General features: G+C 34.4%; 2 protein-coding genes across 8 annotated transcripts; one reads left to right on the forward strand and one right to left on the reverse strand.

The window, feature by feature from the left end:
• Window positions 1-1,516: 1,516 nt before the first annotated feature.
• Window positions 1,517-12,293, forward strand: LOC136206065 (UPF0161 protein At3g09310). Of its 7 annotated transcripts, XR_010676202.1 has the most exons (8): window positions 1,517-1,815; window positions 1,890-1,949; window positions 2,050-2,190; window positions 2,296-2,381; window positions 3,328-3,426; window positions 9,367-9,502; window positions 9,607-9,923; window positions 11,859-12,293. XR_010676202.1 is itself a non-coding variant. In XM_065996979.1 (5 exons), exons 1-4 carry the CDS (start codon window positions 1,599-1,601, stop codon window positions 2,352-2,354), a joined length of 477 nt encoding a protein of 158 aa, XP_065853051.1. In that variant the 5' UTR covers window positions 1,517-1,598; the 3' UTR covers window positions 2,355-2,381; window positions 3,328-3,534. The 7 variants fall into 7 exon arrangements, 2 of the variants coding, with proteins under 2 accessions (XP_065853051.1, XP_065853052.1); XR_010676201.1 differs by lacking the exon at window positions 11,859-12,293 and having other exon boundaries at window positions 9,607-9,935; XR_010676203.1 differs by lacking the exon at window positions 11,859-12,293 and having other exon boundaries at window positions 9,372-9,502; window positions 9,607-9,935.
• LOC136206064 (scarecrow-like protein 9) lies at window positions 6,656-9,436 on the reverse strand. Its single transcript, XM_065996978.1, has one exon. The coding sequence runs from the start codon at window positions 9,273-9,275 to the stop codon at window positions 7,092-7,094; it is 2,184 nt and encodes a 727-aa protein (XP_065853050.1). The 5' UTR covers window positions 9,276-9,436; the 3' UTR covers window positions 6,656-7,091.
• Window positions 12,294-72,089: the final 59,796 nt, after the last annotated feature.

Raw genomic sequence — 72,089 nt, forward strand, 5'->3', positions numbered from 1 at the left:
CGATTCTACAACTCGAGGATATTCCAAACGGGGACTCAAAGGGTACCTAGCTAACCAAAGCTGAACAAAAAGCAACTAAACCCAGAGGATTCATAAAATAAAAACAAACAAGCACAAAAGCTTACATTGTACAAACTGAACTAAGTAAAATGATTTAGGATTTTCGGGGCTAGAGGGGCCACAAAAGGAATAAAAGAAGGTCGTCCCTGGAAAAGCCTGGAAAAATCATCCATAGGCGATGAAACAACGATATGAAGACAAAGGTTAGGGATGGCTACCGCATGAGAAGTTAAGGGAATATTACCTCTGGAAGCTAATTTGACCCTTTTGGTCGAAGGAGGGGAATTAGTTTAAGCACTCCGTTTAGCATCGAGCTGTATGTTAGCACTTGATGGAGTCCTACCTTTAGGAGATTGAGCCTCATTAGGAGAGGATTTCTTCCTCGAAGGGCCATCCCGTTCTCCGGTTCTCTCACCAGGATCGAAAACTCTTTCTTCTAGCAAAACAGTGGCAGACCCATCTCCTGGCAAATTAAAAGGCACAAGGGCCAGACCTCTGGCATCCCCCACATGTTGAACATCTCCCAACTTTGCAAAACTTCATATTAAGATGAGGGATATGTGGCAATTTCACAGAGCCACTGAAACAATTTTCCTCTTGTGAAACATCATCTCTGGAGCCCGTATGGGAGGTATTCCCCTCTCGAAAATCATGATTCCGCTCTCTAGAAGCATCCATAAATTCGGTATTTCTATCCAAAGTATGGGATGCCTCGTTATGTCCTAGTGAAGCGAAAGATTCTGATTCAAGAGGAGCACCACAAGAAATGAGAACGGCTGCCAAAGGAACAATGTCACAAACATGCAAATAACAAGTAACTCAAAACGAAGCACGAAGATAAGCCGAAAAATTACCCGAGTAGATGTTTATATCGCCCCTCAAAGAGCTACTAGAGCTGGTGGAGGAAGGGGAGGAAGTATTAACTAGGGAAACTCGTCTGGACATCGCACGAGAATTTCCTCCGCCAAAGCCAAATGATCGGCGGTTTCAGCCTCCTCTTCAGCACGCTTTTTTGCAGCCAACTGATGAGACAACAATTGTTGTTGTACTGTACCCATAATCAACCTCCAAGAGCAACGACAAAACACTTATATTGTAAGACAATCGCAAGTTACAGTCCAAGGAAACAACTACTCGAAAGCAAAGTCGTCATAGAGAATGATTTTTTTTTATTTTACAAACCACAAGATTCGCTGCACCGAAACAAACAACATCATATATGATATGATGTAGATGATGACGTACCATTTAACAAAGAAAATGAAAGGTATATTTAACAGTTTTGTAGTGGTTATTTAAATACATGAATTAACAAAAATCAAATCCATACAAAATGATTATTAATGAAATCTGGACAACTACAGAAGCAAAATGGCTTTTGCCCATGTTTAATATATTATATAATATATTACTTTCAAAAATTGTATATTATATAGCCCCTACCGCGGAAACGATGTCGTCTGAAAGTAAATTAAAATGCCTGCTGCAAATTTTTTGATTGTTATGAGTTGAGGGAAAGAGAAGCTGAGTGGGAGAAGATGGCGTTGGTTATCTCCTTAAACCCCCAGACACCTTTCTATGGCGATTTCATTAAACTTCCATACAAAACGCTCGGTATCAATTCTCTCAAATCTGTATCCAGGATTCGAAGCCATCACTGGAGTTCTTCCATTTCCATTAAAACCCCAACATGGAAGCACCGCCTCTCAGTCCTCAATAAATCGGACTCAGACTCGCACCAAATCGATCAACAAGGTATTTCCATCCTCAGTTTCTGTATAATTAAGTATTATATGTCACTTTTAATTGGCGTTTACATCTCCAATCAGACGAGGAAGTGAACGATTTTGGAGTTAAAGCTGCATTGTCCGTTCTCAGATTCTACAAAAGTTTGTTTCTCTATCTCTTTAATTACTCATTATTATCTAGTTTCTGCAACATTATGAGAATTCAGAATTATCGCGGTTATTAGTATATTTCATGAATTAGGGGAAATTTCACCTATCTTACCAAGAAGCTGTCGATATGTTCCAACATGTAGTGAGTATTCGATGATTGCTTACAAGAAATATGGTTTTTATAAGGGCACTGTGTTGACTGCCTGGCGTCTTTGTCGATGCAATCCACTCGGTAATTATCTTTTCTTGTTCCTTCCTTCTTCTAGCTTTGGTGCCTCAATCCCTTCATCACCTGATTTTCAATTTTACAAATTAAAAGAGAGCATTGTGTTTCTAGGCGGGTCTGGATTTGATCCTCCACGATGGTTTGACGAGGAAATGCCTCCTGAAGAATGACATGCTGTATTTTTTCGTTGCACAGAGGTTTGTCTGCCTTGCTTAAAGGTTCTTTGACTTGTATGTTTGAGTTTATTGTTTATCTTTATTATAATCATTATTCATGCTTGCACATGTTTATTTTTGTTCAAAGATTTGCAACATTACACATAAAATGGAAAATGAATGACTATTCAACGTTGAAGATTGATAGATAGCATCAGCAAAAAACATTAATGTTCAATGCCTTCGAGATTTTGTCTCAATGACATTTTGCTTCGGATTTTCTTTTTCTGATTCGTTTTCCAACATCCCAAATCTTCACCATGGATTGCTTATCTGTTCTTAGCTTATAATCTGATTTTCATTGTTTGAGTAGATGTTTGCAATATCAGTTTGCTGTGTATTTGGTGTTCTGCACTGTGCAGTGTAGAAGTTTTCAGCATAAGGAATTCTAAAAACATATTAGCTGACTGCCTCATGAACACACAATATTAAATGGCTTTTCAATGTGAGAATAAAATATTGATTTTTTTTTAATTTTTTATATATTTTTTTTCAAATCTCTTTGAATATAGAATCCAACTATATTAAAAATGGATACTTAAAAGTTAAAACTGTTGTCATCTGATAAAGATATCACTTCTCCTACAACTAGTTGCTAAGAAAAGATAGTTAAATAGGTGGAAAGAGGGTTACAGTATGACTATTTTGTTGTAACAATAAACATTTTTATTTACCACTTTAGTAGTGTATGTTTTTATGAACACATTTGTGGTCTTTATCTTAACTTAATCCTAGATTAAACAAAATGAAGGCTAGGACATTTATTTGATCTTTCTTGCTATTCTCTGCACAAGGCGAGGAATTTGACTTGACATTTTATATAGGATGCACTTAAGTAAAAACTTGTTTTGCTGTTGAAAAGGTTATTTCTCATGTGTGTATTAGAATCATTTTTCTTGAAAAATTCTCTGTGGTGCTTAATTTACAGGTGCTTAACTAGAAGAACACAAAATTAAGTGCACTGTCTAGGCCTTTTCTGAAACAATAGAAAGCTAACACAACAATCTATTTCATCCTCCAATATGAGGTATGAGGAGAATTAATGCATCTGCTAGTGAGATATGTATGAAAAGATATCTGAGACTCTTATGAAATGTTTGGATTTCGCTGCAAACCTCTTTACTTTAGAAGGTTATTCAATTTTTTCCCTAGATTGCTGTTATCCATAATGGTGATGTTCTTACTTTGATTAGTGGAAAGTGTTGAGTTTATAAATACTTGGGTACTGACTAGTACGATTAGATGATGGGTTTGGAGGGATTTGTTGTAAGGGAATACTAGAAAACAGAAGATTATTAGAGAAGCAAGGGTTTATAAGGGTCAAAATCTTACTCCTTTCCTTCTAATAACTGCACTTAAATTGGAGTGTCAGGAAGCGTTTAAAACTGCCCTCTAAGTGCCCGTTTGGTTCTCCTCTTCGTAGCTTGTTTTTTTTGCTTTTTCACTCAAACAGTAGAATAGAAGTGTTTTGTTAGGATTGAGAAATAAATGTTGATAACTATTTCGGAAGGAAAATGAGTTAACTTCTATTAGCTACCAGCTAATAATAACAGTAAATAACTGAACCAAACAGACCCTAAAACCTTCCCCTTCCTTTCCTTTAATGACTTTTCCTTCACCCCATCCAAACAGACTGAAGACAACAGGAACCATGGTTTGTTCCACTGCCCTATAATGTATCCTTGTCTTTCTTTTCTACAAGCCAGGAGGTTGGTGGTGAAAACTCCTATTTTTGGCCCATTAAACAAAGTTTCTGTTGACATGATTCTAAATGGTTGCTTCAGCACTTTAGCTTCTAATTCATGTGTAGTTTTTCAGTTGGACCCGATAAAATGATGGGAAAATAATTATTTTTCTTGTTCATTAGAAACAGGGCATGGAGCTCCCAGTCCATCATTCACCATTACTTACACCTCAAAACAAACAAGGACATCCTGGAATACTTACCTTACCTTACTTTAAAAAACCTCAAAACAAATAAAGGGTTAAGGAGAGATTACATAAGATATTCCTTTAGAAAATATATAAAAATATAAACTCTTATTTGTTTTGTTTTGTTTTCATTTTTTTTCTTTGGGTTTTCATTGTTACGGTTCTAGTGTTTTTATCCTTCATCTCTTCATTTTCAATTAGTTTTTTCTTGTCCCGCACCTTCTCTTCCTCCTCAATTTGAATATCATGTTCTCTGAAACTAATTCTAAAAGAAAGAGTGGAACTGATTTGCTAAGTTATAAAATCCAAATATCATGTAGGCCAACTACTTATCAGACTGTAAATGGAGAATAGATAGAATAATATGACCCTTTTTTTTACAATTCCTATTACGTCATAAAAATTGAGTATTTGGAAAGTGCAAGAATTCGGTATTTCAATTCAAAAGACTAAAATTTTGAACCTCTCAGGAAGGGAAGGTGAGCGTACCACCAAATTGTAATTCAGTGGGTAACAAATGAAAGGGGTATTAATGGACTATTGTTAGATTGTGTTTGGTACTTAAAAAATCACTTACAAAATTAATAGATTAAGTATTTATAATTTTTAAATTATTTAAAAATACAACTTAAAAAAATTAAGTGAATAACCGCTTAATCTAATAAGTTAAAATAGTTAACTTAAAATTTTAATTTGAAACTTTATCAATAATAATATTTTAAATTTTTATATAAGAAATGTTTTATATACTCTTTAAATATATTTGTATTATTATTTTTTATAAAAAAAATCATAAATTAATTTCTATATCTTATACAAACTTTATGTTTTTAAATTCAATATTTATTTTTTATTTATCAAACAATTTTATCATTCAGTAATTTTCACATTTATAATATGTAATACTTATATTTTAGTGATTATTTTTTGGAAAAAGTATAAAAATATCTGTGGTTTCATCACTTTGCAAGTAGAAGAATGTGATATATATATATATTGCAAAAGAGAAAAAAAATTAATATTTCCTTGTGATACGTCAACAAAGTTAACGTGTCATGTTATCAAAGTCAATGTGTCATATCATCGATCACTAACGCAGTTAAATTTCCTTTTTTTTTATTAACTATGTAAAGCACATAGAGGGCGAGCCTTGGCGCAACGGTAAACGTTGTTGTCGTGTGACCAAGAGGTCACGAGTTCGAGTCTTAGGAGCGGCCTCTTGCCAAATAAATTGGCAGGGGAAGGCTTGCCCTCAGTACACCCGTAGTGCGACCGGGCCGCTTTTTTTTTTTTTTTATGTAAAGCACATGTCCTTTCTGCAAATTGAAATACCACATTCCTCTTCCTCTGTTTGTAAATCTAAGTATGATTTTTTTTTTTTTTTTTTTTTTTTTTTTTTTTACTTTTTCCTTATTTTTTTAGTTTTATCAAATAATGTCTTCTTTTATTAAAAAAATGTACTTCCAGTTGAAAAAATATTGTTGTAACAATTTTTTTTCTAGGGTATCTTTTTGTTAATATTTTGCCAAATGTATAAAAATCCCAAGACAGAAAGAAAAATCACAATTTTAGAAAATCTTAACCCAAAATTAATTATATTGGTAACTGTGGAACCCAGGATGATAACTTGTAAGTTTTGTTAATTTGCTATCATCAAGACACGTGTCATTAGATGTGCACACATGTTGTGCTTTGAGCCAAGTCATGTGTCCCAATTGGGAAAAATTGTTTCTAATTAAAGTCTTCAAATCTTGAGTTTAAAATGGTCGAACAAGTATCAATAAAAAAATTAACATCTCTAGTTGAGCAAGCGCCAATGAAATATGATTCTTGGACCACTCAAATGCTGAAATGACATGTCAGCATTATATTAACATATCACTATTTCTATGGTTCATAACCTGTTTGGTACTGTAGTATTAGAAATTTTCCCAATGTAGAGATATCTCTTCCATGCCACTTGTAATTGTTTTTTGGTGGCACAGGGATGTTTGTTGGGACCCAAACTTAATGTCTTCAAATATATGATAGTATATTATCTAAAGTAAGCAAGTATAATAACTTTTTCACTTCCCTTTTATCCATGTTTGTTTACTTCTCACATGGCATTCACATGGCCTTTTAATGTTTAATCAAAAACAATCTTACAACTGAGATTACAGCTATTAACTATAATTAACTTTCTGTACATGAACATTTTTAAACTAGAAGAGACTGAATTAAGAGTTTGAATTTTCAATTATAACACAAACATTAAATAACTCAATAACCCATCAAAGAAATGATAAACATTAATTCATAATGTAATTAATAACTGCTGTGTTTTTCTTATGTTGGGGTCAAGTGTGGATGAAACAGGATAACTCATGTACAAGAGCAACTCTGCATTTATAGGTTCCATTGTACCACACCATACCTGTCAGAGTGTCACCCTCATGATCCTAACTTGAAAAATTTCCGTTGTTCATCAATACAGACGGACCTTCTAATTTTTTTCAATGGCTAGCAAAGCTACAGAAGGACCATTTTGGTCAAAACACCAAGTATCTCCTAAAGAGTGTATAAGCAACATTTTTGAAGTCAAGTACAAAGACTAATTCAGAAGATATATTTCTGACTATCTGTTATGCTTGTAAAAACTAAGTGACCAGTAAAATAGAAATTATTGAATCGTGTAGCAGCAACCTTGAGTAGCCCATGTCAGGTTAGATGAAAACTACAAGAGCACATTAGCATTGTGTTCAAGATTCCTATGGTTTGCTATGTAGGTCTCCAGGCAGAAAGGGTAAACAGAATCCTTCCCTTCCATCCCTGTAACAGCCACTGCCCATCTTGATCTATTAAGAAATCTTTTTGGTAAAGTTTCCGTACTTTCTCAAATGCTTGCTTGATGATGTCTCCATCAAAAGGCAACTGCACAAACCCAGCCCTCAAGGAACGGACTTGCCACTGTTTATATGTTTCCGGCCTCTCTATTCTCTCCGACCCCTCACAAGCTACAACATTCAAAGCCTCCCGCCCAAGGAGTTCTTTCTCAATCAACATCCTTTCCACATTGTCACGAGGCACAACAGTGTCGAGCATGTCAAACAGTGAAGAGAAGTGAAATAAGGCCTCCCGGAACCTTGTGACAAAAAACGGAGCATTGTAGGCTCCATTGTTGATCCCATGAATGAATACATTAGGCTTTATCTTCTTTACTAGCTCAAGAAGAATGTCTTTTGGACTGTTCAATGTTACTGTTTCATCGAGTAAATTCTTAGCCCAATACAAACACGTAACAATGACGACTTCTTCGTTATCGATCTCAAGTTCCTCTAGCTTTATAGTTTCCCATTTTTTGGCGATGCCTTTGTACACAAAGGGCACACCAAATTTCTTAGCATATGTTGCTAAACGACGCCCAGTTTCGTCAACCCTTTCTGCTGGCCGAAAGCCAGGTTGAGGAAAATCTATTCCAGTCATACGAATTGTTGGTGATCCACCATGTCTCCATGAAAGACGCTGAATGAGTGTAGGCCATTGAAAGCCATAAAAGATACCGAAATCTATGATATGAAGCCTTGTGGAATTTGCAGAATGATTCATTATAGTCAAGTTAGAGACGAAGTTAGAGAGCTTTCTGAATGGGGACGCAGCAAGATAAAGATGGTAAGCTTTCAAGAGATTGGCGGCGGCTGTTCTCTTGCTAACTAGACCTCTATAAATCTGGCTCCCTGTCCCTGCCAAGCGTGCCTCGAGACCATTAGCAAAGCAATGAGCCAATCTCTGATTCCCATCCCCAAAAGGAGAGGAATGCTGCTTAACTTGCTTTAGAAAGTCATATGCTCTCCTGTGATCATCAGCTGCCACAGCTTGTGCACAACTAATCAAAAGAGTCCTCAAATCGACCATCTCCTTTTTACGATTATTTTTCTTCCGTCGACCCTTTGCATTTTTATCTCCTTTCACTTGCACCTTTGACACATCTTTTATCGAAGTATTCTTCAATTTATCACAAAGATCATTGAAATCTTTCCAACCTTCCCCATCAGTATAAAGCACCATCCTATCAAACACCTGCGGTTCCATTTCAGTTTCAACATAAACAGATGGTTGCTTGCTGCATCTCCCTTCTTCTATATCTCCATTGTCCCTGTGAGGAGTTTTCCGCCCCCTTTGTTGTCCACTAATCAAGTTCTCCCTATAATTCTTCCTCTCTTCCTCCATTTTAAGCTCACTAATCTTTGCATTTGGCTCATGGAAAGTAGTATTAAAAAAGTTAGCACCACTGGGGAGAAATTTGTTAGCCTCCTCAACCCCCTTGATAAATTGTGAAATAGATTGATTCTCAAGTGGAAATGTACCGCTTGGAGAATCAATCAGGCCATCTATGCTATTGATTACACTATTGGAAGAACTATAAGATACTTGAGACGTACCGGAAGTGGAAAGATTTTGTGGAGAAAAAGAATTAGAACTAATAGTATTGCCATTGAAGTAGCCTGTGGAACTGTAATTATAATTAGTTGAGTCACTAGTGATGCTCTCATATGGTTGGTGTTTTTCATTTTGAATGAGAGAAACAAGGTTGGGGTCCGGTGAAGGAGGGTAGTTCTTGCCTAAAACCTCATAAAATGATCTTTCAGCAGCTTGAAGATCCAGGGAATCTTGAAACGTACAAGTATTGTCTTCTCTGTCTTCTTCCATGAGTATCTGATTAATATATCTCAAAACTGTATCTGAAAAATCACAATCTTCTGGGGATTCATCTTCATGACTAATCCCATTGGAACTTTGTACCACATTGAATGGATTTGAATGGGATGGAAAGTAATAAGGAAGCTGAGGAAAACTGTGATCTAAGAAGCTATTTTCAAATCTCTGATTAGGAAGAAAAGATGTATTAGGTGGATTACCCAATTGGGTTCTAGAATTCGCCAAGTTTCTTAGCCGAGGATCCATATAGTATGAAATTTGAATAGAGATAAAGGTCAGTCAAAGTACAAATGGTTTTACAGTGTCAAGGCCATGGCTAAGAAGTAAAGAATTTCAGCGCAGGAAAAAGCGTACCTTGAGGAGAGCCAGAGGAGAGAGAAACAGAACAGAAGAGAAAGTGCAGCACTGACTGAAAAAAAATATGAGGAAGAAGAAGATGGAGTCTTGTTCCAGCTCTAACAAGTCAACCGACGGTGAGAGTCTTGTCTTTCCATAAATTAATAGCTATGCTTGCTGGGATTATTCAACTTAACCAATCAATAACCTTTTTGTCTGACGTGGCACTTGCATTTCTCAGTCAGCATGGGTTTTCACTTTTTGGGTCGACCAGAATTACGAAAATGCCTGGTGTGCGTCGACGTGGGTTTGGAAACAGATTACAAGGGAATTAATTTTAATTGTTAATTTGGCCCCTCCAAGTTGGGAGAGATATTTATTTTCTTCTATGAATTAGTCTAGATACTAAAAATTTGTCTAAATTTGTAACATATTATAACTTCAGAATTAATACCTAAATCCAAATTTTAGATTAAAAAGGAAAGGGGAGGACTCAGGAGATTTGACAGGTCACGTGGGTCAAGGTAGCATATTCCTAGAAGCATACAGTAGAAAAAGGTATTCTCTTCTTTTCTGGAACATGTATTTATATTTTTTTTAAATATTATGATTTTTTAAAATATATTTCATATTTAATGTTAATTTAAATGATATAAGTACAGGTTTATGTTATTTTAAATATTTATAAAGATACTTTGATAACATAAATTTATAATTTAGATATTTTTAAATTTTAAGTGATATTGTTTAAAATAAAATAAGATATGAGGGAATAAAAAAAAACTTAAAAAAAGAAAAGGGAAGTAGCCGTTGTGATCCACTAAACTAAGGTAGCATTCAACTCTAATTTGGTGTATAAACTGTATGGTGGTGGTCTTTCGAACCAATAGCCAATAGTAAGAGTAGTTATATTCGGTTACAAACGTTTATGGAAAAAAATTGGCCTCTTTATTTGACTTTACCGTTCGTAATATGATTTTCATTGAATTTCAAAATAGCACATAAAACTATTCAACTTTACAATGTAACATATAAAAAAAAAAATTTAAACTTTAATGTATATAATTGGCAAAAATTGATTTTCGTTTTTTTAATACAAATATTTTATTTTTTGTCTCATTAAGCCTTTAATGATCAAAAACAGCAATTTTGAATATAAAATTCGGTTGACAGACTGTTATTCACTGCACCTGCTTTTTAGATTTGTATTTTTTCACTGTTTGAAAGCATTTTTGGATGTGTAATGTGACTAGAGGTGCAAACGAGCCAGGATGGTTCTCAAACTGTCCGAGCTCGGCTCGGTCAAAGCTCGACTTGATAGAGCTCGGTTCGAGTTTGGGATCGATTCGAGACATTCATGAGCCAAGCCGAGCTTTCTTAGGTTCGGCTCGAAAGCTCGTGAGCGGGCTCGATTGATTTTTTAATTACTATATATATATATATATATATATATATATATATATATTAATATTTAATTTATAATGTAACAAAAAAATAATAATTATCTTAATTGATCTAAAAAAAATATAAAGACATTCAATTTGTATTAGGCTAAAAAAAAGACATTTAAATGTTATATTTGTTTTTCAGAGTTTAAATTTGATATTCCTTAATTAGAAGACTGATTTTAGATAATAAAATATTAATCAAGTATAATTAAGTATATTCAAAATTATTTAAAAAAAATAAAAAATAAAAACGAGCTTCAAGCTCGAGCCGAGCATCAAAATTTTAGGCTCAGCGAGTTTCGAGCTCGAACCGAGCTTGATCTCAGCACTTCTCGAGCCGAGCCGAGCTGGATCCTGTTCGGTCTCAGTTCGGCTCGAGTGCACCCCCAAATGTAACTATAAGAAAACTGTAATGTAATTTTTTTTTAATAATTTCAAATAAATATGAAGTTAATAACATCTTTTTTTAATAGAATTGCATATTCACAACTTACTAATTCGGTCATCAATGACTTAATGAGACCAAAAATAAAAGATCAGAGACTTAATGTATCCAAATAAAAGATTAAAGGATTAATGAACCAAAAAATGAAAAATCAGGGGCCAAATGATGCTTTTTGCCTATGTAATTATAAAAGTCTTCATGACCTTTTTGACTTGACTATACTACTGAGATGTGTTTATAGACTGAGTTGGTGTAAGTTTATTTTGAGTTTCACATATAATAGTTATTATTTTTGAAAAAGTAAATATCGTATTAAGAATTAGCAAGAAGAGCATTACAAAGGAAACAGGGATAGAAAGCTATTCACCCCTGTTAGAGATATCAGAGACAGTTCTAACCAAAACATGAGCTGAATCGTTTTACTGATCTCTTAACAAAATGAACAGAACTATTAACAAGTTTGTTAAGCATGTAAATACAAGTGTTGATTATGACATGAAAATGTATAAAGCCTCTAATGAATAACAATTTGATAATCTGATTCTATCTGGATATTGTTTCCACGTTTATTCTTGATCCAACTCAATACTTCCTTTATAGATAAGGCTTCTTCCAGAGCAACATCAATCGTTCCTTCAATTAAACCATTGGTAGCAGTTATAAATTCACCTAAAGAGCCCCTAAGCACACACCCGAATCCAGATGTACCAGTCCCTTCAAAAATCGCAACGTTGACGTTGAGTTTGAAGCAATCGGGAGTCGGCGGAGACCAATGAAGATCCGATGACTTAGCATGAGGAAGATGAGGCTTACAAGTAATTTGAGCAGCTTTCCAATTAGCAAGAAAATGAATAACATTATGAAGTAAGATAGAAGTTGTAGAAAAATTTTTGGGAACTAATATCACCGATAGGAGAGAGGTACCAAATCTCGAGATGTACCACAACAAATAAGAGCGTGGAAGGTATCCTCAATACTTTTTGAGCAAATTAGACAAACATTTGAGACTAGAACCCGATGATACTTTGAATTAGCCATTGACGGGAGACAGTCGGCTAGAGACCTCTACAACAGATTCTTGGTCTTCAGAGGAACATGAAGGTGTTGGGCTTATGGAGACTAATATATAGGCCCAACTGAAGCAATGGGCCCAACTGAAGCGATTAGTGTTTCAGACGGTTAGGGTTTCAGGAGTATAAATGTAACCTCTTTCTTTGTAATCCGTATCTCATTCATTATAGTAAATATCCTGGCTTTATAGTGCCCCCAGACGTAGTCATTCATATTGAGTGGCGAACTGGGTAAACAATTCTTGTGTGTTTGCTTATTTTTCGTTTATCGTAATTTCAATTATTCCTAACAGAAGGTTTCAAATTGAGTTCCAAATTGATTGCAATTGACTATTGTTAACATTAATTTGAGACATAAGACTCTACTAACCACTCTTGACGGTGTAAGCACCTTTTCTATCCCTAGACTAGTACCAAGAGCCATCCAATAATCTTCGACTGAGAGGAATTTTTCGGATAAGCATCTGATCCCTCGGTTTAAAAATCCTAGCAATTAGATCCATATCCCAAAAACGCCGACCAGCTTCAAATAAATCTGCAACATTTTTGATATGCAAATCATCCAACCTAGTACTTTCCACACATGGATTGTGATAATCATATAACTATGGTTCACTCTAAATGTTGATATTTTTTCCATCTCCCACCATACGACGAGAACCCGAGACTAACAAAATCTGATCCGCAAGTAAGCTTCACAAAATATAACTAGGATTATCACCAATTTCAGCCTCCAAGAAAGTGCTTTTTGGGTAATAGCAAGCTTTATACACACAAGAAACTAAAGAATATAGATTACAAATTAATCTCCAACCTTGTTTAGCTAAAAGAGCAATATTAAAATGATGGAGTTTTCTAAAGCCCATTCCTCCAAACTTCTTAAGAATACAAAGCTTGTCCTACGATTACCAATAAAGTCCACCATTTCCATTCTTAGCAGAACCCCACCAGAAAGAATCATCATTTTCTCTATATCAGAATACATCATCTTAAGTAAAAGAAACAAGCTCATGGCGTAAGAGGGCAAGTCCTGAATAACCTATTTTAGCATTACTTCTTTACGAGCTCGAAATAAGTACCTAATTTTCCAACTTCGCAGATGAGACCGAACCATCCATTCAATGTAACGAAAATAATCAGTTTTATTCCTTCCAATTATCGAAGGTAGGCCTAGATAATTATCAGGTAAAGCAACTGTGGTAATGCCTAAAGTAGAGTTAACCAAATTGCGGATATCGGTTGTACAATGCTTACGGAATGAGACAAAGGATTTGTCAAAATTGATCTTTTGGTCTGACGCCCTTTCATACATCGACAAGCAGCGCTTAATAGCAGAAGCCTCGGAGTGAGAAGCTCTAAAGAAGAAATCACTGTCATCTGCAATAAATGTGAAATTTGAGGAGCATTCCTCGCAACATTACAACCATGAATGATACCGTTTCTTCCAAATTGGAGAGAGCTAATGAGAGACCTTCAGCACAAATAATGAACAAATAAGGCACAATTGGGTCTCCCTGGCGCAGACCATGTTGAGGAACAATATGGCCAACAAAATGACAACCACTAATCACACTATCAGTCTTGATCACATGCACCTTAATGAGCATGTAGAATTTGCTCATTCATCGTTAGATCTAGGTTTATTAGAATCCTAAGGTGGAGATTCAAAGCATCCCGAGGCTTAGATTTAATAAGTCTATATCTAATGGTGAATGAGCAAATTCACTTGCTCTTTAAGGTGCATGTGAAAATCCATGATCACACTATACCTAGCTGTACACTGTTGGAAATAGGGCTAAGGTATAGCAGCGGAAATATAAAAATTTTAGCCTACTTCCTTTTAACCATAGGATCCGTTAATCGTTATTTCATATAAAGAGGGATAAGAAGATATACCTTTCGATGATCAATCTACCGTTGCAAACGAAGTGCCCACAACTTCAAAGGAGATGTAAACTGTTTACCAATCTGCCCCTATTCGAAATAGACCTTCCAGACCTCCGAACGACGATCCCTTCGGTGGAAACATGGAAGAATGTGTCTAGAAGCTACTGTCCAAAAATCGAAATAGTGAACTGACCTGATGTAGGCGAAGAAAAACGAATTTCTCCCTTTTGATTGTTTTTCTTCTTTCGTGAACACGGTGAGGTTAAATTAGAATCAACCCTTATGAGATGTAACCAAAATAGATTACCTCTAATTAACCAACACAAGATCAAGGAGAAAGAGGGATGAATTAGATTAATCAATCGATGGAATGCCGAATGAATTCTTGTCCACGAACTTGGGGATGGAATTCACTTTCTCTCTCTAGCTAGTAGATTTCGAAAATCACAAGGGGTGGGGCTAGAGTGTGTGTCGAAATTCACTAGGTAAGGGGTATATATATTATCTTGTCTCTAAACCCTAGTTAGATAGGATTAGGTTACTTAATAGCAATCCAATTCGGAATAGGATTTCTAATTATTATCTTACTATATATCTAATATAATTAGGATAATAATAAGTAACCTAGTTAGATAATAATAGGAGGACATTAATCCAATTAATAACTCCTAACTTGATTATCTCTTAATTAATTTAATTTCACAATCCTAATCCAATTAGGAAGAGTGGAATAAATTAATTCCCTTCCTTTAATACATATAATTTCGACCCCCCTTATCCATGGGCCTTACTGGGCTCAACTGGGCTTCCATCTATTAATCAGATCCATCTCTCTTTTGTTTCCAAGTCTTATGTGTGATCCATTAGGTCCTTACTACTTCTGGCCGTATGCAACTATTAAATTAATTTCTCCAAGAATTATATTTAATCCTTGCATAACGGAATGATGAACAGAGCATGTTATCGGCATGTCCGTAATCATTCCCCCAGAGTCCGTTAAGAAGACAGGTTGTTTCTGCCGTTAACCCTTCCGTATTAGTTACAGTATAATTCGATCCTTTATCAACTACATCCTTGAACTGAATCTTATGACTATGGATGATGTCAAGTCATATATAGCGAGACGTTCGTTTTACTTGTACAGGCCGAGTCAACTCAAATAGATAGGTTAAGTGAAATCTGTATTTCTACTCTTAAGCTATCACCTTGCAAGGATTTAGAGTCGAGTCTTCCACAAGCGATCCTTGGACGTATCTCCCATTCGTCGGGAGTGATAAATGCTCAATCCAATGTATAACTACCCTGACATTACCTCATGTGACACCCAACCTTTGCAGTTCACACCCCAGAGTCATCTCTGTTAAGGATCGTGGGACCACGCGATCAAAGTCTCACATTCAGTAATTCAGGATGACCAATTAACATTCCTTTGAGTCTGAGGATTATTTATACCTATTAATACCAATGAGATGAACAGGTGACAAGGACGAATCTACCCATCCTGTTATCTCAAATCGGATCCCCAATCCTAATGAACGACGTTTCATCGGATCTATGTAACTGTCCAGATATCTATATATGTGAAGCTTGTGAGATCAGCTTTCTGTCGGACAGAAGACATTGTTACATACAAGTCTCAACAGTGCTATGTCAATCCTAAACATCTCACTTGACTTGGGGTGGTTTTAAGTTTATTAGTTTATTATAAAGTCTTGTCTCACTTCATGCTTGTATGAACACTTTATAATCACTTTAAACAAACTTACAGATTTCCTTTTATTAGACTTTATTTAGTGCTGTAAAAGGGTTTGCCTTTATATAGTTATCAAACATATATCTTATTAAAACAAATGATATAAAGAACAATTCATTTACAATAAGTTTGCATCCTACAACCATTGTCTTTAGGACACTAAACCCCAACATACACACACACTATATAATCAGATTAACCCATCTATTATAGAAACCCAATCTCTCTGATGATGTGGTATCGCTTTAGGTAGTGTTTGGATGCATTATGAGACCGTGGTTCCTTTGCTTGCGCAATGGCTCCATTGTTATCACAGTACAGAGTAATGGGATTGACAATGTCAGGCACCACTCCTAGTTCTGTAATGAACTTTCTAATCCAAACCGCTTCCTTTACCGCTTCCGCAGCAGCGATGTACTCTGACTCGGTCGTAGAGAAAGCCACGCTTCCCTGCTTGGAACTCTTCCAACTGACCGCGCCCCCATTCAAGATAAATAGGTATCCTGATTGGGATTTAAAATCATTCTCATCTGTGAGATGACTAGCGTCTGAAAATCCTTCAATTTTCAGATCTCCTTCTCCGTACACTAGGAACATATCTTTAGTCCTTCTCAAGTACTTAAGAATGTTCTTGACGGCAATCCAATGCTCGTCTCCCGGATTCCCTTGGTAACGACTCGTTACTGATAACGCGAACGCTACGTCAGGTCTAGTGCATAGCATAGCATACATAATCGAACCGATCGCGCTGGCATACGGGACTACAGCCATGCGTCGTTTGTCATCATCAGTTTTAGGACATTGATGATTGTTTAACTTCACTCCATGTACCATGGGTAAGTTACCTCGTTTCGATTCAAGCATGCTAAACCGATTTAGCACCTTTTCAATGTATGTAGCCTGTGAAAGACCAAGCAGTCTACGCGATCTATCTCTATAGATCTTTATACCAAGTATATAGGCTGCTTCACCAAGGTCTTTCATTGAGAAGTTACCGGATAACCATACTTTTACCGATTGTAATAGAGCAATGTCATTTCCCATTAATAGTATATCGTCCACATATAGTATGAGAAATGCTATAGAGCTCCCACTTGCTTTCTTGTAAATGCAAGCTTCCTCGCAATTTTGTTCGAAACCAAATTGTTTTATGGTTTCGTCAAAACGCTTATTCCAGCTTCTAGATGCTTGCTTGAGTCCATAAATGGATCTCTGAAGTTTGCAAACTTTATTTGCATCCTTTGATATGAAACCTTCAGGTTGCATCATGTATACATCCTCAAGTAGGTTTCCGTTTAGGAAAGCTGTTTTCACATCCATTTGCCTAATCTCATAATCAAAATGAGCGGCAATTGCAAGCATGATTCTGATTGATTTGGACATAGCAACTGGAGAGAAGGTTTCGTCATAATCAACACCTTGTTTTTGACGATATCCTTTCGCTACCAACCTAGCCTTGTAGGTGCTAACCTTTCCATCCATGTCAGTCTTCCTTTTGAAGATCCACCTGCACCCGATGGGTTTTATTCCTTCGGGTGGATCAACCAAAGTCCACACTTGGTTAGTATACATGGAATCCATTTCAGAATCCATGGCCTCAAGCCATGCTTTAGAATCTGGACTAGTAAGAGCCTCTTCGTAGTTTTCGGGTTCGTCGTCTAGCACGGGAACCTCGTCATCATCTCCCACTAGAAAACCATATCTAACTGGGAGTTCACGAACTCTTCGTGATCTACGAATAGGTGCCACTGGAGTCTCATCTAATGGGACTTCTTCGGGTACTTCAACCGCTTCTGTTGTTTCAGCCGGCGTCTCTTCCTCTTGAACTTCGTCGAGTTCAATCACGCTTCCCTTTTGTGTTTCTTCGAGAAACTCTTTCTCTAAGAAGGTTGCGTATCTGGATACTATTACTTTCTGATCATCTGGATGATAGAAGTAATACCCTACGGTTTCTTTGGGATATCCAATGAAGAAACATTTATCAGATTTAGAATCTAATTTGTCGGACGCAATGCGTTTGATATATGCCGAACAACCCCATACTCTCATAAATGAGAATACAGGTTTACTACCAACGAACAATTCATACGGTGTGGAACTAGCGGATTTAGTTGGTACTCGATTTAGGGTGAAGAGGGCAGTTTCTAAGGCATAGCCCCAGAACATCTTTGGAAGTAAGGCCATGCTCATCATGGACCGTACCATATCTAATAGGGTACGGTTTCTCCTCTCGGATACACCATTGTGTTGTGGTGTATAGGGAGGTATCCATTGCGAGCATATCCCACATTCAGTTAGATAATTCAGAAAATTATCAGAAAGATATTCGTCACCTCGATCGGATCGAAGCGTCTTTATTTTCTTTCCTAATTGATTTTCTACTTCATTCTTGAAGCATTTGAACTTGTCAAAAGCTTCTGACTTGTGCTTCATCAAGTAGACATAACCATATCGAGTATGGTCATCTATGAAGCTAATGAAGTATCTGAATCCTCCTCTTGCTTGGACTGACATAGGACCACATACATCCGAATGAATGAGTCCTAGAGTGTCTGATACACGCTCACCTTTATTGCTAAAGGGTGTCTTTGTCATTTTACCTTTTAAACATGATTCGCATGTTTCCAATGATTCCGAATCAATTGAATCTATAAGCCCATCTGAATGAAGCTTTAGCATGCGTCTCTTGTTTATATGGCCTAAACGACAATGCCACAAGTAAGTTGAATTATCTAGTTTATGTCTTTTGGTATCAATTGCAAAAACAGGAGTTTTATCATCTAACACATAAATCCCATTTTGTGATATTCCTGAAAAATAAAAGATCAAATCTTTATAAAAATTGCAACTATTGTTCTTTATTGAAATATGAAAACCGTCGTCAACAAGACGGCTAATAGAAATAATGTTACGAGACATCTCAGGAACGTATAAATAATTCCTTAATTCTATTACAAGCCCAGAGGGAAAAAGTAAAACATAATCTCCAATTGCGATGGCGGCAACTCTTGCTCCATTTCCCACTCGCAAGTTTATGCTTCCTTTCTTAAGTTCCCTAGTCTGTTTTAGCTCCTGCATATTTGTACAAATATGAGATCCACATCCGGTATCAAGTACCCAAGATTCAGACAATGAAACTGTATTTATTTCAATATAGAACATACCAGATGTAGAAGCATCGCCCTTTCCCTTCTTGAGGGTGGCTAGATACTCCTTGCAGTTTCTCTTCCAATGCCCATCTTTACCACAGAAGTGGCACTCTCCTTTGGGCTTCTTCACTTCCTTTCCCTTGGACACAGCTTTCTTACCTTTCTTGGGATGTTTAGGATTGGGAAAATTCCCTTTCCTCTTCTTTGATCCCTCAATTACAAGAGCCGGTATGGCCTTGTCTTTCTTCATATTGGGCTCAACTGACTTGAGCATGTTTGCAAGCTCTTCAAGAGAAGTTTGCAAGTCATTCATTTGATAGTTCATGATGAACTGTGAATAACTCTCTGGGAGGGATTGAAGAATCAAGTCTATACTTAATTCGTTGTCCATCACAAATCCAATACTAGAAAGTTTGGTAATGTAGCCAATCATCTTGACACAATGTGTCATGACTGATGTGCCCTCTTGCATCCGGCAACGATATAGCAATTTGGATATCTCGTAGCGTTCGCACCTGGTCTGTTTCCCAAACAGTTCCTTTAGGTGCATGATGACGGAATAGGCATCCATCTCCTCATGTTGCCTTTGTAATTCCGACGTCATCGATGCAAGTATGATGCAACCGGCATGATCATCATCAGCCTTGTGCTTCTGGTAAGCATCAATTTCCTCGATGGGAGCATGATCTTCCGGGATAGGGGGTATCGGTGTATCAAGTACATATCCAATTTTCTCGAACTTCAAAACAATTTTGAGGTTACGAAACCAGTCGGTGAAGTTTGAACCATTCAACTTGTTATTGGTAAGAATGTTTTGCAGATTGGTTTTAGTCATGATTTTAAGAGTATATGTTTAAACAAAAACCTGAGAGTGAGAAAGAGTAAACGTATGTTATTCATTTATTTTAAAGTGTAACAATCTAAAATTATAAGCCTTTTAATTTATTTCAGATTGCTCCCACTATTTTGCCAAATTAATAACCCTCCATATTAATTCGAAGAATTTCACAAATCCTTTAGTGAGCTAGGATCCTAACTCCTGAGATTTCGCCTTAACTTTAGCCAACAAACTAGTCTCATTCATTAGGTAGATTCATTCAATCAATCACATCTCGAATGTGACTCCTAGGTTATTGGGTTACTAACCACATTAGTAACTAATATGTCATTCATATTAATCCCAACCATTTTGCCCATTAGTGTATGAACAACATGACTTTTGCCAACCAATTGTCATACTCTAATTTAAGTATTACCCCATATTCATGAAAGAACTATTTTCGATAATCCAGGTGTTACCATAAGACCCCGAGCTTGACTTTTGCCAACAACCCAAAGGCCCCCAGTACTATCGGCTGAATTATAATATTAGGGAGGGGCAACCGATTTTAATAACTTATTTATTTACTTAACTTTTTAATGAGGGATTTTTATTTAAGTCTCATAATCTAACTTAGTCTTGATTTGCTTTAGCATACATCAGACATACATTCACACATACATTGGCGTTATGGACATATCATCTAAATTATTCCGTCGAGCCAGAGACGGAATAAAAGGGCAAACCTAAGGAAATACTAACTATTACATATTTCTCTTTAGGTCCTCCGTCTTCTCCATGGCGCCTTGAAAATTACACATTAATTTTCTATACTACTAAAGAAAACTTCAATTGAAAATTGAAGGGAATAGATGAGAAGAGAAATTACAATAGATAGTAGAAAGGCAGGACGCGCATGCCCTATTTCAAAAATACCAAAAGAATAAAAGAGGGTCCAAATATGTCCATAACTCCAAACATGCAAAGACTCAATTAAATAAATTTATTTGGTTGATTACATAACTTATTTATGTAATATTTATGTTAATCAAATTAACTCATCAAATTAATTCCCATCTAATTTTACTTCTAACCGTTTTGCATCTTTATATTAATTCTTAGATTAATATAACCATACAAAACTTCAATTATGCATGTCCCAATTATTTTGATTTCAATTCATTTAACGCTTTGATTTACAACTTGGTAAAAACAAACTTTTAAACGAATTTTCATTCGATAATCAAAACAGAAAACTATTAATTTCCGAAACATGTATATATATATTTTATATTCAAAACTAATTTTAAATTTCATATATATATCAGATTTTCAATACGGTTGAAAAGCGATTTTCAGAAATAGGAAAAACTACAATAGCTTTCCATTTTATCTATAGAATCAATAAAACTAATTTTATTAATCTAACCATAAAACTAATAGATTTTGTTATAATGATTATCAACCGAAATAATTAGGAACATACGCATAATCTATTTCACTTATTTATCTTTAGAATCAATTAACCAAACAATTTGTTAATTAATCCTAACCATAAATATTCATTCAATCTTATTGAAAGCTTCTAAATTTCATATATGAAATAACGGATTTAACGATGGCTCTGATACCACTGTTGGAAATAGGGCTAAGGTATAGCAGCGGAAATATAAAATTTTTAGCCTACTTCCTTTTAACCATAGGATCCGTTAATCGTTATTTCATATAAAGAGGGATAAGAAGATATACCTTTCGATGATCAATCTACCGTTGCAAACGAAGTGCCCACAACTTCAAAGGAGATGTAAACTGTTTACCAATCTGCCCCTATTCGAAATAGACCTTCCAGACCTCCGAACGACGATCCCTTCGGTGGAAACGTGGAAGAATGTGTCTAGAAGCTACTGTCCAAAAATCGCGACGATCCGACGGTTCAATCTCCGGGAATCCTCGAAATAGTGAACTGACCTGATGTAGGCGAAGAAAAACGAATTTCTCCCTTTTGATTGTTTTTCTTCTTTCGTGAACACGGTGAGGTTAAATTAGAATCAACCCTTATGAGATGTAACCAAAATAGATTACCTCTAATTAACCAACACAAGATCAAGGAGAAAGAGGGATGAATTAGATTAATCAATCGATGGAATGCCGAATGAATTCTTATCCACGAACTTGGGGATGGAATTCACTTTCTCTCTCTAGCTAGTAGATTTCGAAAATCACAAGGGGTGGGGCTAGAGTGTGTGTCGAAATTCACTAGGTAAGGGGTATATATATTATCTTGTCTCTAAACCCTAGTTAGATAGGATTAGGTTACTTAATAGCAATCCAATTCGGAATAGGATTTCTAATTATTATCTTACTATATATCTAATATAATTAGGATAATAATAAGTAACCTAGTTAGATAATAATAGGAGGACATTAATCCAATTAATAACTCATAACTTGATTATCTCTTAATTAATTTAATTTCACAATCCTAATCCAATTAGGAAGAGTGGAATAAATTAATTCCCTTCCTTTAATACATATAATTTCGACCCCCCTTATCCATCTCTCTTTTGTTTCCAAGTCTTATGTGTGATCCATTAGGTCCTTACTACTTCTGGCCGTATGCAACTATTAAATTAATTTCTCCAAGAATTATATTTAATCCTTGCATAACGGAATGATGAACAGAGCATGTTATCGGCATGTCCGTAATCATTCCCCCAGAGTCCGTTAAGAAGACATGTTGTTTCTGCCGTTAACCCTTCCGTATTAGTTACAGTATAATTCGATCCTTTATCAACTACATCCTTGAACTGAATCTTATGACTATGGATGATGTCAAGTCATATATAGCGAGACGTTCGTTTTACTTGTACAGGCCGAGTCAACTCAAATAGATAGGTTAAGTGAAATCTGTATTTCTACTCTTAAGCTATCACCTTGCAAGGATTTAGAGTCGAGTCTTCCACAAGCGATCCTTGGACGTATCTCCCATTCGTCGGGAGTGATAAATGCTCAATCCAATGTATAACTACCCTGACATTACCTCATGTGACACCCAACCTTTGCAGTTCACACCCCAGAGTCATCTCTATTAAGGATCGTGGGACCACGCGATCAAAGTCTCACATTCAGTAATTCAGGATGACCAATTAACATTCCTTTGAGTCTGAGGATTATTTATACCTATTAATACCAATGAGATGAACAGGTGACAAGGACGAATCTACCCATCCTGTTATCTCAAATCGGATCCCCAATCCTAATGAACGACGTTTCATCGGATCTATGTAACTGTCCAGATATCTATATATGTGAAGCTTGTGAGATCAGCTTTCTGTCGGACAGAAGACATTGTTACATACAAGTCTCAACAGTGATATGTCAATCCTAAACATCTCACTTGACTTGGGGTGGTTTTAAGTTTATTAGTTTATTATAAAGTCTTGTCTCACTTCATGCTTGTATGAACACTTTATAATCACTTTAAACAAACTTACGGATTTCCTTTTATTAGACTTTATTTAGTGCTGTAAAAGGGTTTGCCTTTATATAGTTATCAAACATATATCTTATTAAAACAAATGATATAAAGAACAATTCATTTACAATAAATTTGCATCCTACAACCATTGTCTTTAGGACACTAAACCCCAACATACACACACACTATATAATCAGATTAACCCATCTATTATAGAAACCCAATTTGAGCATCATTTGCTTAAAAAAAATCTCATTCAATTCTATCATAAGCTTTTGACATATCAAGTTTTAAAGTAGCAATACCGGTTTTTCTCTTGGACTTTTGGTGCAAATAGTGATTTACCTCAAATGCCAACATGACATTATCGGAAACCAACCTGTCTAAAATGAAAACACTTTGAGATGGAGAAATAATTAGATGCAAGATGTTCTCCAATCTGTTCGCTAAAACCTTCGAGACAAGTTTATAGATCACACTGCACAATGCAATCGGCTGCATATCAGAAACAGATTCAAGTTTTGATTTTTTAGGAACGCGAACTAAATTGGTTTCATGGATATTCTCAAGCAAATAACTTGAATTCAACCACTCCAAGCAAGAAGCAGAAACATATGATCCTACCATATCCCAATATTTTTGGTAGAAACCAAGATTAAAACCATTAGGTATAGGGCTCTTATCGGGGCGCAGAGAATACATCAGTTTTAATCTCTTCGGCAATAAAAACATAAGTAAGATCATTATTGATTTCAGAATTGAATTTAGGATTCACATTTTCAAGAAATTCAGCAGCATCACATCCATCAAAAATAAATAAATCCTGAAAATAATTTTGAATATTAGTACCCAAACCTAGACCAATCACACCAACCTCTTGAATTGTTTTTTAGCTGCTCAATTTTTTTTTCTCTTCCTGTTAGTTGCTGCTGTATGGAAGAAACAAGAGTTAGAGTCGCCTCCTTGGAGCCATAACTTCTTAGCCCTTTGACTCCAGTACATCTCTTGTTGCAACATAAATGAATCTAGCCGAATTTTCGCCTCCAAAATCAATTGATGAGGAACTTGATCTGACCACCTTTTAAGATGACACAACTGTTCTTTACAGCTCGAAATTTTGGATTTAAATTGATTACGAAGTTCCTCTCCCCATTCGAAAAACACTTTCCCACACTTCTTTTGCCACTCAACAATGTCATTGCTATCACAATATCACCAAGCATCATTCACCTTATCCCGACACCCTTCTTCACCGAGCTAAGAGTTCTCAAATCGAAATCGTCTTTTCCAAGCATAACCAAGAGAATTAATTGAAAGAAAAAGAGCAGAGTGATCCGAGCAATCAACTTCCTCATTAATAACTTTAGGCATATTAAATAGATTCAACCAAGACGATGAAGCTAAAGAACGATCAAGATTTTCTTCTACACAATTTGCGGATCCACGACTTTTCTCCCAAGTGAAACGGTGTCTCTGCACAGTAATTTAAAAAAGCCCACAAGAAGTCACAATATCAGAGAAGCCAGTAATAAGGCTAGGATGGTGAATTCAACCACCTTTTTCCCGAATGCGAAAGCATATCATTTAAATCTCCTATAACAACCCAAAGAGCAGAAGAACCTCCATAAAAATGTTTAATCATATCCCATGATTCAGTACGACGGGACCTCTCAGGGCAACCATAGAAACCGGTCAATTGATACTTTGACAAACCTTGAATAGTAATTTTAATGTCCATAAAATTCCTAGAGAAGCCAAGAAGACTAGCAGATCCATTGTTCTTCCATAAGAATTCTAAACCTCCACCACAGTTAACAGGATCAACAAAAAACAAACCAGAATAAGATAGTATGCGTTTTATTAATTCAACCTTATGTCTACTACATTTCACCTCCATAAGAAAAATAAATTCTGGTCTAAATTTGGACACAAAAGCATATAACATACGGGTTATACAGGGATTGCCAATACCTTGACAGTTCCAGTTTAAGGTACTCACGTATAAGGAGAGAGCCAATCCATGAAAAAGAGAAAGGTCAACTCCTGAATAGGGAGACAAAATATAAACTTCTCAAAAGGGAGACATTTTTATAAAAAAAATCAATGTTTATTAATGATCACATATATTGTTTTATTCAAGTTCAACATAGTCTGTATTATATTTACATCAACGTAGTGTTGGGTTGGATTAAGTTAAGAGAATTAATTTCCAAATTCAATTTAGTTAATCCAAGTAATGTATTTATATTTAAAAAATTAAAAATCAAGTTATGCTTGTGAATAATAAAAAATACAACAAATTCAAATTTAGTTAATTGATTCGAAAGACTCAACAAATATAAATTCAAACCAAAACATTTAACAAAACAATAAAAGTAGAGTTCAAACAATTTGGATGACTTTCGGGTTTTGAGACAAAATTTAAGAACAAATTGGGTTTGAATTTCAATTTTCACCACCATATCGATAAACTCCAAAATCGGGTTTTTGGAGGGAATTATTCCCAATCTAATAATGATTGGAAAATAATTTCCTGGAAGAAACTTCTTTTTAACTGGTTGGTTATAGTCATCCTCACCCTTCTAGCGACGATACATATGCTTATTAGTATCTTATTTTACATGCATTTGACGCTTATTGAGGTGTATTATATTCCAATAAATAAATATTGATATGTAGTTTGTAATCAAGCAATCGAGTTGCCATATATTTCGATTATATCATTATTACAATATCTTCAACTATTCCAAATTTGTTAACATCTGTAGCTTGATTCAAATCAATTACACTTTTGAGCCTTCATTTTTTTGGTCTTGCAAACATGTTTCTAAGCAACTGAGTTTTAGGGCAAAAATTTCTTTCATCATATTGGTTTCTTGTTATTAAGAATTGTCGTAATCTGCAAAATATAAGAGATGCTAGAAGTTGGTGGGGAATTTTCTGATGTCTAAGTCAACTTATTTTTGAAAAGAACAAAAATATTAGTACTTAATTTTTTTTATAATAGACGTTCATCGTTTTTATCCCTGAATAGGGTTTCCGTCTTTCAGGTAAAGAAAGATCTTGCCACATCAGCACGAGGAACCTTCCAACAAGGACCGGCCTTATATGCAATCTAGAATTCACAACTCAATTTGGATATAAGGATCCAACCCATTTACAACTCAAATTTTCGGACTGGATTTTCAATGCCAACTGAGAAAGTAACATTTAGATGTTATAGCCTCTATCCCTTTTAAACCAAAAAGTCTTTTAAACTTCACAGCATTTTGCATGTATGCAAAATAGCAAACACCATTTAAACAAAAACCCAATCAAGACTATATGCAAGGCTATAAAAAAACGTTAAACATTAGTTTGACGGACAGAACTTCTGAGAATTAATCGGCTTTGTTTTTTTTATTACTTTTAATTTTTGATAAATACAATTAAATTTAATTTGTCTATTTTAATATTTGTGACATTAATATCCTTAAAAAAAATGAAATTGTGTTAACAAAATAACATTAATTGCAAAATGTACCAACAAAACAACTTTAATATCCTTAAAAATAAAATTTAATAGTTTTAGATACTTTCTTTTAGTTTTAAGTTATTTAAAATCTAAAAAATTTTGATATAAAATTCGAGGGTTGATTTTTCTAAAATAGTTGTCTGAGTCATCTAAAGCCTGTCAGGAGTCTCCTAGGTCCGCCTAGCCGATCGAAAATTGATAAATTGATTTAGACCGTACAATTTATAAAATCGGGAAATGTTGTGAATTTCAACGTCCAGGCTGATCATAAGGATTGCTGATTATACTGAAGTTATACTAATATCCTAGGTAAGTTGCGTTCTCTTATAAAGAAATTAGCATACGTGCAGTATATTTGTGCTATTTTAATGAATATTTTTCTTGTTGCAATATATTAATAAAACATTTTCCTCTTCACTCTTTCATTATTAAGCTTTTGATCCTTTTGTTTTTTTTTTCAGATTTTTAATTGTTAGATTCGGTATAACAGACAAACAGAAAATAACAAAGTAACAAGATCATTTTGTATCGTATTATGGCTGTCCTAAAACTTAAGATATGTTTGGCTAAATATCTAAAAGCGGTAGACAAAATGACCAAAAGATTATTGGTGAGAAAAGATGAAAACCTTATAATGTGTTTTTCAAAATAAGACGACTAAATAATATGTTACGTAGGGAACTAATAAATTGTTTACGCATAAAGAAAATGAATAAAAGAAAATGAGAGGTTAAGAAGAAGCGGGCTAAATTAATGTTAGATTAATGGGCTTAATCCGTTGATAAAGCCCAGTGTCCACTAATTGAACTTCTGTTTGGGCTACAAGCCTATTTGACAAAAAAAAAAAAAGGTATTGCTATATACCGCAAAAGTTATACTTTCCACCGCACTCTTTTGACATTTATGCCCTCCTCACAATTTTAAACCAATAACCAAAAACTCTCAAATCCTCTCTAGCTTTTGAAGTTTTTCATAAAACCCGACCTAAAACGACATACCGCCAAAGAAAGGAAGGGGAAAAGGCTTAATGAATCTTCCGATAAGTTTTTTTTTAAAAATATGTCCGAAATCACGGGTTCCGCCTCCGAAATCGGAGGCGGAACCCGTTTTTTTTTTTTGCCTAAACGGAACTCCGACGTCGTTGCCACCACGGACGGAACGGATGAACTGTTCGTTCCGCCCGTGGTGGCAACGGCGTCAGCCATACTTTCCACTGTAAGTTGGAAAGTATGGCGCACCCATTCCACCGTAAGGTGGAACTGGGTTCCGCGCTCGTTCCACCGTATGGTGGAACTGGGTGGCGCATCCGTTTAGGCTTATTCTTTAAAAAAAAAAAATTCAAAATTTAAAAATCGAATTTTTAATTTAAATTTATATCGTAAGATTACTTCGTGTTTGAAATCATGGTCTTCGGGAATACTCGGATCCATTTTCGTCAAATTCGGGTTTTTAGGCTTGGGAGAGAAAGAGAGAAAAAAAAATTTGAGTTTTAAAAAAAAATAAAATGAAAAGGGCATAAATGTCAAAAGAGTGCGGTGGATGAAAAAAAATTGCAATATATAGCAGCTCACAAAAAAAAGGGATCTTCCTCTCTTTCTTCTTTTCCTTTTTTTAAACAAAAATAAATAAAAATAATCAAAAGCTGCTTTTAGATATTGTGAAAAACGGAAAATAGATGTGAAAATACGAAAAATAGAAAAAAGGAAAAAAATGTGAAAAACAAGAAAAACGAGAAAAAAAACGAAACACGAAAAAAATGAGAAAAACGTGAAAGATGAGGAAAACGTGAAAATACAGAAACGGAAAATGGAAAATACGTGAAAAACACGAAAAATACAAAAAATGTGAAAATGCGAAAACGGAAAAAAGGAACAAAAATTAACAAGTTTTTAACCATCATATATGGATGATGTTTCCATACATATGAAAATTTGAGAATAAGTAAAGTTTCTAACTATATTTGACGAAACAAACATAAGCATTATAATAATAATTACATTTCACCATTTTTTTTGAAATTTGCCAACCAAACATTGTAATAAAATCAATATTTCATTCCATTACATTACAACATTGATTATATTACATTGTATTATATTGTACCAAACGGGACGTACGTAAGAGTAAGGCCCTGCTCTTTATTACTTAATTTCAGTAACAATCAGTTCAGTTCAGTTCAGTAGTAATCAGTTCAGTTCAGTTCAGTATTCAGTTTCAGTATTCAATAATTTATCATTATTTATTATAATTATTATATATTATTATTATTTATATATAATTTATTATTATTATCATTATTTATTTATAATTTCAGCAATTTATTATAATTATTATAATTTATTATATATTAATTTATCTATTTTCATTATAATTATATTTATATATAATTTATGCTTTGTTATTATATATATTATCATTATTTATTATAATTATAATTATTTGGTGCAACTTATTTGCAAATTTTGCGAAAAGTAAATAAATATTATATTAATACGTTTACATTACAATGCTCTAAAAAATTAACTGGCTCAACTACCTTAATATCTCAAATAGTGGAATTTTATCCCTAATATTAGAAGCCAATAGCAATTTTACCCTTAACATTGATAAATTGAGTCAAGATTTTGTATTCATATGAAAATTCATATTTAGACGTTAGGAGTAAAATAACCCCGGACCCAAAACGTTAAAGGTATTTTTGTACCTTAATACTTAATTGTAATAAAAAGTTAAGAGTGTGTATTCATATAAAAATTTGTATTTAATTTCATAGGCTTTAAATTATATATAAATTTGTGTTTGTATGTAATTTATATTTTTAATTTAAATTAGACTCATTTTTATTTAATGTCATAGGATTTTATCGAGCCTAGATTTTATTTGATATTTAATTTAGTTTAATCTTTAATAATATGTTTATTTATTATTGATATTATTTTTTTTTAGTAGAAATATTATTATTATTATTATTATTATTATTATTATTATTATTATAAGCTTATTAATGTCCAATATTATCATTAAATTATTTTAAAGTCTAATATCATCATTATTGTTACGTTCGATTAAATTCGGTTAAGTTCGGTATCATTCAGTTAAGTTCAGTAGCATTCAGTTAAATTCAGTTCAGTTCAGTATTCAGTATCATTCAGTTCAGTTCAGTTCAGTTCAGTTTTTTTCAGTAATAAAGAACAGAGCCTAAAAATATTAGGAGATAAAAAAATTAGAATAACCTACAATTGTTGACATTAAACAAGTTGAAGATGTTTCCAGAGTTGAGTCATCTTTTGTCTGCCATGTTGGAATCCATTTTTTACAATTAAAACCATACAAGAAAAAACTCAGATTTTCATCCAAATATGTTATCAAATTTGCTCTATCACCACCCTCTTCCTATTAATAAAACTGACAATGGCAGAATAAAAGCAGAAAAAGACCAATTAAGAGCATTCCCCAGTGAATGTCATCTTGTAATTTTTAGATGAAAAAGTAGTAACCAACCATTAGAGATTGTGTCATAATAGTTTATTATTTTCTTTAGTGATAAATAGTGATTTTTACCTCTAAAATTCAAAAAGAGGGTGCATTGTACCGAGACGCCACACCAGATGTGCTATATCTAGCGCGTGTAAAACACACGTCTAATGAGATGCGTTTGTCGCATCAATCTGCAGTTCCAATTAAGTTGCTTTTGAATAATAAACTACAGCTTCAGTTTTTCTTGATTTATTTTTATTTTCCTTTTGATCAAAAAAAAAAATTGTGAAGTTATAAAGCCTCTAGTGGAATGTTACTCTTGCATGTGGTTGGTGCCTACCATTTTGATGTTAATACCACTGCATATGTTCTAAGATCCTTATAATTTTAAATTAAAATTTAAATAGCAACTCAGTCATACAAATTAGTTCACATACAATTGATTCTAATTTCTAAAACTATACCAAATTTGAACTAATTTATCATTTATTGTCTACTATAGAAGTGTGTTGATATCTAAACTTCAATTTGAGCTAAACTGACTTTGTCCAATAATTTCAGAACTTATTTTGACCATTAATTCATTAATAAAACCTTCTACTATTTTCCATTTACTAGCTTTTCAGTTTTCGCACTATATATATATATATATATATATATATATATATATATATATATATATATATATTGATTGATTTGTATCACAAAAAATGTGTACAACAGTAGAATATCAAAAGGCATTTTTGTTCATTATATATTTTCTTTTAGAACTCTCACACCAGTTTATATGTTGATAAAATACGCTGGATATGAAAAATGCACATTATTCTTTTGCACCAGTTCATATATCGATAAGTTCTCTGCTAAAGGGACCAAAAATGATTGGAAGAAAATTTGAACCCCAAACCGTTACCATTTAAATTCTTTATTAATTAATAATACTTAATTTCTAAATTTATTACATTAATTAATGAATATTTATTAGTATTTAAGACAATTAAAATCCTAATTACAAAAAAAGGTGAAAAATTGTAAATTATAAGTGAAATAAAAATATATAGTTTGATTTGAAATAAATTATTATTTAAACTAGTCAAATATTTTTTTATATATATTTATCTTTGTTAGGATTAATTGGGTATAGATCTAATTAATCCGACTCGTCCGAAATGGAACGGGCCAAACCCATCTTAAGAGATGGAGGATTAGCGTTTTAGGTTCTTGTAAATAGGCTTAACCCTAATCACCACACAACATAATAAGAAAGGTTGAAAGGTTGCCATCTCCTCCTCTTATGCACCTCATCTCTCTCTCTCTCTCTCATTCTTCTTCTTCTTCATTTTAGTCTGTGGATTATTCAGTCTTTCATGGCTAACACTGTGTGGTTGCCTGTTACCGGTGGTACAAGATCGTGGTGCTTAGATCCGCTACTGCTTCCGATACTCTGAGAGATCTACATGTTCTGCTATTCAATAAGGTACGCCTGAACCCGTGTATCTCAAATGGATTAATTGTCGTTAATCCCTTCAATTTTCTCAAATTTTATGCTAAATTATATATTATTGTTTACATAATAAACTGAAATTTGACTCATATTATATAAGATATATATTAAATAAAAATATGCTAAAAAATATTGGAAGAATTTTTTATTATCATATCACAATAATATGAAAGATTATTTATTACTATTAAATAATATTATGATTTATTCAAAAAAAATTAATCAATAATTTAAACATTGTCGTAATTTTTTTTACAAAATTAATATAATATTTAAATTATCAATCATAAATTTATTAAATAATATCATACATCACATGCAACGCACGAGTCTTCAACTGGTATATATATAATTGTTGAACAAGGAAAACCTATTATTATGCTTTGAAGCTGATGTGACAAAGCTACAAAATTCTAAAAAGGAAATTAAAGCATTTGATCTCTTCTCCAATCTTATCTCATCGAGCATATCCATATCATAAAAAAGATGAGGTATTATGTTAAAATTTGTAACAAATAATACTTATATTAACACATTAATTACCAGTCTATTAAATAAAGTAATAAAATAAAGAGAAAGAAATTCAAAAGTCACAAATAAACCTATACATAAAACATGATAGATAGTATTCCGCTATTATATTCATTGGCCACCGAAAATCAATTATCAAAGAAAATCAAAGTCTTCCTCGACTTTTACTTTTGATGATGTATTAGTTTGTTCTTTATAATCTTATAATATAGTTTTATAATTAGAGGTCATTCGTTGCTTAGAAATTAAGGTCATTCAACTTTTTTTTATAGGCTGGATTATCACCTTCACCGATCATATCATCGATGCTAAAAAAACTCATTCTCAGAATAGTAATAATTTCTTTCACGTCCTTTCATTTTAATACATTATAAATTTTTGTTGAAATTGCAATTGAAACCTTATATATGGATTTTATAATATTTTGCAGTTTGTTGACACAACTCAATTACGAGATTTTTAGGACACTAGAGATCGATCCTCATTCTTTGTATACTCGAATGTTCATTTGGCTGTGGAGAGTTAGGTTTTAATGTTAATTTGGTAAGTTCTTAATGATTATCTATTTTTTATTTGGAAGGGTTTGATGGTTGACGTTTCTTTAATTATCAACTTCAGTCTATCGTACAAGTTATTCACTCTATCACTAATTATTAGGAGAATGAACAAATGAAGATAAAAGATAATCATATGACAAGTTATATGACAGATTGTTGAAAAAATATTAATTAAAAATGTTATTATTTGAAAATCTTCAATTTCTGAAAATGTTGAGCTTAATAAAATGCAATTTACATTTTAATTTTAAACGTTTTTTTTTTTTGCACTGAGCAGTTATAATTGCGATATTCTTTAACTCAAATTAATTTATGGACTTAATAAGTATTAAAAAAAATTAAATTTTGAATTAATAGGTTAAAAACAGTTCTATTCCCTTCCTTATATGCCTATATCTTGACGTTCTTTTTTTTTAATTACATAAAAAAAACGAGACAGAGATGATTCTCTCCCAATTTTCTTTTTGGTCTCTAAATTTTCATTTTCGTTTTCTATTCCGCTGTTTGTTCCATGTTCTTGCTTCTGAAATTTAAGAATATATCATTATTAAAAAATATTAATGAAGTCAAAAGACGTAATATTTGCGTGCATGACTAATATTGTATATAGTGAAAGAATGAAGAACATATTGAATGTCTTGATAGGATATTATGAGATAAAAAAAGGGTGTTGTTAAACCCAACCCCAATTTCCCACCCCTAGCCCCGTGAAAGGACGAAATTACCCTTTCATGGGTTTTGGGGTGGAAAAAGCTTTTTTTTTTTTTGCTCTCTCGATACACGGGCGTATGGACATCACGCCTCACCGTGTGGTCGGGCGTGATAGCCCCACGCCACACCGTGTGGTCGGACATGGGACTATCACGCTTGGGGTGGTTTTAAGTTTATTAGTTTATTATAAAGTTTTAAGTTTCACTTCATGCTTGTATGAACACTTTATAATCACTTTAAACAAACTTACGGATTTCCTTTTATTAGACTTTATTTAGTGCTTAAAAGGGATTGCCTTTATATCGTTATAAAACATATATCTCATTAAAACAAATGATATAAAGAACAATTCATTTACAATAAGTTTGTATCCTGCAACAATTGACTATAGGACACAAAACCCCAACATACTCCCACTTGGACTAAAGCCAATTGTTTCTAAAACTTATCCCAATAGAAGTTAAATGACGATCATGTACTTTCTGGGTTAAAGGCTTTGTCAACGGATCTGCAACGTTGTCCTCTGTAGGTACTCTTTCTATTCTCACATCTCCTCTAGCCACAATCTCTCTAATGATGTGGTATCGCTTTAGGTAGTGCTTGGATGCATTATGAGACCGTGGTTCCTTTGCTTGCGCAATGGCTCCATTGTTATCACAGTACAGAGTAATGGGATTGACAATGTCAGGCACCACACCTAGTTCTGTAATGAACTTTCTAATCCAAACTGCTTCCTTTGCTGCTTCCGCAGCAGCGATGTACTCTGACTCGGTCGCAGAGAAAGCTATGCTTCCCTGCTTGGAACTTTTCCAACTGACCGCGCCCCCATTTAGGATAAACAGGTATCCTGATTGGGATTTAAAATCATTCTCATCTGTGAGATGACTAGCGTTTGAAAATCCTTGTATTTTCAGATCTCCTTCTCCGTACACTAGAAACATATCTTTAGTTCTTCTCAAGTACTTAAGAATGTTCTTGACGGCAATCCAATGCTCGTCTCCCGGATTCCCTTGGTAACGACTCATTACAGATAACGCGAACGCTACGTCGGGTCTAGTGCATAGCATAGCATACATAATCGAACCGATCGTGCTGGCGTACGGGACTACAGCCATGCATCGTTTGTCATCATCAGTTTTAGGACATTGATGATTGTTTAACTTTACTCCATGTACCATGGGTAAGTTACCTCGTTTCGATTCAAGCATGCTAAACCGATTTAGCACCTTTTCAATCTATGTAGCCTGTGAAAGACCAAGCAGTCTACGTGATCTATCCCTGTAGATCTTTATACCAAGTATATAGGATGCTTCACCGAGGTCTTTCATTGAGAAGTTATCGGATAACCATATTTTCACTGACTGTAATAGAGCAATGTCATTTCCCATTAACAGTATATCGTCCACATATAGTATGAGAAATGCTATAGAGCTCCCACTTGCTTTCTTGTAAATGCAAGCTTCTTCGCAATTTTGTTCGAAACCAAATTGTTTTATGGTTTCGTCAAAACGCCTGTTCCAGCTTCTAGATGCTTGCTTGAGTCCATAAATGGATCTCTGAAGTTTGCAAACTTTATTTGCATCTTTTGATATGAAACCTTCAGGTTGCATCATGTATACATCCTCAAGCAGGTTTCCGTTTAGGAAAGCTGTTTTCACATCCATTTGCCAAATCTCATAATCAAAATGAGCGGCAATTGCAAGCATGATTCTGATTGATTTGGACATAGCAACGGGAGAGAAGGTTTCGTCATAATCAACACCTTGTTTTTGACGATATCCTTTCGCTACCAACCTAGCCTTGTAGATGCTAACCTTTCCATCCATGTCAGTCTTCTTTTTGAAGATCCATCTGCACCCAATGGGTTTTATCCCTTCGGGTGGATCAACCAAAGTCCAAACTTGGTTACTATACATGGAATCCATTTCAGAATCCATGGCCTCAAGCCATGCTTTAGAATCTGGACTAGTAAGAGCCTCTTCGTAGTTTTCGGGTTCGTCGTCTAACACGGGAACCTCGTTATCATCTCCCACTAGAAAACCATATCTAACTGGGAGTTCACGAACTCTTCGTGATCTACGAATAGGTGCCACTGGAGTCTCATCTAATGGGACTTCTTCGGGTACCTCGACCGCCTCCGTTGTTTCAGTCGGTGTTTCTTCCTCTTGAACTTCATCGAGTTCAATCACGCTTCCCTTTTGTGTTTCTTCGAGAAACTCTTTCTCTAAGAAGGTTGCATGTTTGGATACGATTACTTTCTGATCATCTGGATGATAGAAGTAATATCCCATAGTTTCCTTAGGGTATCCGATGAAGAAAAATTTATCAGATTTAGAATCTAATTTGTCGGACGCAACGCGTTTGACATATGCTGAACAACCCCATACTCTCATGAAAGAGAACACGGGTTTCCTACCAACGAACAATTCATATGGCGTGGAACTAGCGGATTTAGTCGATACCCGATTTAGGGTGAAGAGGGCAGTTTCTAAGGCATAGCCCCAGAACGTCTTTGGAAGTAAGGCCATGCTCATCATGGATCGTACCATATCTAATAGGGTACGGTTTCTCCTCTCGGATACACCATTGTGTTGTGGTGTATAGGGAGGTGTCCATTGTGAGCATATCCCCACATTCAGTTAGATAATTCAGAAAATCATCAGAAAGATATTCGCCACCTCGATCAGATCGAAGTGTTTTTATTTTCTTTCCTAATTGATTTTCCACTTCATTCTTGAAGCATTTGAACTTGTCAAAAGCTTCTGATTTGTGCCTCATCAAATAGATATAACCATAGCGAGTATGGTCATCTATGAAGCTAATGAAGTATCTGAATCCTCCTCTTACTTGGACTGACATAGGACCACATATATCTGAATGAATGAGTCCTAGAGTGTCTGATACACGCTCACCTTTATTGCTAAAGGGTGTCTTTGTCATTTTACCTTTTAAACATGATTCGCATGTTTCCAATGATTCAGAATCGATTGGATCTATAAGCCCATCTCAATGTAGCTTTTAGTATGCGTCTCTTGTTTATATGACAATCCCACAAGCAAGTTGAATTATCTAGCTTATGTCTTTTGGTATCAATTGCGAAAACAGAAATGTAACACATAAATCCCATTTTGTGATATTCCTGAAAAATAGAAAATCTCATCTCTATAAAAATCGCAATGTTTGTTCTTTATCGAAATATAGAACATACCAGATGTTGGAGTACCGGCTTTTTCCCTTCTTGAGGGTAGCTAGGTACACCAAACAGTTTCCTTTCCAATGCCTTTCTTCACCACAGAAGTGGCACTCTCCTTTGGGCTTCTTCACTTCCTTTCCCTTAGTTTTGTTGGGCACGACTTTCTTACCTTTCTTTATATTGGGCTCAACTGACTTGAGCATATTTGCAAGCTCTTCAAAAGAGGTTTGCAAGTCATTCATCTGATAGTTCATAATGAACTGTGAATAACTCTCTGGGAGGGATTGAAGAATTAAGTCTATGCTCAATTCGTTATCCATCGCAAATCCAATACTAGAAAGTTTGGTAATGTAGCCAATCATCTTGACACAATGTGTCATGACAGATGTGCCCTCTTGCATCCTACTACGATATAGCATCTTGGATATCTCGTAGCGTTCGCACCTGGTCTGTTTCCCAAACAATTCCTTTAGGTGCATGATGATGGAACAGGCATAGTTGCCTTTGTAATTTCGATGTCATCGATGCGAGTATGATGCATCCGGCATGATCGTCATCAGCCTTGTGCTTCTGATAAGCATCGATTGGGAGCATCATCCTCAGGGATAGGGGGTATCGATGTATCAAATACATACCCTATTTTTTTTTATCGAACTTCAAAACGATTTTGAGGTTACGAAACCAGTCGGTGAAGTTTGAACTATTCAACTTGTTATCGATAAGTATATTTTGCAGATTGGTGTTAGTCATGATTTTAAGAGTGTTTAATTAAACTTGAGAGTGAGAAAGAGTAAACGTATGTCATTCATTTGCTTTAAAGTATAACAATCTAAAATTATAGGTCTTTTAATTTATTTCAGATTGCTCCCACTATTTTGCCAAATTAATAACCCTCCATATTAATTCGAAGAATTTCACAAATCCTTTAGTGAGCTAGGATCCTAACTCCTGAGATTTCGCCTTGAGTTTACTCAACAAGCTAGTCTCATTCATTAGGTAGATTCATACAATCAATCACATCTTTAATGTGATTCCTAGGTTATTGGGTTACTAACCACATTAGTAACTAATATGCTATTCATATTAATCCCAACCGTTTTGCCCATTAGTTTATGACAACATGAGTTTACTCATCCAATTATCATAATCTAATTTAAGTATTACCCCATATTCATGAAAAATGATTTTCGATAATTCAGGTGTTACCATAAGACCCCGAGCTTGAGTTTACTCAACAACCCAAAGGCCCCCAGTACTGCCGGCTGAATTATAATATTAGGGAGGGGCAACTGATTTTAATAACTTACTTATTTACTTACTTTTTAATGAGGGATTTTATTTAAGTCTCATAATCTAACTTAGTTTTGATTTGCTTTAGCATACATCAAACATACATACATTCACATACATTGGCGTTATGGACATATCATCTAAATTATTCCGTCGAGCCAGAGACGGAATAAAAGGCCAAACCTAAGGAAATACTAACTATTACATATTTCTCTTTAGGTCCTCCGTCTTCTCCTTGGCGCCTTGAAATTACATATTAATTTCTATACTACTATAAGAAAACTTCAACTGAATTGAAGGGAATTAGATGAGAGGAGAAATTACAATAGATAGTAGAAAGGCAGGACGCGCATGCCCTATTTCAAAAATACCAAAAGACTAAAAGAGGGTCCAAATATGTCCATAACTCCAAACATGCATAGACTCAATTAAATAAATTTAATTGGTTGATTACATAACCGGCTTATGTAATATTTAGGTTAATCACATTAACTCGTCAAATTAACTTTCATCCAATTTTACTTCTAATCGTTTTGTATCTTTATATTAATCCTTAGATTAATATAACCATATAAAACGTTAATTATGCTCGTCCCATTTATTTTGATTTTAATTCATTTAACACTTTGATTTACATATTGGTAAAACAAACATTTAAACGAATTATTCATTCGATAATCAAAACAGAAAACTATTAATTTCTGAAACATCTATTTACATAAAACGATTTTAAACCTATTTTAAAATCAAGTGGGTATCGGGCCGGGCCCGAGGGCGGGCCGCTGCCGATTGGCAGCAGCCCTTAGGGCACGCGGGGCGCTGCCGCCTTGCGGCAGCGGCGCCCCTGCGCCGCACGCGGCCGCTGCCGCGAGGCAGCAGCCGCGTGACAGCAGCCAGTCGCGCCGTTGGGCGCGACTCGGGCTGCTGTCATATTTTTTTTTTATTTTTTTTATAATAAATATGTATATATATATATATTTATATATATATCAGTTCTAAAACAATTTTAAAACGGTTTTCAGAAATAGGATAATCTACAATAGATTTCCGTTTTATCATTTAGAATTAATAAAACTAATTTTATCAACCTAACTATAAAACTAATAGATTTTGTTATAATGATTATCAACCGAAATAATTAGGAACATAAGCATAATCAGTTTTAATTAACAATTAATCAAAACTTTATTTATCTTTAGAATTAATCAATCAATACTATTTGTCAATTAATCCTAACCATAAATATTTATTCAATTCTATTGAAAACTTCTATATTTTCATATATGAAATAACGGATTTAACGATGGCTCTGATACCACTGAAGGAAATTAAGGCTAAGGTATAGCAGCGGAAATATAAAAATTTTAGCCTACTTCCTTTTAACCATAGGATCCGTTAATCGTTATTTCATATAAAGAGGGATAAGAAGAAATACCTTTCGATGATCAATCTACCATTGCAAACGAAGTGCCCACAACTTCAAAGGAGATGTAAACTGTTTACCAATCTGCCCCTATCCTAAACAGACCTTCCAGACCTCCGAACGACAATCCCGTCGGTGGAAACGTGGAAGAATATGTCTAGAAGCTACTGTCCAAATATCGCGACGATCCGACGGTTCAATCTCCGGGAATACTCGAAATAGTGAACTGACCTGATGTAGGCGAAGAAAAACGAATTTCTCCCTTTTTATTGTTTTTCCTTCTTTCGTGAACACGGTGAGATTAAGTTAGAATCAACCCTTATGAGATGCAACCAAAATAGATTGCCTCTAATAAACCAACACAAGATTAAAGAGAAAGAGGGATGAATAAGATTAATCAATCGATGGAATGCCGTATGAATTCTTGTTCACGAACTTGGGAATAGAATTCTTTTCTCTCTCTCTTAAGCAATTTCGAAAATCACAAGTGGGGAGGGATATAGGCTTAGTCGAAATTCACTATAGGGAGGGGTATATATATTAGCTTGTATCTAAACCCTAGTTAGATAGGAATAGGTTACTTAATAGGAATCCAATTCGGAAAAGGATTCCTAATTATTATCTCACTATATATCTAATATAATTAGGATAATAATAAATAACCTAATTGGATAATAATAGGAGAATATTAATCTAATTAAAGCTCCTAAATAAATTATCTCTTAATTAATTTAATTCACAATCCTAATCTAATTAGGATTAATGGAATAAAATTAATTCCTTACTAACATATATAAATTTCGGCCCCCTCCTAGTATTTGGGCCTTACTGGGCTTAATTGGGCTTCCATCTATTAATCATATCCATCTCTCTTTTGGTTCCAAGTCTTATGTGTGATCCATTAGGTCCTTACTACTTCTGGCCGTATGCAACCTATTAAATTAATTTCTTCAAGAATTATATTTAATCCCTTGCATAACGGAATGATGTACAGAGTATGTTATTGGCAAGTCCGTAATCATTCCCCCAGAGTCCGTTAAGAAGACAGGTTGATTCTGTCGTTAACCCTTCCGTATTAGTTACGATATAATACGATCCTTTATCAACTACATCCTTGAACTGAATCTTATGACTATGGGTAATGTCAAGTCACATATAGCGAGACGTTCGTTTTACTTGTTATTGGACGAGTCAACTCAAAAAGATAGGTTAAGTGAAATCCGTATTTCTACTCTTAAGCTATCACCTTGCAAGGGTTTAGAGTCAAGTCTTCCACAAGCGATCCTTGGATGTATCTCCCATTAACCGGGAGTGATAAATGCTCAATCCAATGTATAACTACCCTGAAATTACTTCCTGTGACACCCAACCTTTGCAGTTCACACTCCAGAGTCATCTCTGTTAAGGATCGTGGGACCATAGGATCAAAGTCTCACATTCAGTAATTCAGGATGACCAATTAACATTCCTTTGAGTCTGAGGATTAGTTATACCTATTAATACCAATGAGATGAACAGTTGACAAGGATGAATCTACCCATCATGTTATCTCAAATCGGATCCCCAATCCTAATGAACAACGTTTCACCGGATCTATGTAACTGTCCAGATATCTATATATATGAAGCTTGTGAGATCAGCTTTCTATCGGACAGAAGACATTGTTACATACAAGTCTCAACTGTGATATATCAATCCTAAACATATCACTTGACTTGGGGTGGTTTTAAGTTTATTAGTTTATTATAAAGTTTTGTCTCACTTCATGCTTGTATGAACACTTTATAATCACTTTAAACAAACTTACGGATTTCCTTTTATTAGACTTTATTTAGTGCTTAAAAGGGATTGCCTTTATATAGTTATAAAACATATATCTCATTAAAACAAATGATATAAAGAACAATTCATTTACAATAAGTTTGTATCCTGCAACAATTGACTATAGGACACAAAACCCCAACAGCAACCACGTAACCTAAAAAAAAAGTAATACTCAATAAAAAATAATAATATACTATAAATAATACTCAAATTAATTCTAAAATTTATTAAAATACCTCTGCCGCCGTCATACGGTCCAGCTGCCCGCGTATGGTATCTAGTCGGGTGGTCGTCTTGCCTGGTACCACGACCTCCCATCTCAGTGCACGGGCATGGTCAGCTGGGATCAAGTGAGCTCCTCTATGCGGCCGGAAAACCGGAAAATACTCATATATCCATGCCTGCAGTAGGGTCAAACATCCGCATATACCTGAACAGTCTCCTCTACTCGCTATCCCCAGCTGCCGGTACAACATGGCTAGTGTAGCAGACCCCCATGATAGTCCAGCTGCCCCGCTGACACCGCTGTAAACCTTAACAAGATGGGCCGGCCTAATCCTATCTCCACTCTTGTCAACAAACAAAGTGGATCCAAGCATAAGCCACATCCACGCTGTGGCCCGAGTAGCGTCATCCCTACCCTCGGCGAGAAGCCCCTGTACAGCCCCAACAAATACACCTCCACCTGCCCATAAATGACTAGTCGGCAACAGAAGCTCAGCCTGACTCACCCCAAACATCATCATGCACATGGCATGAAGCGAGTCAATAGGGGGAGACTCGGACACCATCGGACCGTCGATCGGGATCCGAAGAATCTACCACACATCATGCAGATGGATAGTCATCTCCCCGAACGGCATGTGGAAGGAGTTCGTATCAGGCTGCCACCGCTCCACGAACGAAGTCAACAGTGGAGTGTCAAGGTTCCTGAACATGACATGTGGAAGGTGAGACAAACCAGTCCTCTCGATCATCTCCCTCAGCTGTAAAATGACACATATACAATTTATACAATTACTGAATGTTTTTTATGTTTATAGTTAAAAATACAAATTACAATAAATGTTGACACACTATATTATTCTTACCACGGCTGACGCACTAGAAAACCACTGACACAAATCTCGACATGTTGCTGATCTGTTGTAGCATGTCAGAAACGATCGAATCTCTCCTCCCAACATCCGTGAGGCAACATGTCCTAGAAAACTAGGAATCACGGAACCATCAACGGGACCACCATCAACCGGTGCAGTAACTACCCAGCTCTCGTCCTCACTAGCTTTGGGACGTTTGCTTGTCCCTGAAAATTATAAAATTATACTAAATTATACTAAAAAATACTAAAAAAGTATACTAAATTATACTAAAATTATACTAAAAAATACTAAATTATACTAAAATTATACTAAATTATATTAAATTATACTAAAATTATACTAAAAAATACTAAATTATACTAAATTATACTAAAATTATACTAGATTATACTAAATTATACTAAATTATACTAAAAATTACTAAAAAATTATACTAAATTATACTAAAATTATACTAAAAAATACTAAATTATACTAAAATTATACTAGATTATACTAAATTATACTAAAATTATACTAAAAAATACTAAAAAAATACTAAATTATACTAAATTATACTAAAATTATACTAGATTATACTAAATTATACTAAAAAATACTAAAAAATTATACTAAAAAATACTAAATTATACTAAAATTATACTAAAAAATACTAAAAAATACTAAATTATACTAAAAGTATACTAAAAAATACTAAAAAATACTAAATTATACTAAATTATACTAAAATTATACTAAATTATACTAAATTATACTAAATCATACTAAAAAATTATACTAAAAAATACTAAATTATACTAAAATTATACTAAAAAATATTTAAAAATACTAAAAAATACTAAAATACCTGTACTCGCAAAACGACCTCCTACGCGCTGGGTCGGCTGTCTCCCCGGGGTCGGCTGCTCATCGCTCTCCTCAACCTCGCGATCATGTGCAACAGCGGACTGTCGCACTGCCCGGGCTGCCACATCCAGGTAGTCCTGAAAAGAATCGCTATCGGGCTCTTTGTCATCAAAATCAGTCGCCCCCTCTGATCCATGAATATCGGCCTGATCCGCAATCGGCCCCCTCCTCACCTACTCCGTCGCAGCCCCTCTCCGCCTACGACCAGATATATCTATACAACGCAATCTCGTATGTCGTGGTGTATCATCCTCATCGTCCATATCTAGACGACGAGCAGATGACGGGATGGATTTCCCACCCCTAGTAGGCCGCTCCGTCTACAAAAAAAATTACACTAAATTAATAAAATTGTAAATAATGTAAATTATACTAAATTTATAAAATTATGCTAAAATACTACTAAATTAATAAAATTATAATAAATTATACTAAAGTTATACTCAATTTATACTAAATTATACTAAAATTATACTAAATTACTAAAATGTTTACTAAAATTAAACTAAAATTACACTAAATTACTAAAATTTTAAAAAATATTAATTTTTATACTAAAATTTATACTAAATATTTACTAAAATTAAACTAAAATTACACTAAATTACTAAAATTTTAAAAAATATTAATTTTTATTAAAAAAAACGTGGGCGTAAGGGAATCACGGCCGAACCATTGGTCAAGCGTATGCGTATCACGCCCGATCAGTGGTTAGGGCGTATGCGTATCACGCCCTACCAGTGGTTCGGGCATGTGGCTATCACGCCCGCACCACTGGTCGGGCGTGATACTCATACGCCCGAACCGCAGATCGGGCGTGATGTTCATACGCCCGACTGCGATTCCGACCGAATTTTTAAAAACCATAACAGATTCAATTCGATGCAAAAATCAACGAAATAAAGCGGTAAATATTACCATTTTAGCTTTTCCTTTACGGTTTCTATCACCATCCATGATTCGGTTCACTAATTTGTCCGGATTTGAGCAAAAATTGTATAGGCTTCTTGAGAGGTTTTGGGTTTTTTGAAATTTAGTGCAAAGGGTATTTCGGTCTATTCACGGGGCTAGAAGTATAAATTTAGGGCTGGGTTTAGTAAATCACAAAAAAAAGGGAACTCATCACCTTAAGTTGCTTCAATTGGATATACTGAGTTATTGTAGCTAATGAATACTTGAACACTTTGGTGATTAAAATTATTATCATCAAGATGAATTTGTGTCTAATTCTTATGAATTTTATTTTATTTATTAAAATTTATTAATACAAAGACTAAATGTGTATATCTAACATATTTAATTGATAAAGTCTCTTCATGTGCAACAAGTATTGATTGTAATACTTTTATAGGATAATAAATTGATGTTGCTTCCATTTTAACATAGATTTATAATTCTTTTGTATGATATATATAATATTAAATTTTAATTGTGGTTAATTTAAGTTTTGGTTTTTCATTGTATTCTAATATATTTCTTAATTAAGTTCTTATTTTATTATTATTATTATTATTTTAAGAATTCTAATTAGAAAAATAAATATGAAAATGTATATATTAAAATAAATAAAAAGTATAAATCATTGTCTTTGTAAAAATAAATAAACTATTTATCTTTAGTTAAAATTCTATAAAAGATTGATCAATTTTTATTTTCAAAATAATTTAATTGAAAATATAGAATTATTTAAAAATATAATATGTTAATTTATATACTTAAATTATACAAAGCATTCATATCTCGTGCACAGATTTCAACTAATTTTATTAATAGTCATGCATCTAATGAGACCACATTAAATTATGAATCATGAATTTTATTAAAAGGTACAAGAAAATGTTAAATGATTTTGGAGTATAATTTATTTCACATTATAATTGGATATATCTTTTAATAATTTATTATTTCATATATTTTTTGTGTAACATATTATTTAATCCTCTTATATTAAAAAAAACATATTATAAGGTTTCTATTTTTTGAGCCATAATGCGATTCAAAATAACCATGTTATTCTATTATTTTCTATATATCTGTTTATACCGAATATAACTATTAAAAATCTAAAAAAATAGACAGAATGATAAAAAAAAAAAGTTAACAATAACAAATGATAAAGACTTTAAAATATTACTTCTTGTTTTTTTTATTTAAAAAATTAGTAAGTTTTTTTGAAGAAAAAAATAATAATAAGTGAGGAATGGTAATCTAAGCTTTTATACCAACAGGAATTTTCACAAGTGAATTTGCTCATTCACCGTTAGATCTAGGCTTATTAAATCTAAGCCTCAGGATGCTTTGAATCACCACCTTAGGATTCTAATAAGCTTAGATCTAATGGTGAATGAGCAAATTCTACATGCTCATTAAAGTGCATGTGATCAAGACCGATTTAAATCATAATGTGTATATATTATTTTTACAGTTTTAAATAAAATAACTCTTTAACATACAGACTTCAGTTTTTTCATTTTAGAATTTGCCTTAATTAATTTTGATTATAAAATAATTAAAATATTTTTGGGTTTGGGTTTGAAAAATATATAATTATAGAAGCTGTGAATGAAAATGAAAAGTTGAATGTTTCATTTCAGTTCATATATAACAATAAGATTTCAACATAAAATTGTGTTAGTTAACAACCTTAACAAAATTAAATGCAGACCTGTTCAATTGGTATTTGAATCTGCAGCAAGAAAAAATCTTAATAACTGTTGATTTTTTGCACTCAAATCTATCGGATAACTCACAAATTAATTGAAAATAAACATCACAGTATGTATGTAATTATCCTCAACACTCTGTGGTTAAAAAAAAGACTACTCTGGTGGTTAAGATTGCACAACGTTGCCGACGATCAACCATAACTAAATGAGGAAGACGATCAACCATAACTAAATGAGGAAACGCCTCATTCCTTATATTTAGTCATCACAGGCGACATGTGCAATCTTAGTCAGAGTAGCCATATAGATGATTATGTCTTCTCTTTTATAATAGAGCACAACAACTGATATTTTATTGTCCCGATTTGAGCGCTAAAGAAAGACTACTTTTGCAGACAACAAACCACAACTAGGAGAAATAACACATCTTCCTTTATGTTCAGCCATCATCGACGACATGTGCAATCTCAATCAGAGTAGTGCACACACACATCATTCTCTCTTTTCTCTCAACAACATTGCTGACGATCAACCATAACTAGAGGAGAGGAAACGCCTCCTCCCTTATCTTTAGTCATCGCAGACAACATGTGCAATCTTAGTCAGAGTAGCCATATAGATGATTATGTCTTCTCTTTCCTAATGGAACACAACAATTGATATTTTATTATCCAGATTTGAGCGCTAAAAGAAGACCATTTTTGCAGACAAGGAACCATAAGTAGGAGAAAAAACACCTCTTCCTTAATGTTTAGTCATCAAGGACAACATGTGCAATCTCAACCAGAATAGTGCACACAAACATCATTCTCCCCTTTCTCTCTATTTATATACTAATCTTCAACCCACAGGATATATATGTTACATAATTTTCTTTTTCTTTTATGTTTTTATTCACTGGAAAAATCAATACTTACCTTCTGCACATGAATACATTATACAGTTGGAAAATCAATTTTCTGTTTTTTTTTTCATGTGAAGCATTGTACAAAAATACATATCTACTTTATACTACAAATATATAATAATATAGTCATGGTGATATATATAATACATTATATATTTTATTAAGTCTTTTTTTTTGAAACATATTTTATTAATACTTAATTAATCCAATTTTAACAATTCCATTTTCTTTTCTTTTATTTGCTTAGCAATTTTAACACTTAAATATAAATGTTGCTTAATTAATTAGATTTTCTTTTTTTTTGTGAATTTTTTGTTTTAATCGATGTTAAGATGTGTATATATAAAAATTACTTAAACACAACATCTATGCAATTGACTCCAGATTTAAATGCTTTATGTATGGAAAATGGTGTTTCTCAATATTTCGTGGTGAAAGAAAGATTACGTTGGTGGCTAAGATTGTAAAACGCCGCCGGCGATCAACCATAACTAAGGGAGGAAACGCCTTCTCCCTTGTGTTTAGTTATTGCAGGCGTGCAATCTTAGCTAGAATAGCCATATAGATCATTATATCTTCTCTTTCAGAATGAAGTTTAACAACTGATATTTTATTGTCTAAATTTAAGTGCTAAAGAAAGACTATTTTAGTATAACGTCATCGACCACGAACCATAATTAGGAAAGAAAGCACCTTTTTTTTTTTATATGTTTAGTCATCGCGGACGAGATATGCAATCTCAGCCATTCTCTCTTCTCTCAACAAGGCGAGTATTAAGTATGAAGCAGAATAACAACTTAGCTATTATTTATATCCTAATCTTCACCTACCCCTACCCCAAACCCACAGCATATACATTAATACATTATATTATATAGTGGAAAAATCAATTTTCTATGGTTTTCCATGTGAAGCATTGTACAAAAACTACATATTTACTTTATACTACAAATATATATAATATACTCATGGTGATATACGTAATACATTATAGATTTTATTAATATTTAATTAATCCAATTTTAACAATTCCATTTTCTTTTATTTCCTTAATAAATTTAACACTTAATTAGGAATGTTAATTTGATTTTTGGTAAAGTTTTTTTTTAATTGATGTCAAGGAGTAGTGTTGACATGGACCCTAATGACCACAGTGAATTTGATCATTCACCGTTAGATGTAGGCTGATTAAAATCCTAAGGTGGAGATTCAAAGCATCCTAAGGCTTAGATTTAATCAGCCTACATCTGACGGTGAAAATTCACATGGTCATCAGGGTCCATGTGAAAAATACTGGATGTCAAGATGTGTATATATAAAAATGACTTAAAAATGAATGTAAGTGATAATGAAGAATCATAATTCTTTGTCATGATTTTAAGAATAATTAAATATTTTGGATATATATTTAAATAATTTATTAGTTACTACATTTTAACGTAACATATTATTTAGTCCTTTTATTTTAAAAAACATATTATAAGGTTTCTATCTTTTGAGCCATAATGCGATTCAAAATGACTATGTTACTCTATTATTTTCTATATGTCTGTTTATGCCGAATATAACGGTTAAAAATCTAAAAAATAGACCGAATGACAAAAAAAAAAGAGTTAACAATGCCAAATGATAAAGACATTGTAATATTTTTTTTTTCATAATAGAAGGCTAAACAGTGTATTAGGTAAAAAATAGAGAATTAATAAATTATCTGCCCATAAAATATTACTTGTTTTTTTATTTAAAAAATTAGTAAGTTTTTTTTGAAGAAAAAAATAATAATAAGAGGGTGTTTGGTTACCTACTTTTCACCTCCTATTTGTCTTTTCACTTTAAAAGGCAGAATTTGAAGTGTTTGGTTAGACACTTTCTGTTTGTCTTTTACAGCTGAAAAGTAGATTTTTTTTTTACAAAAGCAGGAAATCCATGATTTTCTAATTTTCACCTCCTGTTTGCCTTTTCACTTTAAAAGACAGAGTTTGAAGTGTTTGGTTAGACACTTTCTGTTTGTCTTTTACAGCTGAAAAATAGATTTTTTACAAAAGCATGAAATCCATGCTTTTTTAAAAAACAGTATTTTCTAAAGCCAAACACCAAACAAGAACAACAAAAACAAGTAGTCAAACGACCCTCTTAGGAATGGTAATCTAAGCTTTTATACCAAGTATATAATTTAAATGAAATCTAAATTCTTTTTTTACTGAAACTATCAGTGTTTTTTATTAATTAAGAATATTTAAATCATAATGTGTATATATTATTTTTATAGTTTTAAATAAAATGATTTTTTTTTTTTTGTAGAAAAGGAAAAGAAAAACGAACAACAACAAACTACCCAGCAATTAGCCTAGGAAGCTAACCCCAATCCTATCTTCTAAGAGAAGAGGAGAGATGAAACTAGGGGAAACAGGAAGGGTAGTAACGCCTAACGTCCCTTCATGGCCCGCCGCCGCCAAGCGATCAGCAACACGATTCTGCTCTCTAAAAATGTGTCTGAACTCTACGAACTCAAAGGAGCAAAGACTTTTAATAGCTTTGATGAAGTTGCGACTGTTAAGACCCATAGAATGATTCTCAGAAATCATTTTGATTGCTTTCTTTAACATACAGACTTCAGTTCTTCAAAAAAAAAAAATAGACTTCAGTTTTTCCATTTTATAATTGGCCTTAATTAATTTTCATTATAAAATAATTAAAATATTTTTGGGTTCGGGTTTTAAAAATATATAATTATAGAAGCTGTGAATGAAAATGAGAAGTTCAAAAGTCTCATTACAATTCATATGTAACAATAAGATTTCAACATAAAATTGTGTTAGTTAACAACCTTAACAAAATTAAAAACACATCAGTTCAAATGGTGTCTGAATCTGCAACAAGAAAAAACCTTAATAACTGTTGATTTTTTGCACTCAAATCTATCAGATAACTCACAAATTAATTGAAAATAAACATCACAGTATGTATATAATTATCCTCAACACTCTGTGGTTAAAGAAAGACTACTCTAGTGATTAAGATTGCACAACGTTACTGACGATTAACCATAACTAAATGAGGAAACGCCTCCTCCCTTATGTTTAGTCATCACAGGTAACATGTGCAATCTTAGCCAGGGTAGCCATATAGATCATTATGTCTTCTCTGTCATAGTGGAGCACATCAACTACTGATATTTTATTGTCCAGATTTGAGCGCTAAAGAAAGACTACTTTCGCGGACGATGAACCATAACTAGGAGAAAAAACACCTCTTCCTTTATGTTTAGTTATCATCGGCGAGATGTACAATCTCAGAGTAGCGCACACAAACATCATTCTGTGTTTTCTCTCAACAACATTGTTGAGGATCAACCATAACTAGGGGAGGAAACGCCTCCTCCCTTACGTTTAGTCATCGCAGGCGGCATGCATAATCTTAGCTAGAGTAGCCATGTAGATTATTATGTTTTCTCTTTCATAATGGAATGCAGCAATTGATATTTTATTGTCCAGATTTAAACGCTAAAAAAAAGATTACTTTCACCGTCTACGAACCATAACTAGAAGAAAAAACACCTCTTCTTTTATATTTAGTCATCACCAGCGAGGTCTACAATCTCTCTCTTCTCTCAACAACTTATGCGTGATTCATTCTTCAAGCCAGGTGAAAAATTTCTACAATTACCTAATTTTCTTTTTCTTTTATGTTTTTATTCACTGGAAAAATCCATACATTATACAGTGAAAAATCAATTTTCTGTTTTTTTTTTCATGTGAAGCATTGTACAAAAATACATATCTACTTTATACTACAAATATACAATAATATAGTCATAACACATTATATATTTTCTTTAAAAAAATACATTATATATTTTATTAATACTTAATTAATCCAATTTTAACAATCCCATTTTCTTTTCTTTTATTTGCTTACTAATTTTAACACTTAATTATAAACGTTGCTTAATTAATTAGATTTTCTTTTTTATTTGTAAAGTTCTTTTAATCGATGTTAAGATGTGTATATATAAAAATTCTTTGAACATTACAGTATGTATGCAATTGGATCCAGATTTAAGTGCTTCATGTATTGAAAATGGTGTTTCTCAACATTCTGTGGTGAAAGAAAGATTACTTTGGTGGCTAAGATTGCAAAACGTCGTCGGCAATCAACCATAACTAAGGGAGAAAATGTCTCCTCCCTTGTGTTTAGTCATCACAGGAAATATGTGCAATCTTAACCGTAGTAGCCATATAGATCATTATGTCTTCTCTTTCAGAATGGAGTTTAGCAACTAATATTTAATTGTCCAGATTTAAGTGCTAAAAATAGACTACTTTGGTACAATATCGCCCACCACCAATCATAAGTAGGAGAGGAAGCACATCTTCTTTTATGTTTAGTCACCACGGACGAGATGTGCAATCTCAACCATTCTCTCTTCTCTCAACAAGAAGAGTATTAATCATGAAGCACAATAACAACTTAGTTTTGCCTCCATTTGGAGCCTTATGAAGATTTAATTCTAATAATGGTCCTCGTTTAGCATATTATCCAATGTGGGTCTTTGTGGTGAACGAAAGACTACTCTGATGGCTAAGATTACACAACATTGCCGACGATCAACCATAACTAAATGAAGAAATGCCTCCTCCCTTATGTTTAGTCATCACATGCGACATGTGCAATCTTAGCCAAAGTAGCCATATAGATCATTATGTCTTCTCTTTCATAATGGAGTACAACAATTGATATTTTATTGTCCAGATTTGAGCGCTAAAGAAAGACTTATCTAATTTTCTTTTTCTTTTATGTTTTTATTCACTGGAAAAATCAATACTTACCTTCTGCACATGAATACATTATACAGTAAAAAAACCAAATTTCTGTTTTTTTTTTTCATGTGAAGCATTATACAAAAAATACATATCTACTTTATACTATAAAGATATAATAATAAAGTCACAATGATTACATACATTATATATTTTATTAATACTTAATTAATCCAATTTTTAACAATTCCATTTTCTTTTCTTTTATTTGCTTAGTAATTTTAACACTTAATTATAAATGTTGCTTAATTAATTAGATTTTTGTTGTATTTTTTTTAATCTGATGTTAAGATATGTATATATAAAAATTACTTAAACATCACTGTAATAATGCAATTGGCTGCAGATTTAAGTGCTTCATGTATTGAAAATGGTGTTTCTCAACATTCTGTGGCGAAAGAAATATTACTTTAGTGGCTAAGATTTCAAAACGTCGCCGGCGGTCAACCATAACTAGGGGAGGAAACATCTTCTCCCTTATATTTAGTCATCGTAGGTGATATGTGCGATCTTAGCCAGAATAGCCATATAGATCATTATGTCTTTTCTTTCAGAATGGAGTTTAGCAACTAATATTTTATTATCCAGATTTGAGTGCTAAAGAAATACTATTTTGGTACAACACCGCCGACCCCGAACAATAATTAGGAGAGAAAACATCTCTTCTTTTATGTTTAGTCATCACCGGCGAGATGTGCAATCTCAACCATTCTCCCTTCTCTCAACAATGTGAGTATTAAACCCACTGCATATACATGAATACATTATATATTGGAAAAATCAATTTTCTGTTATTTTCCATGTGAAGCATTGTACAAAAACCACATATTTACTTTATACTACAATTATATATAACATACTCATGGTGATATACATAATACATCATAGATTTTATTAATATTTAATTAATCCAATTTTAACAATTTCATTTTCTTTTCTTTTATATGCTTAATAATTTTAACACTTAATTATGAATGTTAATTTCTTTTTTAGGTAAGTTTTTTTAATTGATGTCAAGATGTGTATATATAAAAATTACTTAAAAATGTTGTGAATCTTTTTGCTTCACGATCCACTGATGTGCATTGGGAAATTAGAAAGGATTGGCTTTATTGTTTGCAGCTTTGCCATCAACAAATCATACGAATTTCTTATGTTTACAGGGAGGCAAACACGATTGATGACTGTCTTTCTAAACATGCGCTATCACTTCCGAGCCACGTTGGTGGACCTCTTTCCCGGACTTTTGTGCATCTTTTGTCTATAAAGATGCCAACAAAACTAAATACTTTAGAATCTGTTAAACTTTGATTCCTTTTCGTTTTTGGTTGTTTTATTTGTAAACTCTTTTTTTTCTTCTTATTTTAATATATTTGGTTCGGAGTTGGTTGTCTCTGCCTGCTGGTGCCAACCTAGTTGGGATTAGTTGCTCTCGCTTCTCTCCTCGGTAACCAACCTTTCAATTTAAAAAAACTAAAAAAACTATATTTGGTTAAAATTTTCAGTTAATTTGAATTATAATTCAGTTAATTGGTGGCTTGCAGATTGTTTGAGAGAATTATTGTGTACAATATAGGTTTGGTTTAAAGAAGGTGTAAGGTCTAAAATAGAAAATAAATTTGCTCCCATCATAATTTAAGAAATGTAAATTTACCTTACGAAATGATAAAATATTTATGAACTTTTTTATTATTTTTTAAAGAAAATACGGCTTTCATGAGTTAAGAGAAGGATCTTCTCATCCCAATTAGGATGATGACACTTCCGAGTATACAAAATATATCAATCCAATCCCACCCAACCCATATATATATATGATAAGTTACACATATAACATGAATTTGTTACTTTATTACATGTATAAAATTTATTAACAAAATTCTAAAATTGTTAGATTTTTAAAATCATAAACTACTTTGTATAAAGATTCTTAACAGCCAAATCTAGTTATAAAATCTTTCATTTGAGATAGAAAAAGTTCAGAAAGCCGTGTTTTTTCGACAAAAATGGAACGTGATAACCTTTTAAATAGGAGTTTTTGACAGGTTTGAGTGGTGGAATTTGAATAAATAATTAATGATTTAATCTTAGATAACTGTAAATTTGACAAAATAAGAAATAACTACACCATAATCTGATATTATAAAATTAACGTAATAATTATGAGAATATAAAAAATAGTGGATAGTTAATTGTAAAATAAATTCTAAAACTGACTTTCTATGTAATTTCATCGTATTTTTATTCTAATGGTTTTATTTAATGGATTGGGTTGGATTCAACTCATATAAGAAATGAATTGACTGGATTAGATGGGATTGAGTTGGCTGAGTTTTTAATTCAAATATTTTACCTGTTTTATTTTCAACCTTCATTCTCAGTTTAAAAATAATTTTATTAAAAAATATTATTATAATCTACATATTAAATGGAAAAACGAGAAAACCTGAAAAAATGGGAAAAAATGAGAAACTAAAAAAAAAATGAGAAATTAATGCAAAAGAAACACTTAATTTTAACTGTCTATAAAGCAGATAATATAGTGTTTCGAGTTGTTTAATTTTAACTGTTGGACTTTTTTTATGCTTATGGTAAAAAAATAGAAGGGTCAAGTACATGAATATCATAATTAAGTACAAAATTACAACTAAGTTATATCACCAAACTTAATTCTTAATATATCATTATTTTCTATATATTATGATTTTACACCATAATTTAAAAAATTTATACCTCAGTTCATAAATCATAAACACTAAAAAATATATTCTGGAATTTATCTTAAAATATATTAAAAGTACTGATTTTACTAGTTTGATATAATCCAAAATCATTACTTGACATAATTGTAGATAGTTTTTTAAAAGTGAGTTTATATGTAAATTTCCCAAAATAGAAACTAATGCAACTTTTTACTTTCTAAATCAAAATAAATTTCCCCTTCCAATTTATGTATAAATTTTATTAAAAAAAGCTAATATTTTTTTTAAAAAAAATCTTATATTACGTTTTGTTTTAGATCACATTTATTTTTTTTAGAATATTTATATACGCTTTTAATCACATGGACCTTATAGTGACTATTTAATATTTGGTCATTCACCATTAGATTTGGACTTATTAAAATTATAAAGTAGAGATTCAAAACATTCTAAATTTTAGATTTAATAATTCTGGATCAAACGGTAAATGACCAAATTAATTTGGTCATTAAGGTCCATCTGAACATTCCTATTCTACTTGAATACATTAAACTCATGTTTTTTTTTCTTTTTTGTTGTTGTTGTATTAAGATCTAATTGAATTAGATGTGAATATCTAATTTACATTAAGCTCATATTTTTTGTTGCGTTTTTAATTGAATTAGATGTTCACAACTAACTAATTTAGCGAGACATAATATATCCAAAAATAAAGTCTTTATAAAAAAACATTAAAGTCTCAATGAATAATAAAAAAAAAAACCCAGAGAATGTATTTTGCCTAGGGGTGGGCAAAAAACCCGATCAAACCGGTAACCGAATCGAAAATCGTTAATCCGAACCGAAAAAAACAGTTAACCGAACCGGTGGTTTTCTTAATGGTTAAAAAAATATATAGGTACTGGTTTCGGTTTCGGTTTCGGGTTAGAGTTTCAAAAACTGCGGTTAACGGTTAACCGAACCGTTTAATAAATATAACCAATTTTTTTTAAAAAAAAAGTAATTATATAATTATATAACATAGACTATAAGATTAAAAAAAAAGTTTTTAACATAGATTATAACCTATATTAATATAAATATATAACATAGATTATACTTGAATGTAAACTTGATGGATTAATGTTGTAATAAGCACTTTGATGAAATATTATTTACATTTCTTTATGTTTTAAATGTAAATTTGATGGATTGTTTTTTAGTTCGGTACTTATGTTTGAATTTGAACTTTTATATGAATTCGTTTCGTTTGAATTTTTGAAATGTGTATTTTAATATTGTTTAAAAATTTAGGTTTGGGTAAAAATTATGGTTAACCGTTGATTTTTGGTTAACTGGTGAGAATTGGTTAAAAACCGTTAACCGAAAAACCTAACCGAAATTAATGGTTAACCGATTGTATGGTTAACCGATTGATATGGACCGGTTTCGGTTTGGATGGTTAAAAAACCGTTAATAACGGTTCGGTTAATTTTTTTTGCCTAATGGACCGGTTAACCGAACCGTGCCCACCCCTAATTTTGCCCAAAAGAAAAGAGAAAGGAAAAGGAAAATGGGCGATTAAGAGAAGAGGGCCTAAACTAATGTTATATGAATGGGCCTAATCCGTTGATGAAGACTATTTTCTCCTACTTGAACTTTTGTTTGGGCTACAAGCCCAATACTTGTCATTTTATACATTCTAGTAGGGATAATGTGTAAAAATGTCAATAACGTTTACAACTATGAGCAATTTTACTTCTAATATTGGCAGTCAAGAGCAATTTTACCTTCTAATATTGATAAGTTGGGTCAATTTGAGAAATATTGCAACAAAATGTCTTCTATGTCATATATCTTATTATCTAACACTTTATATGTGCGTCATTTTATTATTTATTAGTAACAGATCACAAGCATATGATTAGAAGTTAATTTAAAAAAATTAAAAATATACCATCTTTGGTACGAGTTGGATAAAAAAAATTCAACTATTTCGCCGAATTTATAAATATTAATCTCTAATTCTATTATTAAATCAAAAAAAATATGAAATCTTTTTTTAGAACCAACTGATTTGCAATTGGTGCATATTAAGGAATAAAATATTTGTGTTTTATAACAATATTTAAAATTGAACTAACTTGCCAACATTATGAATAAAATTGATATTGGATGTCAACTTTAGAGGTAAAATTACACATTTTTTTAGGTTAGAGGTAAAAATTACTTCTAGTTGTAAACATTAAAGGTATTTTTACATCTTATCGCTATTCTAGTAAGGGAAATTTACATAGAAATTTATTTTTGAAAAATTATCTACAATCATATCAAGTAATAATTTGAATTATGTTAGACTAAGTAAATCATTATTTTTAATATATTTGAAGTACTAGGGTTTATAAATTAGAAGTCTAGGATACTTTTTTAGAGTTTAATATTTATGAATTGTGGTCTATTTTTTTTTAAATAAAATCATATTTTATTCGTGAGATATAAAAAAATATTTACATGTTGAGAATTAATTTTAGTATGATTTTATAACTAATTATAATTTTCATGTAAAAATTCCCTTTTTAATAAAGTCAAAAGAAAATTTACAACCCTCTTCTCTTTCATTTTCTCATTTTTAAAACAAAAAATTGGGTATATAAAGGACTTGATTTTTTTACATGAATATCATAATTAGATATAAAATTACAACTAAATCATATTATCAAAATTAATTCTATATATATCATGTTTTCCTATATTACAAATAAAGTAGGATTTTATATCTTTATTTAAAAATTCTACATTCCAATTCATAAATTCTAAACCCTAAATAATATATCCTAGACCTATAATTTATAAATCCTAATTCTTAAAATATATTAAAAGTAATAATATATAGAAAAATTAACTTGTTCTAAGCAAATTCATGGGTTAAATAAGACATGTTTTTTTTATTGTTGTAGATAAGTACATAGCCAAAAATTAACTTGGTTTATATTAAATCCAGAGAATGTGAAATCTAGGTCTGTTTTACTCGAAAAATTCTACAGTGGTCTCGGTCCATTGGACCTTGCCAATAAAAACGTGACAATTGTGCATTTTCTTTTCTTACATCAATTGTACAATTGTCACGTTTCTATTGACAAGGTCCAATGGACCGGGACCACTGTAAAATTTCTCGTAAAAGGAAAACAAGTGGTGGTAAAATATCTCATGAATATAATAATGCATAATAAATTACCACTAGTATGTAACGAAAATAATTTTGAGAAATTACTAATATATTTTATAATTACCTTTCATTTTTGCTCACAAAATACTACTACGTAGTTTTGAAAAGGGTAAAGTTCATTTTTTAGCACTTATGTTTTTTTCTGAGTGACATATATATTTGGTAATGATGCAATGATGGAACTTGTTTTGTGTGGCAGCTAATGTAATAGGAAGTAGGTATAGGGGCGGGCAACTCCAATCTAATCCACCATTTTAAATTAGTAATGTCTCCATCAAAATACATTTTACTATAATATGAAGCTCACAAATTTGATTGAAAATTCATGAATTGTCAAAATTTAATATGAGTGACATATTTTGATGTTTAAGTCACAAATATGCTTACTAGAGTACTATGTCATAAAAACTCTGAATTCAGATAATAAATTAGGTTATACATACTAATTAGGTGCAATTTTTTTTTTTAATTATTATAGAAGGTTCCATTAGTTCCTGATTAGGGTGGAAGAAAAAAAAAAATTCTAAGAGAATGATAATTAAGACTGTAACGAAGTGGGAATTTTCCGCGGTAGATAGAGAATGTCCTAAGAATTTTCATTTATTTTCTCATGGATGGAGGACTGCAACTTTTTTAGATAAAAGTTGGGAGCGGAGAGGACACATAGCCAATACATCCCAATTAGGTTGGCATTCCAACATCAAGCCAAGACCGAGCTCAAATATATTGAAGAAAAAAGAAAATACAAGGTCAGGAGAGTTAAGCAAAACGAAATCGTTCAAGACGGCAAAAAAAAACAACAACAAAAATAAATGCGTTACAAAAGGAAGAAAATGTGCTCGACCAAGTAATTTAGTTAGATGTGACACCAAAGCGTGCTAGAGCGTTTGTGGCGCTGTTTCCCTCTTGGTAAATATGAGATACGTGAATTTCTATGGATGAACAGTGAGTAAGACAAGCTATCAAATCTTGCCAAAGTTTCCATGGGATGTCAGTACCACGCAATTGGAGGAGGTTGACAACGTAGACAGAATCACATTCAATCCATAGCCGCCACCACCTTTTTTCCCAGGCAAGCTTGATTGTGAAAATGAATGCTTTCAACTATGTGAAATGAGCAAAACAAGAATGAACCGAAAAGCAAAGTAGTCTCTGGCAAACCTATGGTATGTCCTGAAGATACTACCAACCCCTGCAGCGACGATCGAGTTAGAAGCTGAGCTATCAGTATTTACCTTGAGCCAATTAGAGGGGGGAGGGCTCCAACAAACACTGATGATATTAAAGGCTCACGGAGGTCGAGAGTTAACATGTAGCTGTCGTAGAATGTGCAAATTAGTGACTTTATTTTTCATGCAGCCTTTATTGAGATGCCAAGCTTCACGAACCATTTTCCAGACTTTGCAAAGGACACAATGAATATTAGGAATTTCCCCGTACAAAATTGCAAGATTACGGGTGTACTAGATGCCCCAGACCACCCCAATCACTATTACATTCCAAAAAACTACAACCTACGAGCCAAATGAGTGGTTAATGCAACTGATAAGAAGCGTGTAAAGATTACATGTGTTGTCAATGTGTTTGCCGAATAATGAACTGATAGCTACCCAGATTTCCCGAGTGAAAGGATAAAAGATAAATAGATGTTGCTCAGGTTCTGCAGCAGATAGACACAGAACACAAGGCAGAACCAGAGAGATCCCATCGATTTACAGCTGGTCTTGGGTCGAAATGTACCCTACCAGGCCCCTCCAAAAAATCACAGATCAAGAGGGAGGAATAACATTGTTCCAAACAAGCATATGTCAAGTGACCAGAATTGTAGTACCCTGTAGAGAATTGTAAAATGATTTAATCTTGAATCTTCTTATGCTCGAACCCTTCCAAACACAGAAATCTTCCTCCTCCTGACTGTGATGAACCTTAGAAATACGTAACCGAACTTCTAAAGCAAACCCTTGCAAATTATGTCAGAATTCCCCATCCAAATAAATTGAGACATTGGAGTAGAAAGCGCGTTCCACCTAAGTTGATCCACAACAGTGGGAAGAATCCACCTATCCGTCTAGAAGTTCAGCTTCGCATTACTTTCAATCCACCATAGTGAGTCATCTTGTAACTGCCAGTACACTGTCGGAAGAGAAGTCCAACTAAAAGAGTTACAAAATCTAGGCTTTGGCAAACTCGAGGGAGAGATGAATCGTTGTCGCAAGATTCCTAAAATAAAGGAATCACCCTAAATCAGATCCCAAGTCATTTTACCTAATAATGATTTGTTGAATAGTGCAAGACTTTTAATCCCCATGCCACTCGTATTAAAACTGTTACAAACCATCTTCTAGGGAATTGTTACTAATTTCCTAATATTCATACAACCTGTTGAAACACCTTTCCACATGATTCTGATTTGACAAAATTATTTAAGTCAATCCATGATTAAGAGGCAATTAAATTTAAGTGCTTTGACTTAATTGTACTAATATGTTTGTTCAATGTTGAGTATAAGTATAAATGAAAACAGAAATAAAAAGTAAGACCGGACGAAGTCAGCATGAGAATACAGCACAAGCTGAGTGGAGTGCAACTCAGCATAATAGAAGAAAAGTCATCTTCAGAACAAACGCTTGAAGATGAAGCTGACCAAAGAAGCTGAGTGGAATGCAACTCAGTATCAAAGAAGAGAAGTCTTCCTCTAAACTAAAGCTTGCAGACGAAGCTGACCACGGAAGCTGAGTAAGAATATGACTCAGAAACAAAGAACAAAAGCAATGTCAATAAAGTCAAGCTGAGTACTCGTCAGGACAGCGCGAATGATCCGTTTGCTAAATGACAAAATCCGACAACTGTCTGCGCCAATTCAGAAGCCTTGGACACGCACAGAGTCAATTTCGAGATACATGGGTCAACTGTCCTCTAGCTAAAAGACGAAACTGGCGCTAGAAGACGAACCTACCAAAAGAAGACAAGCTTGACGCCTGCTTAATTCAGACGACAGGATTGGCCTGCAATTCTGAATGCTGACCAAGGGAATGACGCAATAGATCCGTTTGAGTCCAACGGATACTTCCAGATTCAAATCATTAGAGCTTCAGAATCAACTATAAAAGGACAAGTCCATCACTTGGACAAATTGCCAGAAAAATACAAGAGAAAAAGATATACATACAAAGCACATTCAAACAAGAAAAAGATCTTACACCAAATTTCCATTTCTGTGTAAAAGCTAGATCGAATTTGTATTCATCTAAAGTGTTCTTCATCTAGAAAGAACAAGTTTGTATCAATTGTAAAAAATTGAGAGAGTGGTGCTGAGTACTCGGTTTTAAGTACTCAGCAGTAGAGAAAAATCTGAGTGTTCGGTTATAGCGCTCAGTAGGAGTTGAGTAGACGAATAGAGGAAGGTACTCTTCCATATTCAACTTCCTTGTAAACGGTTTGTGCTCTACCTTTAAAGAGCTCAGTATTGGATTGAAAAAGCTCGTAGGGATTCTAAGGACTAGAGGTAGGCGGAGAGGTCGAACCAGGATAAGTCTGCTGAGTAATTTCTAACTCTCTCTCAATATATATATATATGTATATGTTGCTTGATTAAATTGCTCAGGATATAAATTGTAAAAGCTGACACTGAGTAATCTTAGTGCTGAGTTGGAAGCTGACCTCAAGTGTTAATTCCCAACTCACAAGTAAAACAGTTCTAGTCAGCATCTGACTAAAGCTGACTTACATCTCTCGGCCGTGCTGACCTAAATTAAGTTAAGTAACTTAACAAATTGATTAAGTCAGCATAATTAAGAAAAAAAGTTACATTAGTTCCTAACCCCCCCCCCTTGGAACTAATCACACGGGACCAACAAGTGGTATCAGAGCTCAGTAGCTCACTACTCTAAGATATAACTATCTTGAGCTGATTCTGATAAATGGCTGAGAACAGCACTCGTTTCCTTCCAGGAAATCAAACAACACAGATTCTCCCCAAGGGATTATCAATTAGTCGGCCTCCCTTGTTTTTCGGATCAAACTATACATTTTGGAAAAACAGGATGAAAAACTTTATTCAAGCTACAAACATGAGTGCGTGGCTTGCAATAGTTCAAGGCCCATATGTGCCTTACAAAACTATTGACAACGAAAAAGTTGTCAAGAGTGAAACTGAGTGGTCAGAAGATGACCTCAGAAAATTAAAAAATAATGCTTTAGCTATCAATATGCTTCACTGTGCGTTAGATGCTGCAGAGTACAACAAAATTTCAGGTTGTGAGTCAGCACAGGAAATATGGAAGAAGCTGGAAGTGACCTATGAAGGTACCAGCAAGGTCAAGGAGTCAAAGGTGAACCAACATATGCGATTGTACGAGCTGTTCGAGATGAATGAGAATGAAGACATCTCGAAGATGAACTCAAGGTTCACAAATACCATAAATGAGCTTAAACGACTCGGCAAGATCTTCACAGAAGAGGAGCAGGTGAAGAAAATCCTGAGGAGTCTACCCAAGAGCTGGCAAGCTAAGAAAACTGTTGTGGAAGAAGCTCAGGACTTGACCACGTACAAATATAACGAGCTGATCGGATCTCTGCTGACCCATGAGATCTCAATGAAGAACTTTGAAGCTAAAGAAAAGTTAGAGGACAAGAAAAAAAAATCACTTGTCATGAAAACTGACTCAACTAAAGCTGACTCATCAGATGATGAGGAGATGGCCATGTTTACCAGGAAAATGAAGAAGCTGTTCAGAAAGAATGATAAGAACAGCAAAAGGTCATTCAGACGAAGCGACAAATACAAAGCTGAGTCCAGTGACAAATACAAAAAGGACAGCTCCAAGCCTGTCACGTGCTTTGAATGCCACCAAACTGGGCACATTAAATCAAGCTGTCCAAATCTGAAGAAAGAAAAGAAAGGTAGCAGAAAAGCTATGGTGGCCACATGGAGTGATAGTGATGAGTCAACCTCATCAGAAGCTGACGCAAATGAGACAGCAAATATATGCTTCATGGCCGATGCTGCTGCTGACCAATGCCAATCTGAGCAAGCTGACCTCTTTGATGAAACTGACCAAGAGGACCATTCCAATGAGGTAACATCCTTACTCTTGCTTAGAAATGAAATGGTTAACGCCCTGAGTGATTTATACACACTGACTAAAAAGTGTAACAAGAAAATAAAGGCACTCAGCAGGCGATGTGATGAGATTGAAGAGGTCAAACTGAGTGACCTCCGATATCTTCTCCAAGACAACACCAGGCAAGATGAAAATCTAAAAGTCATGCATGGTTTTGTCTCGGAAGTCCAAACTGAGTCAAAGAAGCTGAGAAAGGACATCACAACCATACAGAACCAGCTGAGTAAATCGGCTAAGAAAGGGTTCTATCCCAATGCTGAGTATCAAGGTACTAGTCAGCATAGACGGTTCACTCAGTGTGACTGTTGTGGGAAAAGAGGACACACCATAGATGTGTGTTGGTATACTCGGTGGAATGTCCAATGTGAATTCTGCGGAAAGAAAGGTCATACCACTAAGGTATGCTGGCATGCTCAGCACAATCGTGCTGACCAGAAACAAAATCACCCTAAAAGGGTAACCTATTGTGACTTCTATGGTAAAGCTGGCAACACCACAAACATATGTCGTCACAAATTAAAATATGATGCTTCATCTGTTCATGCTAACAAACGAGAACCCAAAAAGAATTGGGTACCTAAAGATGAATAGTTCAAAATGCAGGTGAGCCTGAGGTGCATGGAGAAGTCAAAGCTTTGGTATATTGACAGCGCATGCTCGAAGCATATGACCGGTGATGAAACTCAATTCATCACATTTGAGCGTAAACGAGGTGGAAGTGTATGTTGGTCCCTGATAATTAGTTCCAATGGGGGGTTAGGAACTAATATAACTTTTTCGCGTTTTAATTAAGCTGACTGGAAGTTATTTTGAGAGTTTATTAACTCAGCTTTTTGGTCAGCTTGGTGAGATATGTTTCAAGATAGCTTTAGTCAGATGTTGACTAAAGTTGTTTTCTTGTGAGTTAAGAGTTGACACTCTTGGAGGTCAGCTTCTAACTCAGCACCACTTATTTACTCAAGGTCAGCTTAGACAATTTATATGCTGAGTAAATATAGCAAACAACACATACAATATAAGAGAGAGTTCAGAGATTACTCAGTATCACTTATCCTGGTTCGGCCTCTCTGCCTACGTCCAGTCCCCAGAGTCCTCCGGGCTTTTTGAATCCAATACTGAGCTCTTTAACGGTAGAGCACAAACCAATTACAAGGCAGTTGAATATGCAAGAGTACCTTCCTCTATTCGTCTACTCAACTCCTACTAAGTGCTACAACCCAGCACCTAGATTTCTCTACCACTGAATGCTTACAACCAGGTACTCAGCTTAACACTCTCAATATTCCTATTGATCACGAACTTGTTCTTTTTAAACTAAAGAACACTTTAGATGATTACACAACAATCAATCTAGCATTTACACAGAGAGTAGAAAAATTGGTGTAAGATCTTTTTGTATTTGAGTGCTTTCAAGATTTTCTCTCTTTGTATTTTTCTCTTGATGCTTCTGTGATGATCCAAGGTTCTTCATTGTCCTTTTATAGAAGGAAATTGCAGATTTGGATCCTTTGAATTGTTATTACCGTTAACACCAAAACGGCTCTTTTGGGGAACAATTTCTGGTCAGCTTCAGACTGCTCCGCCATTCCCTTTATCTGTTTTCTTCAGTCATCAGGTTTGTCTTCTTGCGTCTGGCTTGTCTTTTTGTGCCAGTTGTCTTTTACCAATAATCCAATGACCCATGTCTCTTGGAATTGGTCTTTTATGTGTCTTCGAGGTTCCAATTATTGGTGCAGAAGATTGGCAGACTTTGTCCTTTAGTGAACGGATCCTTCATGCTGTCCTGACTGTCACTTAGCTTTATTTGTTATCTTTGGATGTTCAACTTCTGAGCTGAGTTCCTTCTTGGTCAGCTCCGTTCTGTTTAACAGCTTCTGAAGAAATCTTTAACTTTAGTCAGCTTCGTTTTGCTTCTGAGTTTTACTCCACTCCGCTTACATTGAGTTTCCGTTTTGCTCAACTTTGCTTGTGCTGACTTTTGTCCTGTTTTTACTTTATATATATATTCTTGCACTCAATATTGAACAAACACATTAGTACAATTAAATCAAAGCATTTAAATTTAATTTCCTCTTAATCATGGATGATTTTGTCAAATCAAAATATTGTGGAAAGGTGTTTCAACAAACTCCCCCATTTTGATGTTGGCAAAATACGTAATTACGGAACTCAGTTATAAGTTACCCCATTATTGATATTTTTGAAATGACTCCCCCGTAAGGGGTGCATATGTTGTCTTAACTTAATTCTAAACTTTTCAATGTTTGATTAGTTTTAAGACACTTGTGTATGCTGATTTAGTTAAATGTTGGATTTTTCAAGATCTGATTTTTCTTTAAATTTTAAGTCAGCTTTCAAGTATGTTGTTACTCAGTTTATTACCTAAGTGTTATTGTAACTGAGTATACTTTAATTTGTTTGTTCAATTTTATCGACCAGTTTGAGGAAATTGTACTTTGACATAGATGTAAGCAAAAAAGATAAAGTCAACCAGGACATATAAATGTTCCTATGCAAGTGCTAAACAAACAACATTTACTAGATTAGACTACATCTAGTTCTACTTCTTCTTCTTCTGAGCTTGGTGGTCAGTATGAGCAATGCCTTTGCCTTTCTCTTTACTTCAAGAAGCATTACCTGCGGGCTGAGGCTGAGTTCCTCCTTGACTTGTCTCCCCCATTTTGCCATCATCGGGTTTGTAGAGGAAGGTTTCATTTCGAGCTACAGATGAGAGATAATGGGAGTAACGCTGAAGCCTTTTAGTGCTTTCACCCAAGCCATCAATGACTGGTACACTATCGTCCTGGACATGCCTAGGAACCCGAAGGGAGCTGCTGATCATGCTAAGGAGGCATTCATAGGATTTGCTCAGCCAGGTGAGCGAGCTTGTGATCTGACCAAAAGATTGATGGTACAGCTTTAGCAGGGCAGAATCATAAAACATGCGCTGGGCATTGTTGATGCGCATTGCCTTCATGATAGCTTGTGAAAAGCTCATGAGTTCACTGTTGGAGATTGGATCAACATCCATCTGTGCTCTGTCGATGTTGAGTAGTCTGACAGCTTCACTTAGTTGGTCAATAGTACACTGAGAAGAGGAGGATACTAAGTCACGTGTACTGGTCAGCTCAGCATGAAGCTTGGTGAAGCATTGTTGAAGTTCGGCAGAGGTGGCAAACTCAGCATTGCCAGGTGGACTTGATTTGGTCAGCTCAGCATTCAGCTTGGTAAAACAATCATGCAACTCAGCAAAGGTAGCATACTCAGTATGGGCAGTGGCGCTAGATTTGGTCAGTTCCGCATTTAACTTAACAAAATATTCTTGCAGTTCAGTTGAAGTTGCATACCCTGGATTGACTGCCGACAATTTTTGAACTTGCCCTTCAAGTGAATTCATATGGGTTGCCATTGTAAGCATCAGTTCGGTCAGTTTTGCTATTTGCCCTTGATTCGGTTGCTGAGTTTGAACCGTAGTGATAATGCTAACCAGATCTTTTAGTCCTCGAAGTTCATTCAGAAGCTGAGTAATACTTGACAGGTGGGAGGACTCAACTTGAGTAGATTGGTGACCATCAGCTTGAGTAGTATTGAAGTCTTGAAGCAAGGACTGAGCAGAAGCAATGACACGTCGACCAGACTCAGTAGCATTCAAGTATGCAAATTTAGCAGCATTAGACTCAGAGGCTGGTACTGAGTTTGATGGTGGTGGAGGAGTTGGCTCTCTGCCAGATTGAGTGCCTTGATTGGTACCTGGACTTTGATTGATTGGATGAGCTGAGTCATCAACATGTTGTGTTGGAGGTGGAGTTTGATTAGACAAGTTAGTCTGCTCAGCTTGGAGAGGTGAAGTTGAAACAGAGGGTGTGCCACCTTGAGTAGCTTGGATTGGATCGTCAGGGTTTTTGGCTTGTTCCTCATCCTGAGTAACAGAGGCTTGTTTTTCTACAGGATTTTCCGGTGGTGACTCAGTCTCATTAGAGAAGTACTGGAACTGGATTGTAGAGAGGTCAGTTTCAAGCTCATCAATAGGAAAGTCGTCCATGAGATCAATTTGTTTTTGTGCCTTCTTTTTGAGTCTTCGCCGTGTCTCAGCTCTTGGCGGTGAAGGATCAGTTTGAATACCTTCACTGGACTCAATAGCAACTGTCTCCTCTTCTACAAGTTGCTCAACTTGACCCTCAACAGCATCACTTTCTCTTTCTCCCTGCTCAGTATTAAATTCTTCCTCAACATGAGTTTTATCTGCAACTTGTTGCTCAGTTCCTTTCTCAGCTTCCTGCTCTTGTTCAGCCCTTTGCTTAGTTTCTTTCTCAGTGTCCTTTTCTAGGTCAGTTCCATGACCTTGGGCGGATACAATCCAATCTATCGGATCAGCTTCAACTGGTTTTAAGGAATTACCCTTCTTCCTTTTCATTAAAGGGGATTCAGGAGTTTCCTCTTCATCCTCAGGCTCTTCTTGCCTTTTTCTTTTCTCTGCTAACTCAGCTTGCTTGTTAGCCTTGTTAGCTTTAGCTTTTTCCTGAGACACAAGTCTCACCTTTTTGGGGACAGCATGGATGTCTTTAGAGCAGGTTTCAAGAGCCTTCCTCTTCTTCTTCTTCTGCTCAGGCTGAGCTATCTTAGGAGACTCAGTATGAGTCTCCACTTCTTTTTCAGGTTCATGTTCAAGCTCAGCATCTGGTTGCTCAGATTCTTCATCTTCCTCAGCATCTCTAGCTCCTTCATATCCTTTCAAGGGTTGATTGTATAACAGTCCATCCAGCAGAACTGCAGTGATTTCACTCCCCAAGCTACTTGTTTCATTTTTCATCTCGATCTGCTTGTCTTCGAGAATTTTTGTGATTAGAGATCCCAAGCGGAGTTTCTTACCACCTCATTGAAGAGCTCCAACTAGGAAGACGGGAAGATTGAGCGGAGTGTAGGTCAACATGTGCCAGATGAAGCACTGTTCGAAGTTGGATGCGGATGAAGATGAGTTGAGTTTGGGGAAGATAAAGTTGGTCAGCATGTAGTGAGCCATCTTTTGTGCTTGCCCCATACACGTGCTGGGAATTTCGCCTTTGTGATCCTTGGGTTTACAGAACCCCTTTATTTTATCAAGCGTCTCTTTTGGTACTTTCTCCTTAGTGGTCCTAAACTCAATCCCTTCATCTGGTAAGTCTAGTAACGTGGCTAGATAGGCAGGAGTAACGGTGATTTTCTGACCTTTAACCGAGGTCTCCAAATAATCAGAATCGTCTTCATCAACATGCAGATTCAAGTAAAATTCCCGTACTAACCTAGGGTAGGTTTTTCCTGAGAGAGAGAAGAACCCCGTCCACTTGTTCTTCTCGATCCATTCACAGAATGGTTTCTCAGACGAGACAAAGCCTGGAGAAAACCATCGGCATTTTAGAACCTCCAGATTGTTGACCTTTTTGTGTACTTTGATCATTTTCCTTTCTATTTGCGTCGAAGGACCCGCGTGGTCAGTCTGAGTGGGTTTGTTTGAGGTTTGAGTTTTAGGGGTTTTGTCTGTGCCGGAAGCCATTGTTGAAGGTTTTGAGGTTTTAAGGAGAGAGAGAAGTTCGATTGCATGAGATTACAGGCGTAAAGAGTGAAGAGTGAGGATTCTTCCACTTTTTATATAGATTTACGGCGGCCCTTATTCATTAACTAGCCGTTTTACCTAGGGACGTTCAACCGACAAAGATTCTGTCATTTATGACATCTTCAGCGCATGGGATTTGCCATTAATGTGCGTCTTTCCAAGGTGCCAGAGGTTACACGTGTAGGTTCATTTTACGCGAGTGGGTTTCTTTTTGATTTTTCTAGAATTCGAAGCATTCGTGATGTTGAGTGCCCATGTTTTGTCTATCTCTAAATAACTCAGCATACGTTTGAGCACTCAGTATGTGCTTCTACTCAGCATAAGATGAAGACTCAATATGTCTATCTACTCAGCATAGGATATTTACTCAACATTTGTATCTACTCAGTATAACCACTCAATGTTTATGTCTATTTAGCATGAGGTTATTTTTCTATTTTTAAACTTAATAGAGAGTAGATATTTATTATTAATTTACTTAGCATGGCATTTGCACATTCATTCAAATTTCCACTCAGTATAGCAGTCATTCAATCATACAGAATTATTTAGAGTGGATTTGACATACCAATGGCTTCCCTCAGTATATTGAATTGTTCTCGTGCTAAGGGCTTAGTGAAGATATCTGCAAGCTGATCATTTGTTGGCACGTAGGTCAGCTTGATCTCATCTTTTAGTACATGGTCTCTGATGAAGTGATGCCTTATGCTAACATGCTTCATCCTGCTGTGTTGGACTGGATTCTTAGATAGATCAATGGCACTTTTGTTGTCGCATTTGATCTCTATTGTCTTTGTTTTGACTCCATAATCCTCAAGCTGTTGCTTTATCCATAGGACTTGTGCAACACAGCTTCCAGCAGCCACGTACTCAGCTTCAGTTGTAGACAGAGCTACGGATGATTGCTTCTTGCTGAACCAAGATACTAGACAGCTTCCAAGGAAATGACATCCTTCCGAAGTACTCTTCCGTTCTAGCTTATCTCGTCCATAGTCAGCATCAGTATATCCAATGAGTGTGAAGTCATTTGAGGTTGGATACCATAGACCTGCATCAACTGAGCTTTGCAAGTATCTAAAAATTCTTTTCACAGCAGTTAGATGAGATTCCCTGGGGTTAGCTTGATATCTAGCACAATAGCATACTGAGTATTGAATATCCGGTCTACTAGCAGTGAGATAGAGTAAATAACCTATCATACCTCGATGGAGTTTACTATCAACTGACTTACTCGTCTCATCCTTGCATAGGACAGTATCAGTACCCATGGGGGTTGATATTGGTTTGCAATCTACCATGCTGAATTTCTTTAACATTTCCTTGGTGTACTTAGACTGACTTATAAAGATGCCATTCTTACCTTGCTTGATTTGAAGTCCAAGGAAGAAGTTGAGTTCACCCATCATGGACATTTCGAACTCAGTTTGCATCTGTTGGCTAAATTCTTTGCACAAGGACTCGTTAGTAACACCAAATATTATATCATCTACGTATATCTGTGCAAGTATGGTATGTTTACCCTTTTTCTTAATAAACAAGGTTGTGTCAGCTTTTCCTCTGACATAGTTCCTGGTCAGCAGGAAATTGGTCAACCTCTCATACCAAGCTCTTGGAGCTTGTTTCAGGCCATATAAGGCCTTTTTGAGTTTATAAACGTGGTTTGGAAACTTTGAGTCTTCAAACCCAGGAGGTTGATTAACATATACCTCTTCGTTTATAAGGCCATTAAGAAATGAACTTTTCACATCCATTTGGTATAGTTTAAAATTCATGAAACTAGCATAGGCACACAATATACGTATAGCTTCTACCCTAGCAACAGGTGCAAATGTTTCTCCATAGTCTATACCTTCTTGCTGACTATAGCCTTGGGCTACAAGTCGAGCTTTGTTTCTAATCACATTTCCATGCTCATCTAGTTTATTTCTAAAGACCCACTTGGTTCCTATAGGCTTTTGATTCCTAGGTCTAGGTACTAGATCCCACACCTCATTTCTGGTGAATTGATCAAGTTCTTCTTGCATGGCATTTATCCAATATTCATCTTGCTCAGCATCAGCATCAGCAAAATTCTTTGGCTCAAGCATTGAGACGAAGGCAACATTGCTAAGGTATTTTCTAAGCTGATCTTTGGTCATCAACTTATTGTTGGCAGCATCAAGAATGGCCTGTTCTGTATGTCCTCTTGGGATCTTTATTTCCTTGGGCAATGTTGAGTCGTTTGGAAGAGGTGTTTCTACAATCTCTACAGGAATAGATTGGTCAGCAAATGATATTTCAATTTCTTGCTTACCTTGGGTCAGCTCCTGTATAGATGACACAGAGGCTTCTGGTTGATCAGCGGAAGCTGAGCTTGGTTCATCTTCTTCAGGCTGAGCTGACTTACCTGTAAGGTCAGTTTCATCGAACTCAATATGCACAGACTCTTCTACAACCTGAGTTCTTTTGTTAAATACTCTATATGCTTTACTGTTTGTTGAGTACCCTAAAAAGATCGCCTCGTCAGCTTTAGCATCAAATTTAGCAAGGTTGTCTTTTGTATTGAGTATAAAGCATTTACACCCAAAGGCACGAAAGTATCCAATGTTGGGATTTCGTCCTTTCCAAAGCTCATATGGGGTTTTCTTAAGTATAGGTCTAACTAGACCCTATTCAGTATGTAACATGCCGTGTGAACAGCTTCACCCCAGAAGTACTTTGGAAGCCTATTTTCACTCAGCATTGTCCTAGCTATTTCGACAATAGTTCTATTTTTCCTTTCAACGACCCCATTTTGTTGAGGTGTTCTAGGAGCAGAGAAGTTGTGGTCAATACCACTGGTTTCACAGAATTCATCAAACTGTTGGTTTTCGAATTCTCCACCATTGTCGCTTCTAATGTGAGCTACTCTTAGGTCTTTGTCATTTTCAAGTTTTTTAATCAGTGTAGTAAACATCTCAAAAGTTTCATCCTTGCTGCTCAGCAAGATGATCCAAGTGTACCGAGAGAAATCATCTACAATAACCAAGGAAAATTTCTTACCTCCCAAGCTGAGTGGCTGGATAGGTCCGAAAAGATCCAAGTGTAGTAATTCCAATGGTCTTTTGGTTGAGACAATATTTTTGCTATGAAATGACTTTTTAGTTTGTTTGCCTTGCTGACAAGCTTTACACAGTTGATCTTTTTCAAACTTTAATTTGGGTAATCCCTCAACTAATTGCTTTCTAGCTAATTTGGCAAGAAGGTCCATGCTGACATGCCCAAGTCTTCTATGCCATAGCCAGGAGTTGTCCTCTTTAGACACCAAGCATATGTTTTTAGAAAACTGTTTTTCTAGGTTTAACATGTATACATTTTCTACACGAGGGGCAGTTAGAATGAATTCATTTGTATTTCCCTCGAGTATTTGACACTTAGTATCATCAAATACAACCTTTCTGCCGCTCTTGCAAAGCTGAGCTACACTCAGCAGATTGTATTTGAGACCTTTAACTAAGGAGACAGACTCAATGGTTGGGTTACCTCCGATAGTACCTGAGCCGACTATCTTACCCTTCTTGTTGTCTCCAAAGCTTACACTTCCACCTCGTTTAAGCTCTAGTGTGATGAACTGAGTTTCATCACCTGTCATATGCCTTGAGCATGCGCT

The sequence above is a fragment of the Euphorbia lathyris genome, chromosome 9, assembly GCF_963576675.1.
Source record: "Euphorbia lathyris chromosome 9, ddEupLath1.1, whole genome shotgun sequence".
NCBI classification, from domain to species: Eukaryota; Viridiplantae; Streptophyta; class Magnoliopsida; order Malpighiales; family Euphorbiaceae; genus Euphorbia; species Euphorbia lathyris.

Bases quoted from the DNA above. Each gene is read 5' to 3' on its own strand.
- LOC136206065 (XM_065996979.1), top strand. From the start codon at position 1,599: ATGGCGTTGGTTATCTCCTTAAACCCCCAGACACCTTTCTATGGCGAT. The intron at 1,816-1,889 runs GTATTTCCATCC...ATCTCCAATCAG, and splicing joins GCACCAAATCGATCAACAAG to ACGAGGAAGTGAACGATTTT. The intron at 2,191-2,295 runs GTAATTATCTTT...TTGTGTTTCTAG, and splicing joins TTGTCGATGCAATCCACTCG to GCGGGTCTGGATTTGATCCT.
- LOC136206064 (XM_065996978.1), bottom strand. From the start codon at position 9,275: ATGGATCCTCGGCTAAGAAACTTGGCGAATTCTAGAACCCAATTGGGT.